We start from the raw sequence: 71150 nt of genomic DNA, 5'->3' as shown, positions 1-71150 counted from the left end.
CATTCAGTGAAGTTAACAACACACAAGCACAGACCCCACAACTCAGTCGAGGTCCCGAAACTAACATTCCCAGGCCCACCATAAGGGGCTAAAAATAATTGGATAATAAAATTTGTCTATCAGTCGTATGAGGGAATGTGCCGACTAAGGGACAGATGGGGCATGAGTGTATGGATGGTAAAATAAGGTAACCACATAATAATGTTTAGCCCACTGGGTTATCTTTACTCCACGCATTATGATTTTCTGGGATGATGGGAAAACATCCTCCCCATCAAAAGACAAAAAGTGGGGGAATGTAGTAAGATGAGGTCCTGAAACAAAAGTCCTTGTATCAGAGGCCCGGTATGAGGCCTAAGGCCTGAGCTAAAGTAACGGTCAAGACTTTGCTGATATAAAACAAAGTTCAGCTCTGAGCCAGAGGCAGGCCCTGCTCCCAGAATCTGGCATGAAGTGGGCTGATGCTGTAAAAACACACATACCGAAAAGGTTCTGGGCACAAGTGATGTAAAGATGTGCCAGGATGGCACCAGAAAACTCCTGCATGGATTAGTCGGTACAGTGCCAGTCAGCTTCTCCACCTCTGCTTTCCATGATCCTGTCCCATAGCTCTGCTCGCTGCAATAGCCGCCCAGCAAGTAGAGCAGTGATACACGGACCACAGCTGCTCAGAAGCCACATTAGCCATCACCATTATGCTAAAGAGCCACAGTAGGTGACTTGATTGTTTCATTTACTATAGTACTATTCATATTTAAACAGTGTGATGGGAAATATTTAGTTTTTTATCTATATCTATTATTCTCACGACAAATAAGTTAGTAGCCTAGTGCAAGTTGATAACTCAATGGGTTAATAACATAGTAAAAGCATCCAGATTGGTTAATAACTTAGGTTGGTTAATAATTAAATCACAGTGTTTTAATAGCATGTGCTGCAAATAGCTGCAGGTGAGTCATTAAAGAGCCTCTTGCAGCTCGCAAGCGGTAGTCTGAGAATCACTGATTTAAGGAGATGAAAGCTCCAGAGCAGTCCCACGTGGGTCAGGGTGTGTGACACCTGCCCTCCCCGCTGTGGATGCAGGGACTCAGCTAGCACTGCCATTCGCAGATTCAGTGCTCAGTCACGGAGCAGGTGGCATCGTTCCACTTCCCATCGAAGCGGAGGCTGGCACAGTCCTCCCCTTGATGCCCAACATTGTTGGGTTCCCCGGTTCCCCAGAACCTGAGAAGGAAACCGAAACCCCATGGAATTAGAGGTAGGTATGGAAGTTCTGCAAGGGAGGTGGGGTAGCAATAACTTTGGATGGAAGGACCCTGGTGGATGCCAGCTGCTTCATACAGCTCTAACTGCTTTTAATTGTCACCATCCGAACAGCAGGGGTTGGCAGGCCAGGTGGTGCAGTCGGTGGGGAAGAGGAAGTTGGATGGATGGAAGAACGCAGAGGATGGGTGGCTGCTCATCAGAGCAGAGAGCGCAGTCGGGGCACAAAGAGACCAATGCTTGACTGTGCCTGCACTGCAGAAACATGATTTAGATGGCTCTGCACCTAGAGCAACTCCCACTGGTGGATGCTGTGTATCCCAGCACCCCTGCAAATGCTCCACTTGTTCCTGGCTTACACAGGCTGCCCTGATGACAATCATCTCCCATCCAGTCCCCAGTGTGGCTGGAGTCATAGCAACAGAACAGAGTCCACATGCACAGAGTGTCTCTGGTTCAAAAACCTCCTCCATGCGGGTCGAGTGAAATGAGCCAGCTCCTAGGGGACAGGCCTCCATGTCACCAAGGCCAGTTGGCCGTGACTGGTCTGATAGTTTTAGCAGAGAGAGTCAAGGTGGGCATGGACTGATCTACACTGAATGCGTGAGGTGGTGCCTGGAGGTCAGGGCTATGGCAGGTTGGTGCTAACCACTGAATAGAGGGAAGCTGGCCCAGCCACTGCTCAAGCCAGAGCTATTCTCAGCTTGGAGGACATCAGTTTCCAGTGCATTTTACAGGGGAGGAAACTGAGGTATAGAGCAGGGAGAGACGTGCCTCACAGTCGGCCAGCAAAGAACACTCATGGGGCTGGGACTAGAACCCAGCAGTGCTGCCTCCTTCTCCATGGCCCTGTCCCCGTGGCCATGTTGCTGTTCTCTCCAGCCCCTTTCCTTAGCATGACACTCAGAATGCCCCATTGTAAAACAGCTTTTTGCTTCCCAGGAACATCCCAGGTCCAGTCCCTGCTCTGTGCTGACCCTGGATGACATTAGCATGGAGGCAGTAGCAGGCTCAATTTTCTTTACATGCTTTAGCCAATAAAGGGGACCAGAAACCCTCTGGTATTAATTGCAGTAGTATCAGTGCTTCATTTGGCTCTTTAAAGCAGAAACAGCTGATTGTAACGGACAGTTCTCTCTCCATAGAGGCCGAACAAAGGGGGACTTGCCTGACAGACAGGAGGCTGCCATCCAGCCAGCGCCACTCCCCTTCCTTTGCTGAGTCGCTGAGGCCCAGCCAGTACACATTCGACTCAGTGATGTGGTTTGACAAAAACCTCTGTGTGACAAAACAGGTGAAGGAGACAGTCATGATCCCAAGCAAAAGTTGAGGGGGGAGGTGAGGAGGTTTCATGGGGCCGGTGTTTGTGGCCAGCAGAGTCTGTAGCTATAGATTGTCACTCCTCTCCGTTTTTCCAAACCTTTACATTTGGGCTGGCCACCCTACATTTCCCATAATGCACCAGGCACTCCCATGATGCATCGCTTTCTCTCTTCAAGAGGAGTGACCGTTGTGCATCACGAGAGATGTATACTGGCTAGGTAGCCTGATCTCTAAAGAATGGGGGCCTTCCATGAGGCACTGCAGCAGCATTTCCAAGTTGAAATGTTTCAATTTTCAGCCAAAAAATTGAAATATATACAAATCTTTGCCCCCCAAAATGAAATTTTCTACAGGAAAAAAAATATTCATTTTCTGAGCAGCTGTGCTTCAAATGCCTCATCCCTACCCTTTGTCCTGCAAATCTCCCTTTCAGAATGGGAGGTGAACACTGGCCTGTATGCTGTTTGGTGCCAGTAATTTTCAGTTCTTCTACGGCTGCTGAGGATCTGCCTCTGGGGCCTGTGAAATCCATGGCTATAGGTCTTCTCCATGCAAGGGGACCAAGGAACCATCTTACAGTTCCTGTTAAGTCCCATTCTGCAGCATGATTACTGGGGGAGTCTTAAATCCAGGCCTGAAGATGAGATAGTGAAATACATACGCTATGAGCTGTGCTGCTCGGGATTCAGATTTTGGTTCTGGTGACTCCAGATTCACAGCAGTACCTTGCCCACCTCTGCACTACATGGGCATCCTCTAAGCACCAACTAGTCTCCCAAAGTCCTGTTCCCAGCAGGTACCAGGCTCAATTTAAAACTTAAAGGGAATCCTCCCTCAGGGCAGGATTCCTTCTGCAAAGTCCCAATGAGGAATCTGGAGTGGGGTCTTCCACAGGATATCAAAAGGCCTTCCCTAGTGTAGAAGTGAGCTGCTGTGAAAAGCATTTCACCTCTGGGTCAGCAACTAAAATCCTGCCCAGATCACTAGCAATCAAATGCTATTTTTATGTTCTCATGGGACTCTGTGATTTGGATTCACAAGGGATTAGAACTGCCCCCCCCCACATGAATTTTGATTCCCATTGAACCATCCATATCTGACACTGAGATTTCTGTTCACAATGCTCACACAACATTTTTCAAATGACTGTAAGTATCCAGGTCCCCTCAATGTCCCTTGAGCAGCAAGCTACATCCAAAAATATTGCTAAATTCCCAGAGAACTTGGGCCAGACTGTGATCTTAGGTACACTGGGGTAAATCTAGAGTAACTCCAGATTCACCCTGGTGTAGCAGAACAGAATCTGACCCCTTGTGCTTTTTCCTTCCATTCTGCATGATCCACAATTGGAATCTGAGTGGATGGCTTACCTGTTCCTCTGCAGTGTTAACAATAACCAGGCCAGACCTTTGATCGGCACAGAACTGCTTAGCATCTGGCCAGGATTTAGTCGATGTTGAAAAGAAGTAGCAACTTTTCTCAAAACGCTGCCAACCAGGTGGACATTTCATGCAGGTGAATTCTGTCAGAAGTCAAATTATGGGACAGGTCTGCACTAGAGAGTCAAAATGCAGTCCAAGTGATCACAAGCAGTTAAAGAAATTCTATCATTTATTCAGTGTTTGGATTTATTAATGAATTTCACAAAGAAATTTCCCCGCACCCTGCTGAAAAGCTTGCCAAATAGTTTGTTGCAAATATTCTTACTTTGATATTCATCCTATATGGGGTGGTTGTATAAGTTACATGGCAGTGTCACCCCTCTGACATCTGGTAGCAGACAGCAGGGCCTGGTAGGTTGGTTTCCCATTGAAAAAATAAATCAGTGATTAAATATTTTCCTAGTATAACTTGTTGATTTTCGCTCTGTGCTCTAGTCCTTGAAAAGAGGTGCCCATAAACAAAAAGCAGGCCAGTCTGTGATCTCAGCCCAGACGCTGATGCCCCAGTTTCCTGGGTACAACTTTACCCCAAGAACTGACTCTGGTTGGAGTGTGTCAGGCAGGGAGCAAACTCCCTTGCTAGTTGTTAACAGCTCCCCCCTCAAAAAATTTCACAGTCTGCAGAGAAGGACACAGCATGTTTTCAATACTGCTGACATGCTAGATGTGTCTGTTTCCACTGAGTGGAGGGCAGGTATCAGGGAGCGGGTTATGGCTCCCCGAGTCTCTGGCTGGTTCTACATCAAATCTGGTTCCCAAGGCATAGAACCAATGAGCGAATCAGGGCCAGACAAGAGGGTGGCATCGGAGACATCTGTGCTGGCTCTACAGCCACTGGGGACTCGCAGCTGAGGAGATGTGGTCAGTTTCAGTGCAGGGGAAGCTGCACAGGCCATAGGCCTATTGGGATCATGGCAGTTGAAATGTGTTGTTCCCTGTTGGCTTTCACTGACTCTGGGCATTTGAGGTTAATGCTGTCACAGGCGTCACAACCCTGCCCGGTGCCTCTTTACCTTTGAGGTTTCGTAACTCGTCCTGCACCCTGCTCAAGACCTCCTGGAGTCTGTCATGGTCCCTTCTCACCTCAGCCAGCTCCTTTGACATGCTGTGTGTTAGGTTCTTTATCTCTGTCAGGGCAGATAGGGGGTAGAAAAATGCCACCGGAATCAACAGGTTGATATTTCTGGCCTGGCTCAGACCTTCCTTAACTGCAGCTGGAAATTTCTATGTGTTCATCTATCCGCAAACACACTATCTGTCCCCATTCACAACCTTCGACCTATCTATGCTCTGATACCGGAGTCCACTATTATATTATCTAAGCATCTCTGCTATCCTGGGCTCGTTGATTTTCTTTCAAGCCAACTGAGGGAATTTTTACTTCAATAGGCTCACAATCATGTACCCACACTCCACTTCTGCATCATGGAGCTCTTCTATGTAGATCTAATTCCACAGTCACGGTACTGACACCAGCAGAACCAAGATCAGAATCCAGCTTATGTTTGCACTGGATGGGCCTGATACCAGAAAGGCTGAGCATTCCCAAATTCCTTCTGCAGGCCATGGAAGCTATGAGCTCTCAGCAGGGCTGAGTGGACCAGAGCCCCCACCCAACCACCTCCTACACCTGGCCCCCACTCCTGTGTATCTACAGGGTACTGAGACCACAATTCAGCAATGCACTTATACACAAAGCTGTATTCATTTGCGAACTCCTGAACTTTAGAATGGAAGTGCAGACCCCTTTGGAAATTTTAGATATTGTCTGCTGACAGCCCTGGGTCTACGGACCACATGTCAAAAACCGCTGCTCTGAGCACGTGTCACCCCACACAGTAATCAGAAGCATAGAGTTGTTTGACAGCTGCTATCATGGGTAACAATGTGGGGATTGAACTGGAGTCCTCAAGGGCTAAAAGCTGGAACTACTACAACTTGAGATAAAGCTGTTCCTAGATCAGCACAGAGCGGTTACCTGTCACACGTGCTCACCAATGGGTTACACATGCCTAAGTGCCTTTGCTGGATCCGGGTCTGAGATCCAATGTTCTCCTGCAGCATGAACTGGGCTCAGGATAAAACCTGGGGAGGCCCATGGGGGCAGGATGCAGCTGATCCCAAACTAAAATGGGATTATCCATATAAGGTTACCTGCTCCATCCTCATAATTCCCCTTTCTCATCCTCCTTCTCACCTTCCATTTCAGCTTGCCCTCCCCAGGAAAAGATCAGACCCAGAAGTCCTTCTACAAGGAAGCAGCAGTGATCAGGCATTGGAAGGAAAAGGATGTTTCTCACCTATGGTGTCCTGGAGATACGATGGGTCTTTTACATGATCAGCTTGGATCTCCTCGATCCCCAGCCTAACCCCAGCCAGCTCCTTGGACACTGCAAACAACAGGGGGCAGAAAAGAACTGCTGTACATGGGTGCATCAAAGGGAGAGACCCCACCCATGTGCAACCCCCATGATTTTATTGCACATCTTGTGACATTTGGTATGTTTCTTCAAGCCTCAGCTCCTGGATTTATGCAGTTAGGAGAGAGTCTCAACTTTCATTAAAAATATTAATTTCTACCCCTCATGGTGACAGAAAACAGTTTAATAATGTCACCCAAGCATGACCCTAAAGGCTCAGAAATAAGAACACAAATACATCAAGCCCAACGTTTATTATATTTTTAAAAATCTGCCAAATTACGTGTAAATATGTAATAAGAAATGCCAGAAAGGAGTTTGAAGAACAGCTAGCCAAAAACTCCAAAGGTAATAACAAAATGTTTTTTAAGTACATCAGAAGCAGGAAGCCTGCTAAACAACCAGTGGGGCCCCTGGATGATCGAGTTACAAACAAACGGTTCACTTAAAGACGATAAAGCATTGCGGAGAAACGAAATGAATTCTTTGCTTCAGTCTTCATGGCTGAGGATGTGCTAGGGAGATTCCCAAACTGGAGCCAATCCTTGTAGGTGACAATCTGAGGAATTGTGGTCACAGATTGAAGTGTCACTAGAGGCGTTTTGGAAATTGAATAAACTTAACATTAAAAGTCACTGAGACTAGAGAGGCATTCACTCAAGAGTTCTGAAAGAACTCAAATGTGAAATTGCAGAACTATGGTTTGTAACCTGTCCTTTAAATCAGTTTCTATACCCAATGAAACTGGAAGTTAGCTAATGTAACACCAATATTTAAAAAGGGCTCTGGAGTGATCCTGGCAATTACATACCAGTAAGTCTAACATCAGTAACCAGGGCAAATTAGTTGAAACAATAGTAAACGAATAAAAATTGTCAGACACATCGAAAAAACATAAACTGTTGAAGGCAATGTAGTCAACATGATTTCTGTATATCTAAAGGGAAATCATGTCTTACTAATCTATTAGAGTTCTTTGAGGGTCAACAAACATGTGGACAAGGGGGATCCAGTGGACATAGTGTACTTAGATTTCCAGAAAGCCTTTGACAAGATCCTCACAAAGGCTCTTACGTAAATTAAGTTGTCATGGGATAAAAGGGAAGATCCTTTCATGGATTGAGAACTGGTTAAAAGACAGGAACAAAGGGTAGGAATAAATGGTAAATTTCAGAATGGAGAGGGGTAACTAGTGGTGTTCCCAAAGGGTCAATCCTAGGACCAATCCTATTCAACTTATTCAAAATGATCTGGAGAAAGGGGTAAAACAGTGAGGTGGCAAAGTTTGCCAGATGATACTAAACTGCTCAAGATAGTTGACCAAAGCAGACGGCCTGTGAAGAACTTCAAAAAGATCTCACAAAACTAAGTGATTGGGCAACAAAATGGCAAATGAAATTTAATGTGGATAAATGTAAAGTAATGCACATTGGAAAAATAACCCCAACTATACATACAATATGATGGGGGCTAATTTAGCTACAACTAATCAGGAAAGAGATCTTGGAGTCATCGTGGATAGTTCTCTGAAGACATCCACACAGTGTGCAGCGGCAGTCAAAAAAGCAAACAGGATGTTAGGAATCATTAAAAGGGATAGAGAATAAGATGGAGATATCTTATTGCCCTTATATAAATCCATGGTACACCCACACTTGAATACTGCGTACAGATGTGAGTCTCCTCATCTTTAAAAAAAAAAGATGAAAAAAGATATACTACTGGCATAGAAAAAGGTTCAGAGAAAGGGCAACTAAAATGATTTAGGGTTTGGAACAGGGTCCCATATGAGGAGAGATTAAAGAGGCTAGGACTTTTTCAGCTTGAAAAAGAGAGACCTAAGGGGGATATGACAGAGGTATTAAAATCATGAGTGGTGTGGAGAAAGTAAATAAGGAAAAGTTATTTACTTGTTCCAAAAGTAAATATAGAACTAGGGCCACCAAAATGAAATTAATGGGCAGCAGGTTATTAAACAAATAACGGTTCCTTAAAGACGATAAAGCATTGCGGAGAAAGAAATGAATTCTTGCTTCAGTCTTCATGGCTGAGGATGTTAGGGAAGATTCCCAACCTGGCTGTCATTGTAGGTGACAAATCTGAGGAATGTCACAGATTGAGTGTCACTAGAGGCGGTTTTGGAATTAATTGATATAACTCAACATTAAAAGTCACCGGACTGAATGGCATTCACTCAAGAGTTCTGAAAGAACTCAAATGTGAAATTGCAGAACTATGGTTTGTAACCTGTCCTTTAAATCAGTTTCTATACCCAATTGACTGGAAGTTAGCTAATGTAAACCAATATTTAAAAAGGGCTCTGGAGGTGATAGTTTTAAGCCACTCTCATGGGCTTGACACATGATTTTTGAATGCTGGGGTTGGCAGCACAAGGGAACTGTTTATGCCCAACCTCTTGAGAAACATCAGCAGAACATACCATTAAGAAGTCGACTGTTAAACACATTGAATTCTTTGGACATCTTCAACTCTAAAAGAAAGATGAGAGAATGGGGAATTTCCACTTTAAATAAGAGCACAGGATGTCATGCTGCCCCACCCACACATTCCACCCCTGAGGAGCTCTGGATAAGGACCATTCATCCAGGAGTGTGTGAAATTTATGGAGCAAGGGCAATCGTTGGCAAGGATGTAAATGGGTTTCACTTATAGCTATTACAGATTTCTATTAGAGTACTTCCTAGAGCCCCCAAGTGAGATTATGGCCCCTTTGTGCTGCACAAACGGGAACTGAGATTGGGTCTCACTGCTCTGAGCACTGTATAGACACAGAGCAAGAGACAGTTACAATACAAATAGACAAGGAACATTACCCATTTCACAGATAGTGAAACTGAGGCACAGAGAAATTAAGTGACTCTTTCAAGGTCACACAGGGAGTCAGCGGCAAAACTGGGAGCTGAAGCCAGATCTTGTGAGTTCCAGCCCAAGCCTTAGCCACACAGCAGCCAACCTCTACTCAGCTGGGGCTCAGAGCCCGTTTTAGAGCAGCAGGATCTCAGTACTAACCCTCTGTTATTGTGATGTTCTCAGTGCCCAGGACATGCTCTACAGAGACACCTGTGCAGTCCAGATGGGTGCAAGATCATTACAGCGTTTAGAGTCCCAGGGCAAATTAGCAAATTACACCAGTGTCTATTAAGAGAGATCCAGTTAATGACCCACACAGGGGAACTGTAGTGTAAAAAACTGGTCAGATCCAGGGCTGCATTAACACAATCCAGGGGCATCATCCATACCCCAGCATGATGGCTCCCATTAGCCCTGCCCCTGTGCAATGATCCTAAGTGCAGGTGGATTGGCAGGAGTCATTTGCTGGCTGTTTGGGGACTCACAACCACACTTTTCTGGACGGGCTGGGGCCTCCCCCTGCCCATATTCCTGCTTCCTTTCTTCAGATGATCAGGGGAGTGTCCTGGAGGAGACGGGTGTCAGTTCCCACTCACCCAAGCAGTAATTGTCTTTATGGGGGCCCCAGGCACGTGCCTACTCCTGGTACAGACCAATTCCACTCATGCTCATGGCTTCCCCAGGTGTAATATTCTCAGCCAATGAGATGCAAGTTAGAAGCATGACCTCATCAGAACAAAATCTCTTTGGACATTCAGTGATCCTAAGATCAGAGCAGATGTGATGCAACAACTTCCAAGGGTATGTCTGCACCTGAACCGCTACAGCAGCTGTGCTGCAGTGTAGACACTCGAGTCGACAGGAGGCGTTCTCCTGTGACTATAGTTAATCCACTCTCCCGAGAGCCAGTAGCTAGGTCGATGGAAGAATTCTTCCGTCAACCTAGAACTGTCTACAGCATGGGTTAGGTCAGCATAGCTACATCTGTCAGCGGTGTCAAAAATCACACCCCTTAGAGATGTAGCTGTGCAGATTGTTAGCTTTCAATGTAGACCAGCACTAAGAGCTGCTTATACCTCCTGTGGTTGTCCCACTCCCACTCCCCACAATCATCTACGGTCCTATATGAGCTGTGGGTCACATCCCTGGTTAATGTAAGTTGGTTCCGCTCCACTGAAGTGATTTCCACCCACCAAGGGTCTGACCCCCAAAGATGTGCCAGACCAAAGGGAGAAAAATGTTTCTTTTATCCTCTCACCCAGATAGTCCTGGAGAGCTGACAGATTTCTCTTGGAATCTCTTCTGGCCGTATCTCGATCCAGCTGGGCTTCAGCAAGACCTTGGGACACTGTAGACATGAGACCTCTTGATAACAGAGTAAAATTTATGAGCAGGGGAAAACCCATATCTTTGGGGACATCAGTGCTGCTGTAATATGCATTTTCCTCCCAGACACCACTCAAGACCCATTGCGATAACTGGGTCTAGAAATTTACCCTCCTTGTGAGCTCAGCTGTGAAAAGTGATTGATAGTTCATCAAATATCACAGAAGAAACAAATATTGATGGGAAAAGGTGCAAAAGGGAGACAGAAAGACGGAATTAGTCCAAACAAAAAGGCCTCTTGATAGAATTCAAAGACTGTGGTTTAGATCATGGCTGGTCAAGAAGAAAAATGTAAGAGCAGGGACTCCAGCCCTAGAGCACCCATGGAGGTGGCGCCTATGCCCACCTCAGTGCATGGGGCCATGCAATGTTGCCAACTCCCATGATTTTTTGACAGTTCTCACAATATTTGATCAGTTTCTTCAAGCAGCAGTTCCTAGACGCAGGTCACTAGGAAAGAATCTCAGCTTTCATTTAGAAAAGGTAAGTCTATGGCCCTCAGGGTTGCGGAGAAAAGCTTTAAAATGAGATCTGACCAAGACCCTAACATCTCAGAAACCAGGAGATGAATAACACGTGCCCAACATTTTTCATATTTTTAAAAAGCTCATGATTTTTAAGCCAAGCTCATGGGCCTGACTCCTGATTTTTGAACATCGGGGTTGGCGATACTCCTCGGTTATGCCACGATCTCTTCAGAAACACCAGTAGAACATACCTTTAACCAGTTGTTTGGTAAATGTGCTGAATTCTTTTGACATCTTCAACTCTAAAAGGAAGATGAAAGAATGGGGAGTTTCAATTTTAAACAACAACAACACAGGCCCTCATGCTGCCTCTCCCATATGCCTGCCCACGGGGAGCCCTGGATCATGGTCATTCATCCAGAAGTGTGTGAAAATTATGCAGCAATGGCAGGTTGACAGGGTGTACCTGGCACTTTGTGGTCCCCTGCTTGAGGCCCTGAGGTCCTACTATATCACAACCCAAAAAGGAGCAGCGAAGGTGGGTCCTGCAGGCCTGCCTAGTAAGGCTGCACAGAAGCAGCCAATCAGAGCCCAGCAGGCTCAGATAAAAAGAGGTGCAGGGGCAGACTGCAGGTCAGTCCCTGGCTGGGGCCAGAGTGGTGAGGAAGAGGAGTGTGCTCTGGCCAGAGTTGCTCAACACGCTGCATTTGTGAAACCTAGGAGCTCACAACTCTAGGACTAAGTCAACGGAAGGAGATAGAGAGACCAGGTGGGAAGAGGCCCAGCGAATGTAGCAACAACCAATTAAAGGAGGCCATACAGAGTTGCTGTTTATAGGGTTCATGGGTTGGGACCTAGAGCAGTGGGCAGGCAGCAAGTGGTAAGGTTGTAAATGGGTTTCACTTATTACTATTTCAATATTATTGCCCAGAAGCCCCAGATGAGATTGAGGCCTTCTTGTTCCATGTGCTGCATGTTAGGATATAGATATTCAGGCCTGTTTGCCAAGGCCTATACTTTAAGAATTTAGGTGTAATTTTATTACTTAGCTAGTTATAGAGGTATAACACTGCACAGACCCCAACTGATATCGAGACCCTGTTCTCTGGGCACTGCACAGTGACAAAATGAGAGACACACACTTGTCTCTGTGCTGAAGACCTTACAATACAAATAGACAAGAAATGTCACCCATTTCACAGATAATGAAACTGAGGCACAGAGAAATGAACTACAAAACCAGTTTCTCTCCCTTGGTTTCACACTTCAAGTGGCAGAACAGGGCCTCATCCTCCCTGATTGAACTAACCTCGTTATCTCTAGCTTGCTTGCTTATATATACCTGCCCCTGGAAATTTCCACTACATGCATCTGATGAAGTGGGGATTCACCCACGAAAGCTCATGCTCCAAAACGTCTGTTAGTCTATAAGGTGCCACAGGATTCTTTGCTGCTTTTAGAGAAATGAAGTGACTCTTTCAAATCAGCAGCAAAACTGGGAATTGAAGCCAGATCTCCTGAGGTCTAGCCCATGGCTTAGCCACAACACCACCCAACACCTATCAGCTGGGGCTCAGACCCCATTTGGAGCAGCAGGATCTCAGTACTAACCCACTGTTACTGTGATGTTCTCAGTGCCCATGATGTCCTGCACAGTGATACCCATGCAGTCCAGGTGGGTGCAGGGCTTGTTACAGTGTTGAGGGTAAATTGAGAAGTTAACAACAACGTTTATTCAGAGAGATCCAGCCAATGACTCCCTGAGGGGGATTGTGGTGGAAAGAACAGGTCAGACCCAGGACTGCATTGAGGCAATCCAGGGGCATCAGGCCCTGCCCCTGTACAATGGTCCCAAGGTTAGGTGGGTTGGCATGGACCAGCTGCTGGATGAGTGGAGACTCACCCCTACACTTCTCCCCTGTCCAGATTACTGCTTCCATACTTTGTTTGAGCTGGGGTCTGTCCTGCAGGACACAGGTCTCCACTCCCATTCATCCAATCAGTGGCTGTTTATGGGAGCTCCAGGCACATGCCTACTCCTGGGACAGACCAATTGCATCTACGCCAAGGCTTCCCCAGCAGCATAAATATCTCAGCCAATGAGACACTGGTAGAAACGTGACTTCATCAGAACAAAATCTCATTGGACAATCGGTGATCCTCGGAGGAGGAAAATGTTATCCAACAACTTCTAAGAGCTGCTTCCAACTCGTCTGGTTGTCCTGTTCCCAACAATAATCTACAGACCTGTCTGAGCTGTGGTCAGATCCCCAGCAGATGTATGTCTGCTCAGCTCTGCTGAATTTGAACGAGCTACATTAACTTCCACCAGTCATGCAACTGACCCCTTGGGTCAGACTCTCCGCACCCTTGAGACGTAGAGAACAAAAAGGATTCACCAAGTCCAACGAGGAATAGAAACATTTGCTTTATCCTCTCACCTAGATAATCCTGGTGATCTGATAGATTTCTCTTGGAATCTCTTCTAATCGTATCTCGATCCAGCTGGGCTTCAGCAAGACCCTGGGACACTGTGAACATGAGACTTTTGATAGCAGATTAAAATGTGTGAGCAGGGGAAACCCATATCTGTGGGGACATTAGTGCTGCTATAAAATGCGCTTTTCTCCCAGTTACCATCCAAGACTGCTGATGTCCATTCCCTTATCCTAGCTGTGATCCTCCGCTACAGGTGCACTGTGCTCAACTCGGGGATTCACTATTCTGGATATCAGCTCAGTCCTTGGTACAATGTAGAGCTGTATTGGGGCTGCTCTATGTTACACTGAGCTGCCAGTGGCCCCAAGACGTGCAGTGCAGCTGCCACTGCTACACACGGGTGCGGAATATGGCTGGACAGCTCAAAGGAGCATAGCAAAGCTGAGAGTGGAAAGGTTCAGCCTTCGCAGAGCAGTGCAGGGCTCTGACTGCTGTGCAGAGCAGAAAGTTGCCTACTTCCACGAGGAGCCTGCCTCGGTTCGTGTGTGGTTAGCTGGTTGCAAAGTTAAAAAGGAAAGGAATACATTTGTCAGGCCCAAGCTCTCCTTGTGTTAATATGGAAGAGGCAATTGTGGCAGTGCACTGTGCCATGCCCACATTGCATTGTTCTCACTCCCTACATTCCCTCTCCGCTAGCAGGAGCCGCAGCCAGTCTTTTGCACTGGTCCCAGCACACAGTTGAAAAAAGAAAAATGTCGTATGAATATTTTAACAACCTTGAAAATGTCACCACAAAGATGGCCCAGTTACTGATTTTGGGTGGGATTTTTCTGAGATTTCGGAGCATGAATCTTATGGAAAGCTAGCGGGAGTTATTCTAAAGACATCCCATCCCTTTGAAAATCCTGTCACCTTATCTCAGAGGTGAGTGAAAGTTACCTAGCATGGGCAACTGCTCCATAATTAACATCACAGCTGAGCCTCCATTCTCAGCCCAATTTTGTGCCCCACTGCTAAAATCCACCAAAACTAGTCAGAGCAGCCTCGCTCTTGGCAGGTGAGATCTGAGGCTGAGGTAGAAATGAACAGGAGACTTACATTTCCCAAGGTTCACCACAATGAGAGCTGTGGCCACTGCAATGCAAATCGCCAGCAGGACATTCAGGAGTGCAATGGCCTTCCCTTGGGTGGAGCTGAAGAGGCAAAGAGCTGTGGGGAGCAACACTGGTTAGATCTCTCAATGCAGGATCATCCCCTCCTAACACTCCCTTTTGGGAGAGACTGAACATGGTTCCCTACAAGAGAAGATGACTAGACAAAGGGAGGGGAGGGATTCACAGTAGGGTAAATACCTTGAGGTAGTTCTCAGCCTTCGCTGTGTTCCATTGCCCATGTTGGGAATCCCTCTCCCTTTTGGCAATATGGGGAGAGAAGGTGAGTGTGACCCCCGGATTGAGAAGCCCCTGCCTTCAAGGGAGCATGAGAATCCTCTCAGGCTCTAACGGGAAGATATGGGCAGGCTCACAGGTAGGATGACCAGATGTCCTGATTTTATAGAGACAGACCCAATTTTTGTGTCTCTCTCTTATCTAGGCTCCTATTATCCCCAACCCCATCCCAGTTTTTCACATTTGCTGTCTGGTCACCCTACCCACAGGACCAGTTTCATCCCTCGAATAGAAACACTGAAGACACTGGACTGACCCAGCGATGAGTTTGCCCCATGATAAGAAAGGAGTTAATGTGGATGATTGGAATATCCAGACTTAACCAAGACATTACTTGGGAGAGAGAGAGAAACAGTCCTGATTGTTGGCACCAACCAGCTTCAAATTAGCAAAGCCAGGAATCGGACACAGGCCTCCCTTCCTCAGGCCAGCTCACCTTTACCACCTCTCCCAGGTGCGCTGCTCGCTCCCTGCACTGTCAGTTCCACCTGCTCAGAGTTGTCCCGTTTGGGGTAGGAGCTGTCCGGGTGCATGGCTGTGGATATCTCTGTTCTGCTCCTTGCTGTCGGTGCAGTGTATATGGATATAAGCCGTCATCATGACTTTCCAGGGCAACGGACGCCTGTGGTCACATTTCCCATTCTCAAAATTGCTAGGTCAGGGACCATGGCCCAATCAATTCGTCTCCAGGTCAGTGCAGAATCATAGCGTCTTTGTGGTTCCAGTTTCTGGTCCTTAGACTTCCAGGCTCTGAGATTGCTCAACTCCCATTGACTTTTATCAGAGCATGTTGAAATCAGCACTTCTCTCCCAGAGGTTGCTCAAGACAATTTTCCTCCCTAGGAAAACTTCAGTGTTCCATGCCCCTCCTCAGAGGCCTAGGGTGGCAGATTTGGCCCCGTCACTCCTCCATCATGAAGGAAAGTGCGGCACTGCCAGATTCCAGTGAGTGGTGTTGTGGTCTTGCATGACTGGGGGGCGACCACACTAAATTTGCCACTGTAGGCAGCTGCTCAAAAGTCTGCCACCATAGACAACTGCCTACATTGCATGTACCTAGCGCAGCCTCTGCGAGCATCTCACCTGATGGGGTCCTGTACTATTCCCGGACACACTAGATAGGATGGCCGGTGGGTTTAGCAGAAGGCTTCATGGCCAGAAAAATGTCAGTTTCTCACCAATAACTGGAGTCACAGTAACTCTTCCAACTGGAAGCTTGTGGCATGGGCATCTTGATCCCACAACGGCGAATGACTAGATGAAGAATTAAGGGGACATTCTACACCAACCTGGACACCCCAGGGTCTGCTGGATCCAATGTACTCCCATAGATTTCTCAGGGTTTGTGGGAACATATACCAGAGACTGCTGGACATTGGAGCTTGCTAAACCAGCTGTAACCCTGCTGGGGGCTCGTCCACACCAGCTAGTTAAGAGTTTAGGGGCAGTGTTCACTCTCTAAGCACCGCTTGGAGAGGTGGAAGAAGCCAGACTGTCCCATGGGTTGAACCAATGCTTATGTACTCTGCTGAGGGGCAGTTTGGCAGGCAGGCTAGCCATGCGGGGGGAAGTAGCCAGAATCCCTCCCTTCCACTTGTAATTCTGAAAGGAGAAGCCCTTGGGGGAAGGATGTGCAATAATAGCAGAATCCAAGAGCAGGTGCTGTCTTGTAGTGACTCCATGGAGACAGGAGCTCAGCATTTCGCTGATCACTCTACATGCTCTCGCTTACGCCAGCACAAAATCCACTAGGTCAGTGATTACACGATCCCAAGGATGGTCATGAGTACGGCCCTACCAAATTCACAGCCATGAAAAACATGTCACAGACCATGACATCTGGCAATTGCAGAGGGGTGGCAGGATTGCACTGCCACAACCAGCACTTCCTCCAGCCAGGGGAGGTTCCTGTAGGGGGGGGCGCGAGCCCTCAGCAGCGCTGCCCTAAGCCCTGGCCCTCCCTGGATCCAGACGAAGCACTTGGGTTAAAGGGGTTATAGAGGCCTTGAACTGGTTGTGTGTGTGTGTGTGGGGGGGTGACCATGGCACTCCCCAGACTACAGTATCCTGGTGGTCATCCACCCATGAGGCCATCCCTGCCCCCCCCCCCCAAAAAAAAGATCTGACCCCACCCATACCATGTCAGCCTCACTTCTGCTCTGCTCTTGGTGGCAATGCTGCCTTCAGAGTTGGGCTCCCAGCCAGCAGCCAACACTCTCCAGCCACCCAGCTCCGAAGGCAGTGCCGCCGCCAGCAGCAGTGCAGAAGTAATGGCAGCAGTATCACAACCCCCGTACAACATCCTTTCAATCCCCCACCACCCTCTTTTGGGTCAGAACCCCACAATTTCAACACCTTGAAATTTCAGATTTAAATAACTGAAACAGTGAAATTTACGCTTTTTGAAATCCTTTGACTGTGAAATTGATCAAAACAGACCCTGAATTTAGTAAGGCCCTAGTGATGAGATTTTTTGGCAAGTAACAATTCTGAGGCTAACTATATTTTTTTTAAAGCACCTTGAAGGTTACGTTCGAGGCAAGACAGTGGGGTCAGGTGGCAGCAGAGTTGGGCTGGGAGTCAGAAGATCTGCGTTCCTGTCCCAGTTCTGTTGCAGGGTAACCCTCTGTGCATTTGTGTCCCCATCAATACAATGGATATAATGACACTGACCTCCTTTACAAAGCATTTTGAGATCTGCTGATGAAGACCAGGGTACGTTATGTATATTAGACCTCACCGACTTGCACCACTATCACCACTTCAGTGTAAGGTGTAAGGAGCCCCTAGGTGGACAAACCTACACCAGCACTGATCGGCTATTGGATACTTTTGAGGAGGTGGTTATCAGTGGCATTGAGCTGAACACTCTTCTGCTTTGAGATTCTGAATATGCCAATGACATTGTGCTGTTGGCCCAGTTCTGTGAATCGATGCAGCTGAAGGTGAGCTGGTCAGGTGAGAAGCCACATGCATCGGTCTGGCTATTAACCCAGATAAAATGAAGTCCCTGGCCATTAGCATTAACAGCCTGCAGCTCCAAATTAGAAAGAGTTCAATGTTCACCTGTGCAGACTGTTAAATATTTGGGCAGCATCATAGAGAGTCCTGGAAGATGCTTCAAAGATTTGGGTGCCCGTAGCTCATATAGCAGCAGCAGCTGCCATATTTCAGGTCCTTCAGGACCATCATGACATCAGGCTTGCTATGAAGCTGTGGACATATAGAACCATAGTTATACCAACCCTGTCATCTGGAAGTGAAATGTGTGTGATGCGGAAGGCTGAAGGACACCAGACTGATGATGTCAATTCTCCTGATGTTGTCGTCGTTTCTGTCAGCTGTTTCATATCAAGTAGCAGGACAAGATCGGAAATGAGGGTATTAGAAGCTGAACTCAGCAATTGCCTCCATCAGCATTGGTTTGGGATCAGCAGCTTTCCTGGTAGGGAAGTATTATAAGATTGAAAGACCAACAAATTCCAGTGCATGTGTAAAAAGAAATGCTGCTAAACACCAGCTATCATGTGGGAGCCAAAAGCTTATGATTGCCAGTGATGGCCACTAAAGGAGTGTGCAATCAGATCACTCGAAGAATCTTGCCAGAGATTGACCTGGGTGGCGCTCACTTTGCAGGGGCCATGTCCCTTTGGGATTAGCCATTAATTCAAATCAAATAGAATTAAGGTGGACACTTCCGAAGTATGGGGACATTTCTGACTCCAGGCAATTAGTGATTGATTTGTGCCATGAAGCAAAAGGGCACAGGGGTAGAGCCCTTATATTTATTTTTTTATCCTGTCTAATGTAACTGGCTCTTTTTATGCTTAAAATACATATGGTCTGATTCTTAGTTACATGAAGAACCCTTTCTATCAGTGCAAAGGGCCCTGTTTGGAAACTGAGTCAGGCCCTTCAACCTCGGCCTCACTGACATCCAGCAGCAGTGAGTTCCCCAGGCTAATTCTCTGCTGTGTAAATTTTGGAGACATGTTTGTGGCAGTGCCTGCAATGTGTCGGGTGCTTTCCAGAGACTCAAGAAGGGATGGCCCTTGCCCTGAGGAACTTACAGGCTGAGGGTGAACAGAGAGACAGGCAGGAGCCAGGGAAGGGGAACAGCCAAATGCCGATCAGCAGATTCACTAGAGCCAGCCCGGCAGAGAGGGACTGAGGTGTGCGCAGGGTTGGAGGCTGTGGGATTGGCTGTGGGAGGCTGTACCATGCATAGGCGCCTGCCTGGAGGGGGGCACAGCCATAGCTGTACCAGCCACAGACAAAGCTGGGACATGGGCCAAGCTGGATTCATGGAGAAATTGTACAAGGGGCAGATAAGACCGAGGCCATGGGTGGAGTGGGGGTTGCAGATAACTGTATGAGGAGGAGATTAGGCTGGGACATAGAGGGACGGTGGAGTTGTTGGAAAAGGGCAGACAAGGCTGGGGATGTGAGTGGGGCGAGGGGCACAGATGATTGTATGGGGGCAAACAAAACCAGGAGCATGGACGCCACAGGGACTGTGGTGACCGGGGGTTATGAAACTCAGCCGGGGATAAGCAGGGAGCTTCATTGTGCCTGGGTGTCTGGGCTTTGCCTCCTGTCGGGCTCCATGGTTTGGTTCCAGCAGCCTCTGCACAGTTTCCTCAATTTAAACATTAGGGTCATTTCTGATGAGTTTCCTCAATCTAGTTAATTTCCCTCTTCCTAGTCCCAGAACTAGTTCTGGGCACAGTTCCATACTTCAGTGTATGGAAGTTTATTACATAGGGCCAGATCCTTAGCTGGCGTAAATGGGGGTATTGACCCCAGTGGAGTGATGACGATTTTCACAGCTTGGGATCTGGCCCCTTTTTGGGCAATCTTAGACTTTTTCTACGTTATGCTGGTATGAACTAAATTGTGAATTTAAATTGACTTTCTTATCCTACGTTAACCCCTCATGTGGATTCTTTGTCCAGCATAAGAATGGTCTTTATTCAGTTTATTTCATGTCACGTTGGAAGAGGTTTAGGCTAAACAGAATAAATTTGTCCGCATGTGGGATTAGATGGGGATAACAAGACCTCCATCACTCTATTGGCATAAGTGGTAACACTTTCCCATATCGAGAAGCCCTTAGCTAGGGGCTCATCCACAGTGACTTCATCAACCAACTCCCAGCCTGGGTCATGCGCCCCACAGATGTCTTTGTTTGGGTGGAGTGTTCCGCTGTGCCCTGCAGGAGGTGTTCTGCATGGCTGAAGTAAGTGCCGGAGGAGAGGAGAGATACTTACACGTTTATATATCTTGAGGCTGAAGGGCCAGAAAATTAGCTGGTATAAAGCAGTGTAATTCCATATACTTTCATGGAGCTCCACGGACTTATAGCAGCTGAGAACCACATATGGGGAAGGGAATAATTGTATTACAACACTGATAACTTGTTATCATGAATCTAACCCCCTTCAGCCGTCATGACATTTACTCAGAATTGCTCTGAGGGCTCTTATTCAGGCAGGCTCTGGGGAGTTTACACTTCTCTCCGAGCAGCCACTCAAATAAGGAAGTTCTGGATCCAACATAGTGTTAAGAGAACAAAGACATTGTTGGCCCCCTTTGATTAATGCCACCCCCCATACACAACGCCAGCATCACTTCACCAGCTCCTGGCAAACTGAAAGTCAAAGAAATGTGTGTAGCCACTGGGAATGTGTGGTTCATTTGCTTTATTTCCTCCTTCGACACCTCATGAACAATGCCCCACTGCTCACCACAATCCAGACAGAACAGCCACCTGGAAACACCAGAGAGAGGGGAGTTCACTGAGCAAAAATTGACTTTATATGGCCAAAGCCCATGAGTGTGCACACTGTTTTGTGAATACAAGATGGACGCATGATGTGTCAGGTTGTGAATGTGGAAACTTTGGAAGGTACCTCACAAGAGAATGGAGATATACAGAACATTTTTGAAAGGCAGTTTGGTGTATGGAGGCCTCTTGCCTGGTTTCACACCAAGTGGTCCTCTTATTGCCTGGTTTGTCTCCCATCCAGTAGTGGTAAAACCTGGGGGTGTTTTTTTCCCCATATCAAACGAGAGATCCCATTTTGGAGAGTGCACTTCTCTGCCCCACCAGTATGACTTTGTACACCTGCTACATCCAAGGACAGGCCAGTGGGAGCAGGACGCACTCAAAAATGGCATCCCCCATGCAGTGTGGCCTTGGAGACACCATGCAGACTAAGCCACACTGGCAAGGGCTAGGTAATGCAGGCCCGGGTGGGCACATGCCATTCCGAGAAGTGCCGTGAAGTCTGGTATTCCAGGAACGTGTGAGTGTCCACTGTAGCTTGGCCCAACCTGTAAGAAAATCAAGACTGGCTGAACAGAGTTCTCCAACTGTCCAAGGAAGACAGATTATCATTGCTGGAGATTCAATCCTCCAAAGAATTGAAAGAACACTCTGCAAGGGATAAGAGGACAACAGGACAGTTCCCGGCCCTCCCAGAGCCAAGACACAAGATATCACACTAAGATTGGACAGGCTTCAGAAGTCAACATGCAAGGATCTATTGGTGATGGTTCATATTGGCATTACTGTCACCACACTGCGGGATATCTCACAGATAGTAGATGACTTCTGGGCACTTAGAAGTGTGCTGAAGAAGAAGAATGTCCGAGCCACCTTTGAAAAAAATCCTTCCTGTCCTACGAGTAAAGGAAGACAGAACATAGATTATGGAAGTGAACTGCTGGTTAGGTGAGAGATAGAGGGTTTTGGTTTTGTAGAACAACGGTCCATTTTCTGTGGGGAGAGGGAGCTGTAAAGTGTGGACGGCCTCCACCTGAGTAGAAGGGGACCACTCTTCTTGGGCACAGGTTGGCTAAAGTTGGTTTGAAACAGGGTATATTTGGCCTGTTGGGGGCCCAGTAGTCCTTCTGCAACCTACTGCCCCCAGCCCCAAGAAATAGGAGGCTGAGAGGAGAGGAGCAGCGAAGGTGAGTCATACAAGCTTGTCTAGATAGGAGTCTCTGGAGCAGCCATTTTGGAAACTACAAAGACCAAGTCCTCCATGGTCTAGAACGGTGAGCAACAGCCAGTCAGGGACCTGCTGTCCCAGAGGAAAGGAGCTCCTGACCTTAGCTGTTCAGATAAAACACAAGCTGGGGTATTAGTTGGTGTTTGATAAAGAGCATCAGATAAGAGAAGGGAACAGGATAACTGTCTCCTTATGCACTTATCTGTAATGAATAGGAAAAATGCTATGTGATCATGGGGGACTTCAGTTTGAGCGACACATGCGAGAAGTCTCATGCTGCCCCTGCTGCTGGTACCGCTGGCCCTGCCCCCTCACAGCAGCAGTCCCCAGGGAGGCCGGAACAGCTTCTCCTCAGCAGCCCCCCACCAAGGAGCAGAAGCCTCCTGGGGTGTCCCACCCACCAGTGGCCCCCCCCCCCAAGATTTAGGGTATAAGACAAAAAAACAAGCTCTGCCCTTGGAGACAGACAAGCAACTCCACTGCCTTCAATTGGAGATGAGTGTTTGTGTCTATCGGCAGAGCAGCCCCCTGAAGATGCAGATAGGTGATTTGGGAGCATTTATAGGAGCAGCTATAGGCCCCAGCTGGGATCACAGCCCCATTGTGCCAGCTGCGGCGCTGACACGCAATGGGACAGTCCCTGCCCCACAGAGCTCACAGGCTCAATAGACTAGAGAGACACAGGAAGGGTTATCATCACCATTCTAAAGAGGAAACTGAGGCCCAGACAGGTGAAGGAATCAGTGGCAAAGCTGACACTGAACCCGGGTGCCAGTCCTGTGCCTTACATATCAGATCATCCTTCCTCTCAGCGGAGACACCCAGTGGCAAAGCCAGGAGCTATGGAATGGAATTAAGAAAAGGATATTTGAGGGTGAATGGCCCCAGTTCTGATCTCACTCACACTGATGTCAATTCAGGGTGACTCCCCTGAAGCCAGTACAGCCTCTGCATTCACGGCAGTGCACCTGAGATCAGACTCTGGCCCAGTGTCAGGAAGAACAGCCATGCAATGAGATCTACCAGGTGGGGAATTGCTTCTTCTTGGGGGAAGGGCAGGAGCCACATTTAATGCTGGAGCCCTGAGGGGAACAACCCTGCCCTGGGCCCCAGTATGGGAGGGAAATGGATTAGACGGTCCAATGCCAGTCAGCTTCTCCACCTCTGCTTTCTATGATCCTGTCCCATAGCGCCACTCGCTGAAATAGTCGTTCAGCATGTAGAGCACTGATACTTGAACTTCAGCGGCTCAGGAGCCAAATTAGCCATCACCGTTACACAAAAGAGCCACAGTAGGATAAATTCATTGTTTCCTTTACTATAGTACTATTCATATTTAAACATTATGATGGAAAATATTTAGCTTATCTATATCTATTATTCTCACAGCAAATAAGTTAGTAGCTTATTGCAGGCTGATAACTTAATGGGTTAATAACATAGTAAAATCATCCAGATTAGTTAATAACTTAGGATGGATAATAATTAAATCACAGTGTTTTAATAGCATGTGCTGCAAATAGCTGGAGGTGAGTCATTAAAGAGCCTCTTGCAGCTCCCGAGCGGTAGTCTGAGAATCACTGATTTAGAGAGATGAATGCTCTGGAGCAGTCCCACGTGGGGCAGGCTGTGTGACACCTGCCCTTCGCGCTGTGGATGCAGGGACTCAGCTAGCACTGCCGTTCACAGATCCAGTGCTCAGTCAAGGAGCAGGTGGCATCGTTCCACTTCCCGTTGAAGCGGAGGCTGGCACAGTCCTCCCCTTGATGCCCAACATTGTTGGGTTCCCCGGGCCCCCAGAACCTGAGAAGGAAACCAAAGCCACATGGAATTAGAGGTGGGTATGGAAGTTCTAAAAGGGAGGTGGGGTACCAATAACTTTGGATGGAAGGACCCTGGTGGATGCCAACTGTGAGGCATAGAGCAGGAAGAGATGTGCCTCACAGTTGGCCAGCAGAGCACACTCATGGGGCTTGGACTAGAACTCAGCAGTGCTGCCTCCTTCTCCATGGCCCTGTCCCCTGGGCCATGTTGCTGTTCTCTCCAACCCCTTTCCTTAGCATGACACTCAGAATGTCCCATGGTAAAGCAGCTTTTTGCTCCCCGGGAACATCCCAGGTCCAGTCACTGCTCTGTGTTGACCCTGAATGACATCAGCATGGAGACAGTAGCAGACTCACAACCTTCTTTACTGGGTTTAGCCACTAAAGGGAACCAGAGACCCCTGTAGTATCAGTTGCATTGGCTCTATGCAATGCTCTGTCTGGCTCTTTATCAGGACAGGAGATAAAGCAGAAACAGCTGAGTGTAAGGGACACTTCTCTCTCCAAAGAGGCTGAACAAAGAGGGACTTGCCTGAGAGACAGGGGGCTGCCATCCACCCAGCGCCACTCCCCTTCCTTCGCTGAGTCACTGAGGCCCAGCCAGTACACGTCAGGCTCAACGATTTGGTTTGACAAAAACGTCTATGTGGGAAAATAGGTGAAGAAGACAATCATGATCCCAAGCAGAAGGTGAGGGGGCTTCAGGGGAACTGTGTTTGTGGCCAGCAGAGTCTGTGACTGTAGATTCTCATCTCTTCCCCACTTTTTCCAACCTTTTACATTAGGGCTGCCACTCTACATTTCCCATGATACACCAGGCACTCTCATGATGCATCGCTTCCTCTCTTCAAGAGGAATGACCGTTGTACATCATGGGAGATGTAGACTGACTGGGTTGCCTGACCTTTAAAGAATGAGTGCCTGAAGCATGCAAACTACAGCTCCCATGAGGCTTTGCAGCAGCATTTCCAAATTGAAATGTTTCAGATTTCAGTTGAAAATTTGTAGTATATAATTTTTAGCCCAAATAAATGAAATTTTCCTCAGAAAAAAAAAGCTCATTTTCTGACCAGCTGTACTTCAAATGCCTCATCTCTGCCCTTTGCCCTGCAAATCTCCCCTTCAGAATGGGAGATGAACACTGTTCGGGGCTGGGACTGTCTTTTTGTGACATCTGCACAGCACCTAGATAAAAGATGGCTCTGATTGGTACTTCTATGTGCTCTCACAATACCAATAAGTGACAGTAACAAGGCTGAATATTACCCTGCTCTTCCCTGAGGACTGGACATAATTTTCTACTCTCCTACAGCTGCTGAAGGCCGGCTTTTGGGGCTTGTCAATCCCATGGCCATAGGTCTCCTCCATGAAGAGGGACCAAGGAACCATCTTGTAGTCCCTGTTGAGTCCCATTCTGCAACCTTGTTACTGGGGGTGCCTTAAATCCCAGCCCAAGGACGGGATAGCAAAATACACATGCTATGGTCTGTACTGCTCATGAGTCAGATTTTGGTTCTGGTGACTCCAGATTCACACCAGTACCTTGCCCACCTCTGCACTACATGGGCATCCTCCAAGCACCAACTAATTTCCTAAAGTTCTTTTCCCAGCAGGCACCGGGCTCAATTTAAAACTTAAGGTGGATTCTCCATCAGGGCAGGATTTCTTCTGCAAAGTCCTGATGAGGGATCTGGAGTGGGGTCTTCCCTAAGATATCAAAAAGCCTTCCCTAGTGTAGTAGTGAGCTGCTCTGAAAAGCATTGTAGCTCTGGGTCAGCAGCTGAATTCCTGCCCAGGTCGGTAGCGATCAAATATTATTTTTAGTTCCCTATGGGACTCTATGATTTGTATTCACAGGAGATTACAACTGCCCCCCCATACATGAATTTTGATTCATATAGAATCATCCACATCCGACAGGGAGATTTCTTCTCACAAAGCTAACTCGACAATTTTCAAATGACTCTAGATTCCTTCAATTCTTCTTGAACAGAAAACTACATCCAAAGATATTGCTAAATTCCTGGAAAACTTGGACTAGACTGTGATCTCAGTTATGCTGGGGTAAATCTAGAGTAACTCCAGATTGACCCTGGTGTAGCAAACAGAATCTGGCCCCTTGTGCTTATTTCCTTCCATTCTTCATGATCCACAATAGGAATCTGAGTGGATGGTTTACCTGTTCCTGTTTGGTGTTAACAATAACCAGGTGAGAGCCTTCATTGATACAGAACTGCTTAGCATCCAACCAGGATTTAGGCGATGTTGAAAAGAAGTAGCATTTTTTCTCAAAATGCTGCCAGCCAGGTGGACATTTTGTGCAGATGACTTCTGTGAGAAGTAAAATTATGGGACAAGCCTGCATCAGAGAGTCAAAATGCAGTGTAAAAACTTAGCCGTGCCCCATACTTCTTATTTACTTCTGACATTCTCACTGGCTTCAAGCAAATAATTTGCACTGAATTTGTGTATTCCCTGAAATTGGATTCTTTTTCCTTCCATCAGGTGCTCATTCAGCCTCTGTGGGGTGGTTTTATAAGTTATAAGGCATTGTCACCCCTCTGATATGTGGTAGCAGATCTCAGGGCCTGGTTGATCGGTTTCCCACTGAAAAATGAATTACTGAGTGAATATTTTCCTAATAGAACTGTTGATTTCTGCTGGGTGCACTTGTCCTGAAATAGGGTGACCAGACAGCAAATGTGAAAACCTGGGACATGGGATGGGGGGTTATAGGCACCTATATAAGACAAAGCCCCAAATATCAGGACTGTCCCTATGAAATCAGGACATCTGGTCACCCTACCTGGAAAAGAGGTGCCCATAAACAAAACACAGGCCAATCTCAGATCTCAGCCCAGACACTGATGCCCAGTTTACTGGGTACAACTCTACCCCAAGGACTGATCCTAGTTACACAGTGTCAGGAATAGAGCAAACTCCCTTGCTAGTTGCACCAGCTTCCCCGAAAAATATCACAGCCTGAAACCAACAACATAGCATGTCTTCAAAGGCTGAATACTGCTGACATGCTTGGAAAGAGAACTTGCAAGCTGATGTACGACAGCACTATCTGGTGGCTTCTGCCATACAGTATTGTATCCATTGCCTGTTAGGCTTCATTATGTATTTAGCCAAATTACCTGCAGTGTCCATTTCCATTGCGTGTAGGGCAGGTATCAGGGAATGGCTTATGGCTCCCTGAGTCTCTGGCTGGTTCTACACCACCTCTGGTGCCCAAGATGTGGGACCGATGATAGAATCATGGTCGGGCAGGATTGTGGCATGGGAGACATCTGTGCTGGCTCTACAGCCATTGGAGACTCCTAGCTGGGAAGATGTGGTCAGTTTCAGTGCAGGGGGAGCTGCACAGGCCACAGGCCTGTTGGAAACCTGAAAGTTGAATGCCTTGTTCTCTGTTGGCTTTCACTGACTCTGGGCATCTGTGGTTAATTCTGTCACTGGTTTCAAGCCCTGTCTGGTGTTCCCTTACCTGTGATGTTCCGTAACTCATCCTGCACCCTGTTCAAGACCTCCTGGAGTCTGTCATGGTCCCTTCTCACCTCAGCCAGCTCCTTCGACATACTCTGCGTTTGGTTCTTTATCTCTGTTAGGGCGGGAAAGGGTTAGAAAAATGCCACCGGAATCAACAGGTTGATATTTCTGGGCTGGTTCAGACCTTCCTTTACAGCAGCTGGAAATGTGTCCACACATCTGCAAGAACACTCTCTGTCCCCTTACACAGTCTTCGACCTATCTATGCTCTGATACCGAAGTCCTCCATTGTATTATCTAAGCACCTCTGCTCTCCTGGGCTGATTGATTTTCCTTCAAGCTAATTGTTGGATTCAGTGAGGCAATTTTTATCTCAGTAGGCTCACAATAAGGTAACCCACGCTCCACTTCTGCATCATGGGCCTCTTCTATGGAAGTCTAAATCCCTAGTCAGAGCCCTGATGCCAACATAACTAAGATCAGAGCCCGGCTCATGTTTGCACTGGATGGGCCTGATACCACATGGGATGAGCATTCCCAAATTCCTTCTGCAGGCCATGGGAGCTATGAGCTCTCAGCAGCACTGAGCGAACCAGAGCACCTCACCACCACCACCACCACTCCCATGTATCTACAGGGTACTGAGACCACAATGTAGCAAAGCCCTTAAACACAAAGCCAGCGATTTTCACCTGTTTTCAGTTTCGGACCCCTGAACTTCAGAATGGAGGTAAGGATCCCTTTGGAAATCTTCCCCTTACCTGTGATGTCCCGTAACTCCTCCTGCACCCTGCTCAAGACCTCCTGGAGTCTGTCATGGTCCCTTCTCACCTCAGCCAGCTCCTTCGATGTGCTGTGCGTTAGGTTCCTTATCTCTGTCAGGGCAGGTGGGTAGAAAAATGCCACTGGAATCAACAGGTTGATATTTCTGGCCCGGCTCAGACCTTCCTTCACAGCAACGGGAAATTTCTATGTGTCCATCTATCCGCAAACACACTCTTCGTCCCCATTCACAGCCTCCAACCTATCTATGCTCTGATACTGGAGTCGACGTATTATCTAAGCACCTCCGCTCTCCTGGGCTGATTGATTTTTCCTTCAAGCTAAGTGTTGTATTCAGTGAGGGAATATTTACCTCAGTAGGCTCACAATCACATGGGCCACACTCCACTTCTGCATCACAGGGCTTTTCTACAGAGGTCTAAATCCATAGTCATGGCACTGACACCAGCATAACCAAGATCGGAATCCAGTTCATGTTAGCACTGGATGGGCCTGATACCAGAAAGGCTGAGCATTCCCAAATTCCTTCTGACGGCCATGGGAGCTGTGAGATCTCAGCAGCGCTGAGTGAACCAGAGCACCCCACCTCCACCACCACCACTCCCACATATCTACAGGGTACTGAGACCACAATGCAGCAAAGCCCTTAAAGACAAAGCTGGTGATTTTCAACCTGTTTTCATTTGCAGACCCCTGAGCTTTTCAATAGAGGTGTGGACCCCTACTGAAATCTTAAGCATAGCTTGCAGACCCCCATAGGTCTATGGATTACAGTTTGAAAATGACTGCTCTGAGCACGTATCATCCCACACAATAATCAGGTGTGTAGAGTTGTTTGACAGCTGCTAAAGTAGTTAACAACTTGGGGATTGAACTGGGGTCCTCTGGGGCTAAAAGTAGGAGCTACTACACTTGAGACAAAAGTACCCAATCATCTCCTAGATCAGCACAGAAGGGGACCTGTCACATGTGCTCACCAAAATGGATTACACATGCAGAAGTGCCTTTGCTGGATGAGTCTGAGATCCAAAGTTCTGCTGCATCATAAACTGGGCTCAGGATAAAACCTGGGGAGGCCCATGGGAGCAGGATGCAGCTGTTCCCAAACTAAAATGGGATTATCCATATGGGGCTCCCTTCTCCGTCATCACACTTCCCCTTTGTCATCCTCCTTCTCTCCTTCCATCTCAGTTTCCCCTTCACAGGGAAGGATCAGACCCAGGAGTCCCTCTACAAGGAAGCAGCAGTGATCAGGCATTGGAAGGAAAAGGATATTTCTCACCTATGGCGTCCTGGAGATGTGATTGGTCTTTCACGTGCTCAGCTTGGATCTCCTCGATCCCCAGCCTAACCCCAGCCAGCTCCTTGGACACTGCAAACAACAGAGGGCAGAAAAGAACTGCTGTACTGGGCGCATTGAAGGGACAGACCCCACCCATGTGCAACTCCCAGGATTTCATTACACGTCTTGTGACAAGGGAACCATTTATGCTCAACCTCTTGAGAAACATCAGCAGAACGTACCATTAAGAAGTCGACTGTTAAACACGTTGAATTCTTTGGACATCTTCAATTCTAAAAGGAAAATGAGAGAATGGGAAGTTTCCAATTTAAATAACAACACAGAACCTCATGCTGCCCCACCCACAAACTCTACCACTGAGGAGCCCTGGATAAGGGCCATTCATCCAGGAGTGTGTGAAATGTATGGAGGAAGTGCAGTCGTTTGCAAGGATGTAAATGAGTTTCACTTATAGCTATTACTGATTTAAATTAACATGCTATCTACAAGCCCCACCTAAGATTATGGCCCCTTTGTGCCAGGTGCTGCACAAACTCGAACTGAGATTGGGTACCCTTGCTCTGGCACTGCATAGGCAATGAGCGAGATATGGTTACAATACAAATAGACAAGAAATGATACCCATTTCAAAGACAGTGAAACTGAGGGACAGAGAAATAAAGGTCCATTTGCTGGGTGTTTGGGGACACACTCCCACACTTTTCTGGGCAGACTGGGGCCTCTTCCTAGCCATATTCCTGCTTCCTTTTTTCAGACGGGCAGGGGAGTGTCCTGGAGGAGATGGGTCTCAGTTCCCACTCAACAAGCAGTAGTTGTCTTTATTGGGGCCCCAGGCATGTGCCTACTCCTTGTGCAGACCAATTCCACTCATGCCTATGGCTTCCCTAGCAGGATAACACTCTCAGCCAATGAGACACTGGTAGAAAAGTGACCTTATCAAAACAAGATTTCATTGGATAATCAGTGATCCTAGGAGTAGGACAATGTTATCCAACAACTTCTAAGAGCTGCTTCCACCTCCCGTGGTTGTCGCACACCCCACAATAATCTGGAGCCCTGTCTGAGCTGTGATCAGATCCCCAGCTGATGTATGTCTGCTCAGCTCCACTGAAGTCCAAGGAGCTACATCAACTTTCACCAGCCCTGCAACTGACCCCGTGGGTCGAACTCTCTCCTCCCTTGAGATGTAAGGACCAAAAAAGATCCTCGAAGTCTGACAAGGGACAGAAACATTTCCTTTATCCTCTCACCTAGATAGACCTGGTGATGTGACAGATTTCTCTTGGCATCTCTTCTTATAGTATCTCGATCCACCTGGGCTTCGGCAAGACCCTTGGACACTGTAGACATGAGACTTTTGATAGCAGAGCAAAATTTATCAGCGGGGAAACCCATATCTTTGGAGACATCTGTGCTGCTGTAAATACAGTTTCCTCACAGGTACTACCCAAGACTTCTGATGTCCAGTCCTTCATGCTAGCTGCGATCCTCCGCTACAGGCGCACTGTGCTCAACATAAGGATTCATTATTCTGGACATCAGCTTGGTCCTTGGTACAAAGTAGAGCTGTGTTGGGGCTGCTCTGTGTTACACTGAGCTGCCAGTGGCCCCAAGATGTGCGATGCAGCTGCTACTGCAACACACAGGTGAGGAATGTGGCTGGAGAGCTCAAAGGGGCATAGCAAAGCTGAGAGTGGAAAGGCTCAGCCTCCCCAGAGCAATGCAGAGCTCTGAGTGCTGTGCAGAGCAGAAAGCTGCCTGCTGCTACAAGGAGCCTGTCTCGATTTGCATGTGGTTAGCTGGTTGCAAAGTTAAAAAGGAAAGGAATGCATTTGTCAGGCCCTAGCTCTCCTTGTGTTAATGTGGAAGAGGCAATTGTGGCAGCGCATTGTGCCATGCCCGGTTGAATTGTTCTCACTCCCAGACATTCCCTCTCTGCTAGCAGGATCCGCAGTCACCTCTTTGCACTGGCCCCAGCACAGCATTGAAAAAAGAACATTTTTGTATGACTATTTCACAACCTTGAAAATATCACCACAAACATGGCCCGGTTATTGATTTTGGGTGGGATTTTTCTGAGATTTATGAGCACAGGTTCCATGGAAAGCTAGTGGGAGTTATGCTAAGGACAAATCCCACCCCTTTGAAAATCTGGTCACCTTAACTCAGAGGTGAGTGAAAGTTACGTAGCACTGGCAACTGCTCCATAATTAACATCACAGCTGAGCTTCCATTCTCAGCCCAGTTTTGTGCCCCACTGCTAAAATCCACCAAAACTAGTCAGAGCAGCCTCGCTCTTGGCAGGTGAGATCTGAGGCTGGGGTAGAAACGAACAGGAGACTTACATTTCCCAAAGTTCACCACGATGAGAGCTGTGGCCACTGCAATGCAAATTGCCAGCAGGACATACAGGATCACATTGGCCTTCCCCTGGCTGAAGCTAGAGAGGCAAAGAGCTGTGGGGAGGAACACTGGTTAGATCTCTCAATGCAGGATCAACCCCTCCTAACATTCCCTTTGGGGAGAAACTCCAGGTACTGAACATGGTTCCCTACAAGAGAAGGTGACTGAACAATGGGAGGGGAGGGATTCACAATAGGGTTAATACTTTGAGGTAGTTCTCAGCCTTCGCTGTGTTCTATTTTCCATGTTGGGAATTCCTCTCCCTTTTGGCAGTATGGGAAGGGCAGGGGAGTGTGGCGCCCAGATTGAGAATCTCCTGTTTTAAAGGGAGCATGAGAATCCTCTCAGGCTCTAGTGAGAAGATATGGGCAGGCTCACAGGACCAGTTTCCTCCCTGGAATAGCAACACTGAAGGCACTAGAGTGACCCAGGGATGAGTTTGCCCCATGATAAGAAAGGAGTTTATGTGGATCATGGGAATATCCAGACTTAATCCAGAGACTAATTGGGGGAGAGAGAAACTCTCTTGATTGTGGTCACCACCCAAACTCAAGGAAAACTAGGAATCGGACACAGGCCTCCTGACTCCCAGGGCAGCTCCTTAATCACAAGCCCACCCTTCCTCCAGCCAGCTCACCTTTACCGGCTCTCCAAGATACTCTGCTCGCTCCCTGCACTGTCAGTTCCACTTGCTCAGAGTTGTCCCAGTTGTGGTAGTAGCTGTCCGGCTGCATGGCTGCGGATGTCTACGTTCTGCTCCTTGCCGTCAGTGCAGTTTATATTGATAGGAGCCGTCATCATGCCTTTCCAGGGGAATGGACGCCTGTGGTCAAACGGGTCAGGGAATGTGACCCAACCATTTCCTCTCCAGGTCATTGCCAAATCATAGAGTATCTGTGGCTCCAGTTTCTGGTCCTTAGACTTCCAGGCTCTGAGATTGCTCAACCCCCATTGACTTTTATCAGAGCATGTTGAAGTCAGCACTTCTCTCCCAGAGGCTGCTCAAGTCAATCTGCCGCCCTAGGCAAAACTTCGGTGTACCATCCCCCTCCTCAGAGGCTTAGTGTGGCAGATTTGGCCCAGTCACTCCTATATTGTGAAGAAAAGGGTGGCATTGCCAAAGTCCAGTGAGTGGCAGCGTGGTCTTGCATAACTTGTGGGCGGCCAGGCTAAATTTGCCACTGTAGTGGCAGAAGTCTGTCACCATAGACCACTGCCTACATTGCATGTACATAGAGCACCTTTTATCAGCACCTCACCTGATGCTATTCCTGGACACACTAGACAGGCTGGCAGGTGGCGTTAGCAGAAGGTTTCATGATCAGAAAAATGTCAGTTTCTCACCAGTAGCTGGAGTCACAATCACTCTTCCAACTGGAAACTTGTTGCATTTGAACGTGTGATGGGGCAAGGCCAGATGGCTACAATAAAGTAGTGAGAAACAGGTATGTTAGCCCCAGGTTAAACAAATCCCTGGTACCATGGTAACCAAATGGCAGTTGTTCCATGTTAATCAAGACACCTGGGGCCAAATAAGATCCTTGTAGAAGGCAGTGGAGATAGCTACATTGATTGGGACACCTGAAGCCAACCAAGGGCTGGTTGGAACTAGTTAAAAGCCTCCCAGTTAGTCAGTGAGGCGCACGTGTGAGGAGCTGGGAGCAAGAGGCGTAAGCAGCTGAAAGTGAGAGTGAGAAGATGAGGGTGCGCTCCTGGAGGACTGAGGAATACAAGTGTTATCAGACACCAGGAGGAAGGTCCTGTGGTGAGGATAAAGAAGATGTTTGGAGGAGGCCATGAGGAAGTAGCCCAGGGAGTTGTAGTTGTCACACAGCTGTTACTGGAGGCACTATACACAGCTGCGATCCACAGAGCCCTGGGCTGGAACCTGGAGTAGAGGGCAGGCCTGGCTTCCCCCCAAACCTCCCAACGCCTGATCAGACACAGGAGGAGTTGACCCAGACTGTGGGTTCCACCAGAGGGAAAGATCAGTGAGGTGCGCAAATCCGCCAATAAGCACAGGACCCACCAAGGTAGAGGAGGAACTTTGTCACAATGGCAAATGAACACTTGAAGAAGTAAGGGGACATTCTACACCAGCCTGGACACCCAGGGTCTGCTGGATCTGATAATCTCTTGTGGACTTCTCAGGGTATGTGGGAACATGTTATAGGAACTGCAGGGCAATGGAACTCGCTACACCAGCTGTAACTCTGCCAGGGGCTCGTTCACACCAGCCAGTTAAGGGTTTAGTGGCAGTGTTCACTCTCTAAGCACCACTTGTCTAGCTGAGGGAAGCCAGAGACTGTCCCATGGGTGGAACCCATGCCAAGGTACTCTGATGATGGGCAGTTTGAGTGGGCAGGCAGGCTAGCCGTGCAAGGGGGTGTAGCCAGAATCCCTTCCTTCCACTTGTGATCCAAGAGCGGCCGTTGCCTCGTAGTGACTCCATGGAGACAGCATCTCAGATTTCGCTGATAACTCTATATGCTCTCACTCACGCCAGCACAAAATCCACTAGGGTAGTGATTACATGATCCCAAGGATGATCATGAGTACAACCCTTCCAAATTCATGGCCATGAAAAACACATCATGGACTACGAAATCTGGCTATTTCAGAGGGGTTGCACGATTGCCACCCTTACGTCTGCACTGCCACCAGCCACCAGCAACTTCTTCCAGCCAGGGGAGGTTCCTGGAGGTGGGAGTGAGCCCTCAACTGGGGTGCCCTAAGCCCAGACCCTGCCTGGCTCCAAGCCAAGCGCTTGGGTTGAAGGGGTTAAAGAGGCCTTGGGCTGGCTGTGGGTGGGCTTGCGGGGGGTGACCATGGCACCCCCTGGACCACAGCATCTTGGGTGGTCACACCCCCATAATACCGTCCCTGATCCCTCCAATAAAGTGATGACCCCACCCATACCATGTCACCCTCATTTCTGCACTGCTGCTGGTGGCAACGCTGTCTTCAGAGTTGGGCTTCCAGCCAGCAGCCATCAATCTCTGGCCACCCAGCTCCGAAGGCAGTGCCGCTGCCAGCAGCAGTGCAGAAGTAAGGGCAGCAATATCACAACCCCTGTACAATAGCCTTGCAATCCCCAACCACCACCTTTGGGTCAGGACACCCACAGTTTCAACACCAAGAAATTTCAGATTTAAATATATGAAACCATGAAATTTACACTTTTTGAAATCCTTTGACTGTGAAGGACACCGGACTGATGCTGTCAATTCTCCTGATGTTGTTGTTGATTCCATCAGCTGTTTCATATGAAGCGGCAGGACAAGATCAGAAATGAGGATATTAGAAGCTGAACTCAGCAATCGCCTCCATCAGCACTGGTTTGGGATCAGCAGCTTTCCTGGTAGGGAAGTATTATAAGATTGAAAGACCAACAAATTCCAGTGCATGTGTAAAAAGAAATGCTGCTAAACACCAGCTATCATGTGGGAGCCAAAAGCTTATGATTGCCAGTGATGGACACAAAAGGAGTGTGCAATCAGACCAGTTGAAGTATCTTGCCCGAGATTGACCTGGATGGCGCTCACTTTGCAGGGGCCATGTCCCTTTGGGATTAGCCATTAATTCAAATCAAATAGAATTAAGGTGGACACTTCTGAAGTATGGGGCATTTCTGACTCCAGAAAATTACTGATTGGCTTGTGCCTGAGTCAGAAGGGCACAAGGTTAGAGCCCTTATATTTATATTTTATCCTGTCTAATGTAACTGGTTCTTTTTATGCTTAATATAAATATGGCCTGATTCTTAGGTCCCTTTCTATCAGTGCAAAGGGCCCTGTTTGGAAATCAGAATCCGGCCCGTCACCCTCGGCCTCACTGACATCCAGAGGCAGTGAGTTCCCCTGGCTAATTCTCTGCTGTGTAAATTTTGAAGACATGTTTGTGGTAGTGCCTGCAATGTTCCAGGTGCTTTCCAGAGACACAAGAAGGGACGTTCCTTGTCTTGAGGAACTCACAGGTTAAGGATGGACATAGAGACAGGGAGGAGCCAGGGAAGGGGAACAGCCAAATGCCAATCAGCAGATTCACTAGAGACAGTCTGGCAGAGAGGGATTGAAGTGTGCACAGGGTTGGAGCCTGTGAGATTGGCTGTGGGAGGTCGTACCATGCATAGGCGCCTGCCTGGAGGGGGACACAGCAGTGGCTGTACCAGCTGCAGACAAAGCTGGGACATGGGCCGAGCAGGATGCCTGGGGCAATTGTACAAGGGGCAGATAAGACTGAGGACATGGGTGCGGTGGGGGTTGCAGATGACTGTACGAGGGGGAGATTAGGCTGGGACATAGAAGGAGGGGCAGCGTTATTGGACAAGGGCAGACAAGGCCAGGGACGTGTGTGGGGTGAGGGGGACAGATGATTGTATGGGGGCAAACAAAACCAGGAGCATGGACACTGCAGGGGCTGTGGTGACCGGGGGTTATGAAGTTCAGACGGGGATAAGCAGGGAGCCTCACTGTGCCTGCGTGTCTGGGCTTTTCCGCCTGTGGGGCTCTATGGTTTGGTTCCAGCAACCTCTGCACAGAGTTTCCTCAATTTAAACATTAGGGTAATTTCTTATGAGCTTCATTATTCTAGTTAATTTCCCTCTTCCTAGTCCCAGAGCTAGTTCTGGGCAAAGTTCCATTCTTCAGTATGTGGAAGCTTATTACATAGGGCTAGATCCTTAGCTGGCATAAATGGGTGTATTGACCTCAATGGAGTGATGGCAATTTTTACGGATGAGGATCTGGCCCCGTTGACTCCAACTGAAAGATGCTGTTTTACATCAGTGGGACATCTGGCTCCCTTGTGGTCATTCTTAGTCCTTTTCTACATTACACTGGTATGAACTAAACTGTGAATTTAAATTGACTCTGTTATCCGAGGTTAAACACCTCTCCTGTGGATTCTTTTTGTCCAACATAAGAGTGACTTTTATTCAGTTTATTTATGTCACTTTGGAAGGGATTTAGGCTAAACAGAATAAATTTGTCCACATATGGGATTAGAAGGGGATAATAAGACCTGTAATGCTACTTGAGTGTAAGTGGTAAAATTTTCCCATATAGAGACGCCCTTAATCAGTGGTTCATCTACAGTTACTACTTAAACCAACTCCCAGCCTGGATTATGCTCCCCACAGATGTCTTTGTTTGGGTGGAGTGTTCCGCTGTGCCCTGCAAGGGGTGTCTTGCGTGTCTGGGTCAGTGCTGGGGGAGAGGAGGGATACGTACACGTCTATATATCTTGAGGCTGAAGGGCCAGAATCTTAGCTGGTATAAAGCAGTGTAACTCCACGTACTTTCATGGAGCTCCACGGACTTATAGCAGCTGAGGACCAAGCCCCTGATTTTTACTGGCCATCAGAACATATGGGGAAGGGAATAATTGTATTACAACACTGATAACTTGGACTTTCATGACATCTATTCTGAACAGCTCTGAGGGCTCTTACTCAGGCAGGGACTGGGGAGTTTACACTTGTCTCCAAGCAGCCACTCGAATGAGGACATCCTATAGGAAAAGGGGAAGAGTCAGTGGAGATAACACCAAATATGAGCCCCAGGAGGATACAGGATGGATTGCAAAGGATTGCAAGGGAGAATAGGAATTGAGAGGACTTGCAGCCAGAGGGAACAGGGGATAGACCGGAGAATCACACCATCACCAGGAAAAGGCAGGTCTACATGATTGGGGACTCCTTACTGAGAAGAATAGATAGGCCTGTAACCAGAGCTGATCCAGAGAACAGAAGGGTGTGCTGGGTGCTAAGATACGGGAGGTGGACCTGAAACTGAAGAGGATCCTAATGGGAAAGAATCCACTGTTTGTCCTTCATATGGGAACAAATGATACGGCTAGATTCTCGCTGGAACGTATCAAGGGAGATTCCACCAGGCTGGGGAAGACGCTTAAGGAAATCTAGGCTCAGGTGATCTTCAGTGAGATTCTGCCTGTTCCTAGAGAAAGGCAACAAAGGTGTGACAAGATTATGATGATCAACAGATGGCTCAGGCAGTGGTGCTATAAGGAGGGATTTAGGGTGTATGGCCACAGGGAGGCATTCATGGACAGAGGACTGTTCTCTCGGGATGGACTTCACCTGAGTAGGGAGGGAAATAGACTTCTAGGATGGAGGCTGGCACAACTGATTAAGAGAGCTTTAAACTTGGAATTTGGGGGAGATAGTTGGGAGATGTCCAGGTAATCTCCACACTGGATTGGTCAGCAGCCTGCAAGGGGCATCAAGAGCAAGAAAAAGGAGAGTGCTACCACATCCTGGCGCTCAAGCGGTTAGTGCCCCTTTAAAGGGCTAAACCAATAGCAAAAGGGGAGGGTAAAAAGAGGGAAGACATGAGGACAGCACAAAAGCAAGGGGTTGAGAACAAAATTAATCATGGAACCAAAGGACACGAAGAGAAGGAATTCCTGAATTGCCTTTATACCAATGCTAGGAGCCTAGTTAACAAACAAGGAATTGGAATGGCTCATTTATTAGCATAAATTGGATCTAGTTGCTATAACTGAAACCTTGTGGGATAATTCCCATGATTGTTAAAATCAATGGTTCTAACCTTCTTGGGAAGGATCAAGGGGGCAAGAGCAGAGGGGAAGTTGCACTCTATGTCAAAAATTCCATTACCTGTTTCCAAGTCACTGATCCACAAGAATTCAATGTCCTAACAGGTAAAACACAAGCTCGGGTATTAATTGGTATTAGTTGGTGTCTGCTACAGACCATCAGATAACAGTAGGGAGCAGGATGACCGTCACCTTGTCCACTTATCTGTAATGAGTATGAAAAAATGCTGCGTAATCACACACAAAGAACCAAACTCTCTTCTTGGAAACCCACAAGCAACTCCACTGCCTTCAATGGGAGATGAGTGTGTGCATCTATCGGCAGAGTAGCCCCCTGAAGATGCAGGTAGGTGATTTGGGAGCACTTATAGGAGCAGCTATCGGCCCCAGCTGAGATCCCAGCCCCATTGTGCCGGCTGCGGTGCTGACACACAATGTGACAGTCCCTGCCCCACAGAGCTCACAGGCTCAATAGACTAGAGAGACACAGGAAGGGTTATTATCTCCATTTTAAAGAGAAGGAAACTGAGGCCCAGACAGGTGAAGGAGTCAGTGGCAGAGCTGGAACTGAACCCAGGTGCCAGTCCTGTGCCTTACACATGAGATCATCCTTCCTGTCAGCAGAGACACAGCCAGGAGCAATGGGATGAAATTAAGAAAATTACATTTGAGGGTGAATGGCCCTGATGCTGATCCCACTGACATCAATGTCAGTTTGGGGTAACTCCCCTGAAGCCAGTACAGCCTCTGCATTTACAGCAGTTCACCTGAGATCAGACTCTGGCCCAGTGTCAGGAAGCACAGCCTGGCAGTGAGATCTACCAGGTGAGGAATTGCTTCTTCTTGGGGGAAGGGCGGGAGCCACATATAATGCTAGAGCCCTGAGGGAAACGACCCTGCCCCGGACCCCAGTACAAAGGAGGTGGGGTAGCAATAACTTTGGATGGAAGGACTCTGGTGGATGCCAGCTGCTTCATACAGCTCTAGCTGCCTTTAAATGTCACCATCCAAACAGCAGGGATTGGCAGGCCAGGTGGTGCAGTCAGTGGGTAAGAGGAAGATGCATGGAAGAAGGCAGAGGATGGGTGGCTGCTCATCACAGCACAGAAGGCAGGTGGGGAACAAAGACACCTATACTTGACTGTGCCTGCACTCCAGAAACATGATTTAGATGACTTTGCTCCTAGAGCAACTCCTGCTGCTGAATGCTGTGTATCCCAGCAGCCCTGCAAATGCTCCACTTGCTCCTGGCTTCCACAGGCTGCCCCTGCTGAAAATCATCTCTCGGTCAATTCCCAGTGTGACTGTGGGTCTTAGCAACAGAACAGAGTCCACATGCATACAGCATCTCTGTTTCCAAAACCACCTCCGTGCAGGTGGTGTGAAATGAGCCAGCTCCTAGGACTGATCTGCCTACTCATTCCTTTAAGTGATGCCTGGAGGTCGGTGCTAGCCGCTGAATAGGGGAAAACTGGCCCAGCCACTGCTCAAGCCAGAGCTGTTCTCAGCTTGGATGACATCAGTTTTCAGTTCATTTTACACGTGAGGAAAGTGAGGCATAGGCAGAAAGAGACGTGCCTCACAGTCGGCCAGCAGAGCACACTGATGGGGCTGGGACTAGAACCCAGGAGTGCTGTCTCCTTGTTCATGGCACTGTCCCCTGAGCCATGTTGCTGTTCTCCCCAACACGTTTCCTTAGCATGACATTCAGAATACTCCATGGCAAAGCAGCTTTCTGCTCCCCAGGAACATCCCAGCTCCAGTCCCTGCTCTGTGCTGACCCTGGATGACATCAGCATGGAGGCAGTAGCAGACTCAAACTTCTTTATCGGGTTTAGTCATTAAAGGGGATCAGAGATGCCTCTAATATCAGTTGCATTGGCTCTATCCAATGATCCATCTGGCTCTTTATCAGGACAGGAGATAAAGCAGAAACACCTGAGTGTAAGGGACAGTTTTCTCTCCAAGGAGTTTGAACATAGAGGAACTTGCCTGACAGACAAGGGGCTGCTGTCCAGCCAGTGCCACTCCCCTTCCTTCACTGAGTTTCTGCGGCCCAGCAAGTACTATGAGGCTCAGTGATGTGGTTTGACAAAAACATCTATGTGGGAAAACAGGTGAAGGAGACAATCATGATCCCAAGCAGAAGGTGAGGGGGTTTCATGAGGCTTGTGTTTGTGGGCAGCAGAGTCTGTAGCTGTAGAGCCTGACCCCACCCTGACGGGATAGTGAAATCGATGCACGATGAGCTGTGCTGCTTGTGAGTCAGATTTAGGTTCTGGTGACTCCAGATTCACACCAGTACCTTGCCCAACTCTACACTACATGGGCATCCTCCCAGCACCAACTAGTCTCCCAACATCCTGTTCCCAGCAGGCACCAGGCTCAATTTAAAACTTAAGGTGGATTCTCCCTTAGGGCAGGATTCCTTCTGCAAAGTCTTGATGAGGAATATCAAAAGGCCTTTCGTAGTGAGCTGCTGTGAAAATCATTTTACCTCAGGGTCAGCAGCTGAAATCCTGTCCAGGTCAGTAGCAATCAAATCTGTTTTTTTAGGTCCCCATGTGACTCTATGATTTGGATTCGCACAGGATTATAACTGTCCTCCCCCCTATACACACACACTAAATTTTGATTCACATCAAACCATCCACATCTGACACTGAGATTTCTGTTTTCAAAGCTCCCTCAACATTTTTAAATGACTGTAAGTATCCAATTCCCCTCAATCCACCTTGAACAGCAAGCTACATCCAAAAATATTTCTAAATTCCTGGAGAACTTGGGTCAGACTCTGATCTTAGGTACGCTGGGGTAAATCTAGGGTAACTCGAGATTCACCCTGGTGGAACAGCACAGAATCTGGCCCCTTGTGCTTAATTCCTTCCATTCTGCATGATCCAGAATAGGAATCTGCATAGATGGCTTACCTGTTCCTCTTCGGTGTTTACGATAATCAGGCCAGACCTTTGATCAATACAGGACTGCTTAGTGTCTGGCCAGGATTTAGCTGATGTTCAAAAGAAGTAGTAACTTTTCTCAAAAAGTTGGACATTTCATGCAGGTGAATTTTGTGAGAAGTCAAATTATGGGACAATCCTGCATTAGAGGGTCAAAATGCAGTTTTAACTGCTCACCAGGAGTTAAAGAAATTCTAGAATTTATTCAGTATTGGGACTTATTTATGAATTTCAAGAAGAAATTTCCCCGCACCCTGCTGAAAAGCTTGCCAAATAGTTTGTTGTAAATATTCATACTTTGATATTCATGCTCTGTGGGGTAGTTTTATAAGTTACAAGGGACTGTCATCCCTTTGACATGTGGTAGCAGATGGCAGGGGCTGATAAATCAGTTTCCCATTGAAAAATAAATCAGTGATTTAATATTTTCCTAGTATAATTTGTTGATTTTCATTCTGGGTGCTAGTCCTTGAAAAGAGGTGCCTATAAACAAAACACAGGACAGCCTGTGATCTCAGTCCAGATGCTGATGCCCAGTTTCCTGGATCAAACTCTCCCCCAAGAACTGAACCTAGTTAGAGAGTGTCAGGCAGGGAGCAAACTCCTTTGCTAGTTGCAACAGCTCCCCCACAAAAACATCACAGCCTGTGAACTTAGTATGTCTTCAAAGGCTGAATACTGCTGATATGCTTGGAAAGAGAACTTGCAAACTGATGTTCAACAGCACCATCTGGTGGCTTCTGCCATACACTATTGTGTCCATCCCATGTTAGGCTTCATTAGGGAAGGTATAGTTCAGTGGCTTGAGCATTGACTTGCTTAAACCCAGGGATATCAGCTCAATCCTTAAGGGGGGCATTTAGTGAACTGGCGTAAAAAACTGTCTGGGGATTGGGTCTGCTTTGAGCAGGGGGTTGGACTATATGCCTCCTGAGGTCCCTTCCAACCCTGATATTCGATGATTATGTATTTAGCCAATTAGGGCCAAGATTACTAGCTCTGTCCATTTTTATTGGGTGGAGGACAGGTATTGGGGAATGGGTTATGGTTCCCTTAGTCTCTGGCTGGCTCTACACGGACTCTGGTGCCCAAGGCATAGAATCAATGAGAAAATCGGGGCCAGACAGGAGGGTGGTATAGGAGACATCTGTGCTGGCTCGACAGCCTCTTAGGACCCCCAGCTGGGGAGATGTGGTCAGTTTCAGTGCAGGGGGAGCTGCACAGGTCATAGGCTTATTGGGAACATGACAGTCAAATGCCCTGTTCCCTCTTGGCTTTCACTGACTGAGCATTTGCAGTAAATGCTGTCACTGGTTTAGAGCCCTATCCGGTGCCTTCTTACCTGTGATGTCCCGTAACTCCTCCTGCACTATGCTCAAGACATCCTGGAGTCTGTCATGGTCCCTTCTCACCTCAGCCAGCCCCTTCGATGTGTTGTGCATTAGGTTCCTTATATCTGTCAGGGCAGGTGGGTAGAAAAATGCCACTGCAATCAACAGGTTGATATTTCTGGCCTGGCTCAGACCTTCCTTCACAGCAGCGGGAAATTTCTATGTGTCCGTCTATCCGCAAACACACTCTTCGTCTCCATTCACAGCCTTCGACTTATCTATGCTCTGATACTGGAGTCGACGTATTATCTAAGCACCTCTGCTCTCCTGGGCTGATTTTTCCTTCAAGCTAACTGTTGTATTTAGTGAGGGAATATTTACCTCAGTAGGCTCACAATCATGTAGCCCATACTCCACTTCTGCATCACAGGGCTTTTCTACAGAGGTCTAAATCCATAGTCATGGCACTGACACCAGTATAACCAAGATTGGAATCCAGTTCATGTTAGCACTGGATGGGCCTGATACCAGAAAGGCTGAGCATTCCCAAATTCCTTCTGAAGGCCATGGGAGCTGTGAAATCTCAGCAGCGCTGAGCGAACCAGAGCACCCCACCACTTCCACATACCTACAGGGTACTGAGACCACAATGCAGCAAAGTCCTTAAAGACAAAGCTGGTGATTTTCAACCTGTTTTCATCTGCAGACCCCTGAGCTTTTCAATAGAGGTGTGGACCCCTACTGAAATCTTAAGCATAGCTTGCAGACCCCCATGGGTCTATGGACTACCGTTTGAAAATGACTGCTCTGAGCACGTATCATCCCACAAAATAATCAGGTGTGTAGAGTTGTTTGACAGCTGCTAAAGTAGTTAACAACTTGGGGATTGAACTGGGGTCCTCTGGAGCTAAAAGCAGGAGCTACTACACTTGAGACAAAAGTACCCAATCATCTCCTAGATCAGCACAGAAGGGGACCTGTCACATGTGCTCACCAAAATAGGTTACACATGCAGAAGTGCCTTTGCTGGATGAGTCTGAGATCCAAAGTTCTGCTGCATCATAAACTGGGCTCAGGATACAATCTGAGGAGGCCCATGGGAGCAGGATGCAGCTGATCCCAAACTAAAATAGGATTATCCATGTGGGGCTCCCTGCTCCATCATCACACTCCCCCTTTGTCATCCTCCTTCTCTCCTTCCATTTCAGTTTGCCCTTCACAGGGAAAGATCAGACCCAGGAGTCCTCTACAAGGAAGAAGCACTGATCAGATGTTGGAAGGAAAAGGATATTTCTTACCTATGGCGTCCTGGAGATGTGATTGGTCTTTCACATGATCAGCTGGCATCTCCTTGATCTCCGGCCTAACCTCAGCCAGCTCCTTGGACACTGCAAACAACTGGGGCAGAAATCAACTTCTGTAGAGGGGTACATTGAAGGGAGAGACCCCACCCATGTGCAACACTCACAATTTTATTTCATCTGTTTCTTCAAGTCCCAGTGCCTGTATTTATGCAGTTAGGAGAGAATCTCAATTTTCATTAAAAAAAATTAATTTCTACCCTCGTGGTAGAGAAGAACAGCTTAATAACATGACGCAAGCGTGACCCTAAAGGCTCAGAAACTAAAACAGAAATAAATCAAGCCAACATTTATTGTAGTTCTAAAAAATTCATTATTTTTAAGCCAGTCTCATGGGCTTCACTCATGATTTTTGAATGCTGGGGTTGGCAGTACAATAGAACTGCTGAGAAACATCAAGAGAACATACTATTAAGAAGTCAAGTATCAGAGTGGTAGCCGTGTTAGTCTGAATCTGTAAAAGCAGCAGAGAATCCTGTGGCACCTTTTAGACTAACAGACGTTTTGGATCATGAGCATTTGTGGGTGAATACCCACTTCATCAGATGAATGTCATTCATCTGACAAAGTGGGTATTCACCCACAAAAGCTCATGATCCAAAACGTCTGTTAGTCTAAAAGGTGCCACAGGATTCTCTGCTGCTTTTATTAAGAAGTCGACTGTTAAATACATTGAATTCTAGACATCTTGAACTCTAAAAGGGAGATGAGTGTTTGGTTGGGAGTCGCCCCTCTCCAGCGAGGCTGGGAGACAGGCCGCCTCACTATTTTGGTGCGAGGTGTCAGGGAATTAGCCTGGTGGGGGAGGAAACAGTCAAGGGCTCAGGCCCTCAGGCAGAGGCTGAGTAAATAGTTCAGGACCAGGCCCAGACTCCTGGTCTTGAGCGTCGGGGCGAGGGGGAGAATGCCACCCATGCATGAGGTGGCAGAGGGGATGCAGGCCCGCCTACTCGTCTGCATCCCAGGCGACCTGCTGCTGTGTCAGTGGGGATCCCGGCCGCAACACACTGACTTTGGCTCTGGGTGTGCCGCAGCCAGGCTAGGGTTGGCTGCCCCCCGGGCTACTTCCTGCCTCCCCTTCTAGCACAACCTGCGCCTGGTTGGCGTCCTCCACGGCATCGAGGACTCTGGGCTCCTCAGGGTACTTGGCGAGCGGTAGGCGTGGCAGCTATCACACGTAGGCTTAACAGCTTCTCCGGGGTCTGGTCGGCATCCGGCCTTGATTGGTATGGCCAGCCCTCGGGTCGGCCACAGGCTGCAGGAGTCTCCTCAGCGGGAGCTAGGCCACCAGCGTCTGGCTTCTCCAGCGGCCAGGGAGCTTCTGAGCCCTGGGGTTGGGCTTTTGTACTCCCTGTCCTGCGCTTTTACCTCTGGGGGACGGGCGCAAGCTCCAGTGGCTCCGCCCACTTTGGCATCCGGAGGGACTCATCCCTCTCCAGGGCAGCTGGGAGCCAGGCCGCCTCACTACAGTTTCCATTTTAAATAAGAACACAAGACCTCATGCTGCCCCACCCACAAGCTCCACCTCTAAGGAGTGCTGGATAAGGACCATTCATCCAGGAGTGTGTGAAATTTATGGAACATGCACAGTCGTTTGCAAGGATGTAAATGGGTTTCACTTATAGCTATTAATGAGTTATATTACAGTGTTGCCTACAAGCCTCTCCTGAGATTAGGGCCCCTTTGTGCCAGGTGCTGCACAAACCCAAACGGAGATTGGGTACCCTTGGTCTGGGCACTGCATAGACACAGAGCTAAAGACAGTTATAATACAAATAGACAAGAAATGTTACCCATTTCACAGATAGTGAAACTGAGGCACAAAGGAATGAAATGACTCTTTCAAGGCCACACAGGGAGTCAGTGGCAAAACTGGGAACTGAAGCCAGATCTTGTGAGTTCCAGCCCATGCCTTAGCCACAACAGCAGCCAACCTCTACTCAGCTGGGGCTCAGACCCTTTTTGGAGTGGCAGGGTCTGAGCACTAACCCACTGTTACTATGATGTTCTCAGTGCCCAGGGCATGCTGCACAGTGACACCCATCCTGTCCAGATGAGTGCAGGCTTGTTACAGTATTTAGTGTCCCAGAGGAAAATTAGGAAATCAATGACCCGCACAGGGGGACTGTGGTAGAAATGTCAGACCCAGGACTGCACTGAGGTAATCCAGGGGCATCAGGGACACCCACCATGGTGGTTCCCATTGGCCTTGCCCCTGTAGAATGGTTCCAACTATAGGTGGGTTGGCATGGACCACCTGCTGGATGGTTGGAGACCCACCACCACACTTCTCCCCCATCCAGATTGCTGCTTCCTTACTTCATTTGAGCTCGGGTCCATCCTGAAGGACACAGGTCTTCGTTCCCACTCACCCAAGCAGTGGCTGTCTGTGGGAGCCCCAGGCAAATGCCTACTCCTGGGACAGACGAATTCCATCTATGCCAAGGCTTCCCCAGCAGGATAACTCTCTCAGCCAATGAGACACTGGTAGAAACGTGTCTTAGTCAGAACAAAATCTCACTGAACAAGCAGTGATCCTAGGAGCAGGACAATGTTATCCAACAACTTCTATGAGCTTCTTCTGCTTCCTGTGGTTGTCCCATTCCGCATAATAATCTGCAGTCCTGATTGAGCTGTGGTCAGATCTCCAGCTGATGTCTGTCTGCTCAGCTCCACTGAAGTCCAAGGAGCTACATCAGCTTCCACCAGCCTGATTCTCCCATCCTTTGAGGAGTAAGGCCAAAAAAGATCGGCCAAGTCCAACGAGGAATTGAAATATTTCCTTTATCTTCTCACCTAGATTGTCATGGCAATCGGATAGATTTCTCTCGGAATCTCTTCTTATCATATCTCGATCCAGCTGGGTTTTGGCAAGACCCCGAGACATTATAGACATGACAGTTTTGATGGCAGAGTAAAATTTGTTGGGAGGGGAAACCCATATCTGTGGGGACGCCGTGCTGCTATAAAATGCACTTTCCTCCCAGTTACCACCCAAGACTTCTGATGGCCATTCCCTCATGCTAGCTGTGATCCTCCACTACAGGCACACTGTGCTCAACACAGGGATTCATTATTCTGGACATTAGCTTGGTCCTCAGTACAATGTAGAGCTGCGTTGGGGCTGCTCTATGTTACACTGAGCTGCCAGTGGCCCCAAGATGTGCTACACAAGGGTGTAAAATGTGTCTGGAGATTGGGATTTGGATTTGGATTCCAGTGATATTTGGTAAGGAGAGGATCTGCAAGAGGGTTAAGAGAAAAGGGAATCTGACCAACTTCGAGAGGGGCAGGTGAGATCTGAGGCCAAGGTAGAAACGAACAGGAGACTTACATTTCTCAATGTTCACCATGATCAGAGTTGTGGCCACTGCAATGCAAATCACCAGCAGGACATACAGGATCGCATTGGCCTTCCCTTGGGTGGAGCTGAAGAGGCAAAGAGCTGTGGGGAGCAACACTGGTTAAATCTCTCAATGCAGGATCACCCCTCCTAACATTCCCTCTGGGGAGAGACTCCAGGCACTGAACATGGTTCCCTAGAAGAGATGATGACTGGACAAGAGGAAGGGAGGGATTCATCGTAGGGTAAATACCATGAGGTAGTTCACAGACTTCCCTGTGTTCCATTTTCCATGTTGGGAATCACTGTCTCTTTTGGCAATATGGGGAGGGCAGGGTGAGTGTGACGCCCAGATTGAGAAGCCCTTGACTGAAAGGGAACGTGAGAATCCTCTCAGGCTCTAGTGGGAAGATATGGGCAGGCTCACAAGACCAGTTTTGTCCCTGCAATAGTAACATGAAAGCACTCGAGTGACCCAGGGATGAGAGAGAGAGAGACTATCCTGGTTGTTGGCACAGGCCAACCTCAAATTAGCAAAGCCAGGAATCGGACCCAAGCCTCTTGACTCCCAGGGCAGCTCCTGAATCACAAGCCCAGCCTTCCTCAGGCCAGCTCACCTTTACCGCCTCTCCCAGGCGCACTGCTCCGAGTTGTCCCATTTGTGGTAGGAGCAGTCCAGACGCATGGCTGTGGATGTCTCTGTTCTGCTCCTCTCGTCGGTGCCGTTTATATGGATAGGATCCGTCATCATGCTTTTCCGGGGGAACAGACGCCTGTGGTCACACTTCCCATTGTCATAATTGTCAAGTCAGGGACCTTGGCCCAATTATTTCCTCTCCATGTCAGTGCAGAATCATAGAGTTGTTGGGATATATATCATTGAGTCCTGGTATGAATGATGCATCCAAAGCATAGACTTAAGTTCAAGGACTATTAGAACTCTTTGTGCAAAAACAATCTTATCTTCCAAGAAAAATACATAAAATCATCAGACAAGGAAATAACACCAGCGGGACCGATATAAAATTGTATAAGAATTTCGGGAAATGGCATGCCTTGGGTCATGGCAGCCCGCCCAGGATTATCTCTTTGGAATTGTGTGGCTAGAAGGCTAGTAAACAAAGGCAAAGAACCCATGACGCGACTGAATGGACCATAAACGGATGCTTATGGTTTCTGCAAGTCAGAGTTGTTTATTGATCCAGAGTCCAGTGTGGATATGGGTGTGGCTTTGCCGGCTCCCCGCATCTTATGATCTTATTCTGATGGAAGAAACCTAGATTGGTAATTGGGACCATTCTCACCTTTGCACTCTGGTATAGTAATTTTTGAGTGTGAATGTGGAGTGAGTAAGGTCTGTTTTGTTATCAATAAAGAGTATTTAGAGTATTATATACCAACACTGTGTCCAGTATCTGCTTGCTCCCCATCCTGTAGGGAGACCTCTATTGCGGGTCTAACAAATGGTGGAGAATGCGGAGCAGGGGGATTTATTAAGTAGTGCTAGATTTCAAGATGAGATCTTACAGTGTTGGGGGAGTCCATATTTAAGACTAATAAGGGTGACTCCTTATTTGTGAAATTTGTAACAGATTTGTGAGGGGGGGAAAACATGAGGGGAGACACCATGTGGTGTTAGTGTAATAATGTTTAAAATACAGTTTAAGAAGATAAATAAAGGGGTGGAAGAGGAAACCCAGTGGACTAAAGTTAAAGCCCCTTCTCTGTTTGAGAAGGAGATTATTGCATTTGAGACATGCACTTGGGTTGAAGTTGCAATGGAAACAGATGTAACATTTGATACCTAAGAAAACAGGTTTGAGAAAGATGTACAAATGTAAAAGCCGAATGCCAGTAAAAAGCAAATGGCCGTAGTATGGCCGTTGTGGCAAGTGGTAGAAAGGCAATTGCATGGAAGGGGGGAATACGTGCAGAGTTACAAACATTACAAGAGAATTTTAAAACTTGCCAGGAAAATTTGGAGCGGGAAGTGAGGCAGGCACAGATAATGCAAACTCAGAACAAATGGGGAAACAAAATAGGGAACTGGAGAGAAGCATAATGGATTGGGAAGAGATTAAAGCAGACAAAGATAAATTAGATCATCAAGTGATAGGAATGAAACAGTTATTCTGATATTTGACAATGGAAAGGAAGAGGAGCTCACAAGCGTTTCTCACAGTTGGTACCAGAAAACTATAGGAGCATTGAAAAAGGAAGTGAAAATACAGGAGCTGCAAGTTGCGGCTGTGTGTCAAAAAAAGAGAGGGATTTGGATTCCAGTGATATTTGGTAGGGAAAGGATCCGCGAGGGGGTTAAGAGAAAAGGGAATTTGACCAACCTGGAGAGGGGCTTTATAGTAAGTTGAGGGAAGAAATAAGAAACTGGCCGGGAAAGCCTAAGCCAGAAAAGTGTGTAGCAGTGATAGAACGGAGATCAACCATTAAGGATGCAGTGAGGGAGATAGAGTCAGAACAGACACTAATAATGCCTGTGAGTTCATCAGTTTTATAGTTGATGGTAAAATCATTAGGCCCATTGAATATGAAAAATTTAGCTACTTGGCTAGTACAATGGGCAGAATTAGGAGGAACAGAGAATTTAAATATGAGTGAATTTTATAGGTTAATCAGGGCAGCTACCACTGGAGACATTAGACAGGCAGTAGATCAAGAGAAAAATACTTTGGACAGGCAGCCAGAAGCACTAATTTGGTGAACCAAGCAGCCCAGGATGAGAGGTTAACTTTTAAGGATGCATTGGAGCACTGGATAGTATGCCAACAAATGAAGAAAAGAGGAAGCCAGATAGAAGGATTGAAACCCAGAGTACCTTTTGTTGAAGCAATAACATATTCAGATGAGAGTGCTTATAGATCAGGATGTCATGAGAGAAGAAGAGGAGTGGTAGAGGACAAAACACGCCACCCCAAAGAGACAGAGGATGGAATAATCAAAATGAGCCCCAGAAAGGAGTAGATGTGATTCGGAATATCTTTTGGAGGTATTTGAAATTGAGGTGAGTAGATATGGATAAGTGGGATGGGAAACGTACTGATGAACTTATCAAAGAAATGCAAAGAATGGAAGAAGAGATGTTTAAGGAGCAGAAAAAGGTTGCAGCTATGCAAGCTGAGGGTTCAGAGAGCCCTGGTCTATAGGGAAGTCCTGACGACAAGTTCCTCCCACTGGAAATGGGTCTTCAGGAGCGGGAGATGGTAACTAGATGAAGATGGGATTCAAACGGGAGGCCTAGGACAACTGTCATTGTGGGAGATAATGGACCCACAGATGCCCTCTTGGATAGTGGGGCAGGTGTAAATATTGTCAATATAAATTGGGATTCGACTCGATACGTTTCAAAGATTTTTTGGCCTGCTTTGCGTTTACTTTTAAGGGACAGCAGTACTTATTTAAAAGAATTCCCCATCACCTACACCGCACTCCAGCTATTGCATACCAACATGTGGTGCAAATGCTGGATCAATTATCCAGAGAGGATTGAGAGAATGTCACCTCCTATGTAGATAACATATTAGTGTGGGGGGACACTGAAGAGGAGGTGACTGAGCAGACTAGAAATGTGTTGAGACTCATCCAGGAAACAGGTTTCAAGGCTAATAAAGAGAAAGCCCAACTAGTGCAGAGGAGAGTGAATTATTTGGGGGTGACTCTAGAGGAACAAGGAATTCAGGTAGATCAACAAAAGGTGAAATTATTAATGAATTTACCAAGGCCAGAGGATTCTCATGCATTGAGGGTGATGTTAGGAGGGTTTAACTATTTAAGGAACCACATCTGGAATTTTACCACTCTAACTGGACACTTCTGACATTTACTGAAAAAGAAAGTCAGATGGGAGTGGGGCCCTGAACAAGAAAATGGTTTCTGTAATCAGGGCCGGCTTTAGGAAGTGCGGGGCCCGATTCGAACAGTTTTGACGGGGCCCCGGCAGGGATGACTGAAAAAAAAAAACACTTAAAAAAACACGTGGGGCTTGTACTCACCAGGCAGCACTCCTAGTCTTCAGTGGCAGGTCCTTCACTTGCTCCCGATCCTCGGTGGCACTGAAAGACCTGCCGCTGAAGTGCTGCTGAAGACCCGGAGCGCGTGAAGGACCCACTGGCAAAGACCCAGAGCACTGCTGGGTGAGTGAAAATTAAAAAAGAGCCTCTAGCCAGGGAAGGGATTCTCGACCACTTGCCCCACCCTCCAGCGGCTCTGCCACTGGGCGCGGGGCCCTCTTAGGTGCGGGGCCCGATTCAGGGGAATTGGTGGAATTGGCCTAAAGCCGGCCTCGTCTGTAATTTAAAACAAGCCTTGATGCTAACTCCAGCATTGAAATTCCCAGAGATAAGCAAGCCATTTGTGAGTAAGTTGGCAGCAACCTAACAAAGTCTAGCAGTGATATTGATGCAGGAAATTGGCAGGAAGTTAATACCAGTAGCATTCAAGGCTAGAAGATTAACCCCTAAGGAGCAGCAGTTTTGAATCTCTGAAAGCGAATGTTTAGCTGTGGTGTGGGCCATTAAAGCTTTGCTTTGACTACTGGCACAGCCCCTATTATAACACAAACAACTCACTCTCCCCTGAAGTATATTTTGTCAGAGAAACTGCAGGGGAAAGGAGTATCAAATACCAGGATGGCCCAATGGCCCTTGATGTTAATAGCAGAGATGTTACTTATGAGAAACCAGCAGTGATGTTACCATATTCCCTCCTGATGGAAGGACAGAAGCACGAATGCCCACCTCCAGAAACTGAACCAAAGTTAGTTGAAGAAGTACCCCCAGTAGATGAAGTGTTAAGCCTCAGAGAAAAAGAGGTTTGCTTTACAGATGATAGTTCATACCACGAGAACTCTAAGAAATATACGGGATATGCGGCTGTACAAGTTGATGGGGAAACTATTTCTGGTTCTATGGGTATGACTTCAGCTCAGGGAGCAGAAGTCAGAGCTCTATTTTTCTGCTTAAGCAGAAAAATAAAGTTGCAGACTGTCTTTATGTTTATATGGATTCAGATTTTGTGGTACAAGGACTGTGATACTGGATTGGGATTTGGAAAAAGAATCACTGGGAAACAGCTGAGGGGAAAAATTTGGTCCAAAAGAGGATTGGAAATCTATCTATGCTTGGTTGAAAAGACACCCAGGAAAATTAAGAGTAAGACATATTAAAGATCATCAAAAACGAGAAGGGAATGAAAAATATTGGAATGATGAAGCAGATGCTTTAGCTAAATTAGCAGCAAAGGAATCTTTAGGAGTTATGGGAGTTAACTAGAGCTCAAGCCAGAAAAGAGGAGGTTAAAGATGGGGAAACTGGAATACACAAGGTGGATATGTGGTGAATAAGAAACAGGAGAGGTAAAGTGGGTGCCTGACAAACTTCAAAGAGAAGAGGTTATTAACCTGTGTCACTCTATGGCCCATCACAGAATAGAGAAAACTCTCGTTAAGGTAAAACAAATTGGAACATGGCCTAAGGTACGAAAGGATATAGAAAACTTTGTTAAAAAGGTGCTGCAAAGGTGTGCAGCAGATGGGAATAGATCACCGAATTTGGGATCCTTGTTGCACCAAGGAATTGTGGGACCATGGAGTAGAATACAGGTTGATTTCATTGATAAATTGCCTAAGACCCAAAGGGAGGGTCAGTATATATTAGTGATAGTAGATTCCTTTTCTGGGTGGGTGGAGGCGATTCCCACCAGAAATCATACTGCAGAGACCACTGCCAGAAACTTGTGAGATGTAGTGTTTAGTAGATATGGAACTCCAAAAGCAATTGATTCAAATAATGGTCCACATTTTGTAGGAGAAGTAATTCAAAGTTTATTAAGAGCTTTAGGAATAAATCAACAACTACATATCCCCTATCATCCTCAATCGTCAGGGACAGTAGAAAGGATGAATCAAACGATTAAATGAGCTCTACACAAAGTAGTGCAAGAAACTGGCAAAGATTGGGATGATAAATTGCCATTGGCGTTGGCAGCTGTCTGAAGTAGTGATCGATTGGGTACTAGCTACCAGCCCATCAGATTCTCCTTGGAAGGCCTATGAGATTGTGGAGCCCCTTATTGTACCCAGAAGAAGAAGAAGAGGACATATCTGTTGGGATATGTTAGGGTTAAGTAAAGACCTGGGAAGCTGCTGGAGTACTGACATGGCATTAGGGAATAAGGACACAGGCAAGAAATATTTCTCCATTTGATAAAGAAGTTGCCATCTTTTTCCCTTCCCTTTTGCTTGTTAAGAATTGATAACATTGCAGCTGCATAAGGAATGTAGTTGGCTAAAGAATACCCTCAGGGCCATCCCTACCTATACGCGAAATACACAGCTGCTTGGGCACTCCGAAATTTGGGGCACCAAATTTCCTGGTGCCCTACACAGCTGTGTGTTGCTCCAGCCCCTGCTCCGCCTCTTCCTCATGCCACCACTGCTCTACCCCTGTGCCGCTTCCATCCAACCCTTCCCCACCAGCATGACCAGTTCTGTCCTTCCGATATATTTTGTTCCCTGGTATTACTGTGTCCCATTGATTATGCTCATTCCACCAAGTTTCTGTGATGCCAATTATATCTATAACCTCATTTAATATGATGTACCCTAGTTCACCTATCTTATTATTTAGACTTCTAGCATTGTCACTTTTTAGCGTCTCCCATTACATGATGTAATTGAATGGGACTGTTTTCATTTGACTGTTTCTCATCAGATCCTACTCGTATTCTATCATCTGCCATCCTCTCCTTACTGGGACATAGAGAATCTCCATTAATAGAGCCTCCCCTAAGGGACGTTTCTGTCCAAACCACATGCTCCGTGGCACATATGAGCTTCCCTCAACCCTTAATTTAAAAACTGTTCCATGAACTCTTTAATTTTAAGTGCAAGCAATCCGGTTCCATTTTGGTTTAGATGCAGCCTATCCTTCCTGTATAGATTCACCCTTTCCCAAACGTTCTCCAGTTCTGAATAAATCTAACCCCCTCCTCCCTACACCATCATCTCATCCACGCACTGAGACCCTGCAGTTCGGCCTGTCTCACTGGCCATAAGCATGGAACTGGAAGCATATCAGAGAATGCTACCATGGAGGTCCTAGACTTCAATCTCTTACCTAGCAGCCATTGAGAATGTGTTGTTTTAAAGCAGACAGAGGAGGAAATAAGGCAGGTGAACCATACCCCCCGTTCACCACAATCCAGACAGGACAGAACAAACCACCAGGAAACACCTGAGAAAGGGGAATTCATAGAAAAGAAACTGACTTTATATGGGCAAAACCCACATGTGTGTGCCATGTTTTTTCTCAGTGGAAGGTTGATCTATTTGGAAGAAGCATATGTGTGACACTGATTGGACCACAGCTGTTCCTCTGGGAGGGAGCCACAAGAAAAGGGGACCTGGTAAGACCCACACATGCGAGTGATCATAGGAGGAGGAGCTTGAGTGTATTTCTTTGCCTCTGTTCACTTTGAGCTCACAGACACCTGGATGGGAGGACTGGAGAGCCCCAGGTTTTGAGGAGTCACTCCTTTGAAGACATGGTCATATGGGACCATCAACAAGGACCATCTGTCAGGAATCAGGGCCTGCAGCAGAGCCAGTCTCCAGGCAACCTGTTCTTGGCTGCCAGGTCCTGCTCTGACCACAAGACTTGACACCCACATCCCACTCTCTGACACCGTCAAGCATGGATAGTTATTAGCTGCCTCTTTCATCTTCTTCCTCTGTTAACCCTGTTACTACAGCACTACCTGGAACAGGACTGATGTTCTGTCTGTGTCTCCAAGACGACAGCTACAGCCAAGAGCTATAATCACAGCTGAGACTTGGACATCACCGTCTCACGCATAGGGAGCCACACTGTGATCTGGATAAAGATCTGTTCTTCTGTTTGTTTTTTGTTAAGAAGAGCTATTCCTCAGAAAGTGACTTCGGCATTACAGCTGCACCACCTTAGATAACTGCTTACAGTAAGACTCATTAACAACCCCAGGACACTGACATCTCTGACCATTATGTCAGCAACCAACCACTCAGTATGGGCACCTAGAATCATAGATTATTAGGGTTGGAAGGGACCTCAAGAGATCATCTAGTCCAACCCCCTGCTCAAAGCAGGACCAATCCCCAAAAGGCCCTCTTCAAGGATTGAGCTCACAACCCTGGGTTTAGCAAGCCAATGCTCAAACCACTCAGCTATAGTTTTACTGAATGCAGGATTTAAAAAGTTAGTTGTGACCAGATACTTCACACCAGTTAATTTGAACAAAAGGGAAGGAACACTGGCCAGAATAGGGAAATAACAGAAAAGTTAACAGGTAAAGAATATTTAACTAAGTTAGATCTGCAACTCTGCAGGGCCTGATGAAATTCACCCGAGAGTACGTAAGAAACTAGCTGAAGCAATCTCTGAAGCGTTAGCGATATCTTCCAGAACTCATGGAGGATGGGTGAGGTTTGTAACAAGGGTAAACTCCAAAAAAAGGGTTCAGACAAACTGTTAGGGAAGTATAGACCAGAGAACCTAACTTCAATACCCAAAAAGATACTAGAACAAATGATTAAATTACCAATTTATTAAAACCTAGAGGGTAATAGGTGATAAGTAATAACCAACATGTATTTGTCAAGAACAAGTTATGCCAAACAAACATAATTTCCTTCTTTGATTGGGTACCTGGTCTAGTCGATGTAGGGAAGAAGTGGACGTGATGTATCTTGAATTTAGTAAGTCTTTCAACACAGTCCCACATGACATTTTCTTACTCAAGCTAAGGAAATATGGACTAGACGAAACTACCACAAGGAAGGTGCAAAGATAGGTGGAAGTTCTTACTTACGGGGGAGGGATGAGGACTCACTGGCTTGGCAGAAGCATTTCAGAAAAAGGTGTGAGGTTTCTGATGGACCACAAATGGAATGTGAGTCTGCAGTGTGATGCTCTTGAAAAAAGGCAAATGTCATTCTGGGCTGTATTAACAGGAGTGGGGTGGGTCAGAGATGGGAGGTGATTGTTCTCCTCTACTCGGAGCAGGAGAACCGGGTCCAGGTTTGGGTGCTGCACTTCAAGAAGGATGAAGACAAATTTTACAGGGTCCAGAGGAGACCAACAGAAAAGATCAGAGGTTTAGAAAACATGACCTGTGAGGAAAGGTTGAAAGAATTAGGCGTGTTTTGTCCAGAGACGAGACGGCAGAGAGGGGACGTCATAATAATCTGCAAATATTCAAAAGGTTGTTGTAAAGACGACTGTGATGAATTGGTGCCCATGTCCACTAAGGGTAGGACAAGAAGGAATTGGCTTAGTTAGCAGCAAGGGAGATTTAGGTTAGATATTAAGAAAAACTTTCTAACTCTAAGGATGGTTCAGCACAGGAACAGGTGACCTAGGGTGTCTGTGGAATCCCTATTATTAGGAGGGTGTTAAGAACAGGTTGGACAAACAGCTGCCAGGAATGGTCGAGGTATACAAAGTCCTGCCTCAGTGCACGGGGATGGATTGTTTGACCTTCTGAGGTCCCTTCAATTCCACATTTCTCTGATTTTGTGAAATGGTGCTAGCCCTCTGCACTGTGGTCAGTTTCCTCCATAGGTACTCAGCAAAGTAAATGCTTATGGGGCTGGGAGAAGTGGTAGGGCAGAAGGAGAGCAGGGCACGCTGAGAAGACGGTGCTTTCCTGTGTGCAGCAGTGTTGGTTGATATGATATAATGCAAGAGGACATGAGTCGACTTGGCTTCCTGTCTAATTTCTCCAAGATAAGGAGGCTGCAAAGCTCAGAATCCTCAGAACTCAACCCTGATAGCGTCTGAGCCACCATGGGAACCCAAGGAGACGTGTATCCATTAGGTGAGTGGAACAAAATCCATAGGCTGAACTCGGGTGTGGTTAGGAGACTCCAAAGGGGCCCATGTATCTGTCTGCACTTGGGCTGGAAGGTGAATGTTCCAGCTTGAGAAGACATAGCCACGCTAGCTCTCATCTAGCTAGAAATAGAAGTGTTGCCATGGGGGAGGAGGGGTTGGCTGCCCTGAGTCTGTACCTGTGGTCTTGGATGGGACTGTAGTTGCGGCAGGGAGCTTCTCCTGTTACTTGCCCAAATGCAGCCACGCTTCTACTTTTGGCATGCCAGCCGGGTCAGAACAAGCGTGCATATGTCTCTTTGAGCTAGAGTTTACCCCTAGGCATATGCTACATTGGTAAAACGTGCAATTTCCTCTGCTCCCTCCAATGCTCACATTGCACCAACTGAGACTCCCTCCAGACTCACTGAAATGCCCTTAGATTTACTGGGCCAGATTCCTGGGCTGACTGAGATGGGCTCATTTGAGATGGGCTCACTATGAGACCAGAGTGTGGAGGGGTCCCAGATGGCTTTCCATCACTTTCACAGCTACTGAATCCCAGGGGATAACTGTGGATCAGTCTGGTCCCTGGAAGCAGAGCAGTCCAAAGCCTTCCCAGATTCATCCTCAACTGCCCGTAGCCCTGAGGGACCATTCCAGCAGCTGGCAATAGCCAGAGTGTAGGAGTACGTTGGCCTCACTGCTCACCTCTGGGAATGCCCACTGTAATATAGAGCCAGTACACAAGGGGAATTTCCAGGTAGCTGGTTGAGGCAGCTTTCTGTAGGGGCACAAAGCTGGGGTTCTGAAATATTTCTATAGTGATAATAGTTCTTAATGAAAGAATTGACTTCATTGGATTTACACCAGAACCACAGTAGGATAAAGAAGCAAAATTTGGTCCGTAGATGGAGCCAGGACACATCTCTCTCTCTCTTTCTCTGTTGCTCATTTCTGTGTATAACATTTTTAAAACGTATTTAGTTTTTATTTTCTCTCAAATATTTCTCCTCATCACCCTGTTCTCCCCTCTGCCAGCAGGGAGCACTCAAGTGTCATCCAGTAAGTTCCCAGGCTGGCAGAACATAATGCTGTATGTGCCGCGTTTGTGCCCATCATGCAAATCCCACACAGAATGTGTCTCTGCCATGAAGCTGACACAGGCTTGGCAGCTCTCAAAGGGGTTATTGGCGCTGTAATGAGTGGCGGGGTCATTGGATCTGGGTCATTAGGAGTAGCTGAATTTTTAGGTGGGGGTTAAATCTATGTCTGAAGTGTTCACCAACATATGCCTGGATAATATAATATATCACATGATCGATAAATATGATTCACATTACAGATATTAATATGGATAATATGTGCTTAATGCATATAACATTATTTGTATATACACTTCTAGCAGTAACATGGCCTGGAATGGTGGCCTGTGTCTTCCTGTAGTCGTATTCACCTATGCTAAGTATCCCATCACACCTTGCATTAGCCAGGAAAACTGTCAGGATCAGCACATGTGGGTGTTCTACCATAGTAACAGGCAGGGAGTTACTGTCACTGGAATGTCCCGAAGATAAGGACAATATATCTGGGACAAGCCTAGGAGGTGATGCCATGTGCTTTGTACCTGGAATTTGAGTGTCCAGAACAAAGAGCTAAGGGGTTGTGACGTTCCCCTCTGTTGTTATCCAGACTAGTGATCTGCTAGGTCCCTCCAGTCCTTGACTCTGGAAGCCAGCCTTACTCTGATCCACTGTGAGAACCCCCCTCCTGGGCTGTTCACGCACAGCCTCTGGCATGCAAGCTGCTCCTTGAATTGTGCACTAGCCAATACCGAACACTAGCCAATATCTCTGGTCCCAGACACAACCCTAGGAATCTCCCTCATGCAGTGTCCAGTTATGCCTGCTGGACGCTGCAAGCTTATATGAGTTTGTAAATTTTACAAAGAAATTGAAATGTACCAGGATTGTTATGCCAAAGGGAGTCTCTCACAGGCTTCAAACCAAACGCACTGCTTCAGGTAGAATAAACAAACAGATTTGTTAACTATAAAGATGATTATAAGAGTTATAATTCAAAGCAGAGCAAGTCAGATTTGGTCAAAAGAAATAAAAGCAAAATGCATTCTAAGCTGATCTTAACACTTTCAGTGCCCTTACAAACTTAGATGCTTCTTACCACAGGCTGGCTGGTTGCCCTTTATCCAAGCTCTCCCCTTTGCCCAGCGCTTTAGTCACAATGTCTGTAGGTGTAGGTGGAAGAGAGAGGAAGAGCCTGGTAAATAACTCTCCCTTTTATCATGTTCTTTCTTCCCTCTTGGCTTTGCCTCCCCTACCCTTCAGAGTCAGGTGAACATTACCTCATTGCAGTCCCAAACTGACCAAAGGAAGTGGGGTGACTCACTCCAGAATCCAACAGATCCATTGTTGTTGCCTAGGTCAGTGTCCTATGAGGCTGGGCTGGGTTTGTCCCATACATGCCCTGATGAGATGTGAACTGCCTCTCCACTTTTGGAGATTTTTTACTGAGGCTTGCTTTAAGACACGAGGAAACATTTTCAGCCTCATAAGTATATACATGAAATGACAACCAATAACATTACTATAACATTACCATAACAACCATGCTCAGTACATTATGAGCCTTCCGAAGACACTCGACATGACAAACTTTGCATTGGAGACCACACAATCATATTATAAGGATGAACATGGGGCTGCTGAGTGTTCCCCTGAGCTACAGAACATCACAGGGTTACAGTATAGTACCAGAAAAACAAGGTAGAAAGGTGGTAGGTTAAGACTGGCCTCAGAGGATGCATTCAGTACCTCTTTCCTTGTAAATAGGTTGGCTATAAAAAGGACAGCTTTAGGGGTCTGACTTTGGACGCAAGCCTTCTGTGTAAGGCGAATTCAGCACTGCTGCAGGAGACAGGTTCCCACAAATTGAAGTTGTATTGAACCTTTGTTCCTATAATATGCTATTACTAAGGCTATGTTTTAGTCACGAGTATTTTTAGTAAAAGTCATGGACAGGTAATGGGCAGTAAACAAAAATACACAGCCCATTACCTGTCCATGACTTGTACTGTATACCCTTAACTAACACCTGGGCTGAGGGACCATGAGTGCTCTGGGAGGGTGACCCGGGGGAGCTATGGGTGATGTGGGAAAGGCGGCTTGGGGAGCACCACGGATCCAGGGGGGACAGCATGGGAGGGCTGTCACAGGTCCTGGGGGGTTGGCGGTACATGGCCCAGGACCGCTGCTGGTGCTGTGGGGCAGGGAGGGTGGCGGGGCTGGTCGGAGCTGTCCCTTCAGCTCCTAGGAGGAGGGAAGGACAGGTGGGCTCTGCGCACTGGTCCTACCATTAGCATCAGCTTCACTGCTTCTGTTAGCTGGGGTACAGCACTGCGGTGCCAGCGTAGACACCCAGGTCAATTACAGTGCTGCGATTAGCCTTTGGGAATTGTCCCACAATGCCTGTTCTTGCCTCTCTGATCATTGGTTTGAACTCTACTGCCCTGCCCTCAGGTCACCAACCGTCATCCTCCCGTAAATTCCTTTGGAATTTTGAAAGTCCCCTTCCTGTCTGGTTTGTGACGCATGCAGTGGTCTCAGCACATCTTTCCAGGTGGCTATGCCTGCTCCATGCACAAGGTGATCTCCTGCTTGGAGCAACGCCGAGCTTCTGGTCCTCATCAATATTTGGAGAGAGGCGGCTGTCCAGTCCCAGCCGCATACCAGCCATAGGAATTATGACACCTACAGACAGATTTCATGATGCATGACAGAAAGGGGCCATGACCAGGAATATTTGCAGTTCAGGGTCAAAGTGAAGGAGCTCCAGAACACCTACCACAAGATGCAGGAGGAAAATCGCCGTTCCGGTGCTGCGCCCACTAGCTGCTGGTTCTACAAAGAGTTGGATGCGATACTTGGTGGCAACCCCACCTCCACTGCAAAGACCACTGTGGATACTTCACTGGCTCGCATCCCATTTGAAAGTGACTGAGCCAGAAGGAGGAAATCTTGGATGAAGATGTAGAGGGTGAGGGGGACCCAGAAGCAGAGGATGCCTCGGAGGTCAGATATGCATGCAGGCAGGAGCTCTTTCCTACTCTGGAGGAGGCTAGCCAGTCACAGCTGTCGGATGTTGGTGAAGCACAAACAAAAAAGGAAGCCCCTGGTAAGTGGATTTGATTCTGGGAATCGCTGAAATGAGTTGTTGCAGGAAGGAGGGTTGCAGAAAGTAGGCTTGTGTCTCACCACATGCCTAGTCAGATTGACTCCCTCACTTCAGGGGAATCTCCCTCAGAGATCTCCAGGAAACTCTAGTGGAGATACTGGGCAATCTACTGCTACAGGTTCTTTGGCAGAGCTGCTTTGTTTCTTGCTTCATTAACAGTAACTTTCCCGCACCCCTGTGCCATCATGGTGGTGGGGAGACTATTATTGCACACAGGTGAGCTGCATAGGGGCCAGGGCGAAAGCCGCAGTCTTGGAGAAGAACCTCCCTTTGATCCCTGCTGACCCTCAGCAGTGAGATGTCTTCCAGAATTATCACATCCCGTGGAAAGTGTGGGGACAGGAATAATTATCAGTCCCACTCCCCACCCCCAAGTGCTGGCTCTCCTGAAGAGCCATGTGCCCAGTGCACAGCATGGTGAAAGAAGAGTGATTTCCCCTGCCCCTGTGGCTATGCACCATTTTGGGAGTCATGCGGCTCATGTGTGCTTGCCTGGGGTCAGCCAGTTAGTGACAGGTGTGTGAGTACTGGCTGTGTTTAAAGCACTGAATCAGGGATCTCTGTGTTGCAAACAATCCTGCTTCTGCAAAAGGTTGTGTTAAAGCTTCACAGAGATGACCTCGGGAGCCCAGACTCCCTCTTTTTTATCAGTAGCTGATCGGCTGTGCAGAATTAGAAAGCAGCCAAGAAAAACTAAGGACTTTCTCTGTGATGTTATGATGCATTCTTCCGCTTACACATTCTTATCAACCTCCTGGCTCCAGTCTGTACCTGTGGCTTTCCACTCCTTCGCCCTCACAGTCCAGCCCTGTGGAGTCTCACTACACCCTTCCTCTGCAGTTTGGCCCTGCTGAAGCACGGTACCCACTGCATTGCAGGGCCACTCAGAGGATTCAGGGGGCCTGGGGCAAAGCAATTTCAGGGGCCCCTTCCATAAAAAAATGTTGTAATACCATAGAATACTATATTCTTGTGACCTGGGGGCCCCTGCAAGACCCGGGGCCTGGGGCAAATTGCTCCACTTGTACCCCCACACACACACTCTGGGCGACCCTGCTGCATTGTACTCCAAAGGAGAAGGTTGGATATGATCCCTGGACATACAGAAATCTTTAGCTGTCCCAGGACTCTTCCTCCTTCTGGAACCTTCCTTCCCCCATTCCCCTCACTGCTGATGTTCTTTTTTTGGTTTGATTCTCTGCACCAGTTGTCGTTTTTAATAAAAGAATTGTGTTGGTTTGAAAGCAATCTTTGTTCTATTAATTAAAGCAAGAAGAGCCCTGCAAAGCAACATACCATTATGTTAAACCCACATATTGCATCGTCTGCACCAAGCACCTCCTAGCGTTACAAGCACTGCACTCCTGAGCATACAAAAAGTATTAGCAGCTTTCAGCTTCAAATTGCTGCCTCAAGGCATCCCTGAGCCTTATGGCCCCGCACTGTGCCACTCTAATAGTCCTGGCCTCTGGCTCTTGTGGCAAATTGCCGGTATTGTTCTCTGGGTCTCGCGCTTTCTCTTCTCTGGGGTAGGTTCAGGGCGATATTGCTTGCCTCTGAACCAGTTCTTAATCACTCCCCTAGTGTCCTTGGAGGAGTGCCGAGAAGGTTTAACAGGCATTGAAGTCAGTGGCTGGAATAGGAGATCCGAGGGACCAGTAAAGGAGACCCTGCACAATCGCATGCTTAAATGAAGTTTTTTCTTTCACAGAGCTTGCTCTTAAAAGTTATGGAGTGCCAAAGTGACATGCCTCTTTTCCAGTGCCCCCCAGACACTGCCAAACCACCTCTTATCAACTTCCTGGCTCCAAGTCTGTACCTGCAGCCATTCCACTCCTCCCCCATCACAGTCAGCCCTGCGGACTCCCAGTACCCACTGCACTCAACATCCCTCTGCAGTTTAGCCCTGCTGAAGTACAGTACCTGCTGCACTGTACTCCAAAGGAAAGGTTGAATATGATCCCTGGACATACACAAATCTTTAACCGTCCCTGGGACCCACCTCCTCCTGGGACCTTCCCTTTCCTCATCCCCCTCAGTAAGGCTGATGTGTTTTTTTGTTCTCTCTCCTCCGGTTGTTGTTTTTTTTAATAAAAGAATTGTGTTGGTTTGAAAGCAATCTTTATTTTATTAATTGAAAGCAAACAGAGCCCTGCAAAGCAACAGGACAATTTCTTAAACCTTCATAGTGCATCGTCTGCACCAATCACATCACCTCCTAGCATTACAAGCACTGCACTCCAATTGGCCACAGCTGTTCTAGTTAATCTAAAGCAAACCTTCCTCCCTTGGCAGGGAATAAGGCCCCCTGCTAACACTCTTATGCTGCCCTCTGGCCATGCTGTATCACACTCTTCAAACTCAGCCTCCAGGTTCTGAGCCTCTGCGATCTGGACCTGAGTGAAGCTTTCACCCTTCCCTTCACAAATACCGTGGAACATACAGCATGCAGCTATAAGCATAGGAATATTGTCATCAGCCAGGTCCAGCTTCCCATAGAGGAAGCACCAGTGGACTTTTCAATGGCCAAAAGCACATTGAACAGTCATTCTGCACTTGCTCAGCCTGTTGTTGTACCACTTCTTGCTGCTGTCAAGTTGCTCTGTGTATGTCTTCATCAGCCATGGCATTAAGGGGTAGGCTGGGTCTCCCAGGATCACAATGGGCATTTCAACTTGCCCTATGGTGATCTTCTGGTCTGGGAAGAAAGTCCTTGCTTGCAGCTTCCTGAACAGGCCAGTGTCCCGAAAGATGCGTATGTCATGCACCGTTCCAGACCAGCCTGTGTTAATGTCTATGAAACGCCCATGGTGATCCACAAGTGCCTGGAGAACCATTGAGAAATACACCTTGTGATTAATGCACTCCGTGGCTAGGTACTCTGGGGCCAGAACTGAAATAATCGTGCCATCTATCGCCCTTCTGCAGTTAGGGAAGCCCATTTGTGCAAAGCCATCCACAAAGTCACCCACATTGCCCAGAGTCAGGGTCTTTTGGAGCAGGATGTGATCAATGGCCCTGCAGACTTCTGTCAACATGAGTCCAACGATCGACTTTCCCACTCCATACTGGTTAGGAACTGATCGGTAGCAGTCTGGGGTACCCAGCTTCCGCAGTGCAATCACCACATGCTTCTCCAAAGGCAGGCCAGGTCTCATTCTTGTTTCCTTGTTCCGCAGGGCTGGGGTGAGCTCATAACACAATCCCATGAGTGTGGCTTTCCTCATCCGAAAGTTCTGCAGCCACTGCTTGTCATCCCAGACGTGTATCCCGATGTGATCCCGACATTCGGTGCTTGTTTCCCGAGCCCCACTGTAGTCAGCAGCACCTCCGTGAATGCCACAAGCAATCTTGTATCGTAGCTACTACACGTGGAGAGATCAATGTCACACTCCTCTTGCCTCTGTAGTTTAAGGAATAACTGCACTGCCACTTGTGACATGTGGTCAGAGTCAGCAGCACCTGGTCAAGAGTTTGGGATCCATTCCTGCAGCCCGAAGAAGCAGGGTGCATAAAACACAAACCATAGAAAGATGGTGCCAAATGTGGATGAAAGCACAGGGATTGCTGGCATGCGAAGCAATCCACCATGGGGCACTGGGACAGGACCCAGGATGCCCCATGACCAGGGGCGGCTCTAGAGATTTTGCCGCCCCAAGCATGGCAGGCAGGCTATCTCCGGCGGTTTGCCTGCAGAAGGTCCGCTGGTCCTGCGGCTTCGGCAGATCTCCCGCAGACTGCAGGAGGTCCACCGAAGCCGCGGGACCAGCGGACCCTCCGCAAGCACTCCTGTGGAAGGTCCACCGAAGCCGTGGGACCAGCGGACCCTTCGCAGGCAAACCACAGGAGGCAGCCTGCCTGCTGCCTCTGCGGCGCTGGCAGAGTGCCCCTTGCAGCTTGCCGCCCCAAGCACACGCTTGGCGTGCTGGGGCCTGGAGCCACCCCTGCCCATGACCCCCTCCACTTCCCACAACTCTTAGCAGCAGAAGAGAAAGAGGTGCTCTGTGAGATAGCTGCCCAGAGTGCACTGCTCTGAATACCGCTGCAAGTGCTGCAAGTTTGAACATGCTGTTGGGCAGGCAGTTGACAATGTGAACACACAACAGCCATTTCCATCACGTGGAGTTGAACAGACGGGCTGTCCTCTCTCAAGCTCTGCGCTAGCTCCATCCCCAGATATGGGCTGGATGCAGGAATCCTGGGTCATTCTCTGGCCCGTGCAGTGCAAGAGGCCGGATCAGCCTGCTCCCTTCCTGGCCTTAGAATCTCTGAATTAATGGCTCAGCCTTCGCTCCCAGGGAAACTGTGATGCTGTCACCTCCCCAGCTCCCTCGTCCTCCATAGAGTCTCCCCGGGGAAGATCGGCCGGAGCTGAATTTCAAAGCCGTGCCCCTTTTCTAGCTCCTTTCCTAGGAAAGCACAATGGGATTCCACAGCTCACTGTGCTTCCTCTTTTCACATCACCTTGGGCACTCGGCCCCGGGTCCTTTATCATCTGGTTCTTCGTTCCCGCGTGTGGTTAATGACTCAGAGCAACAGGCTATGAATAAACACCAGCAGGAGGCTGCAGATCTGGGCCGATACCTGGGTGAAAATCACATCAAAAGTAGTCTGTATTGTCTTTTTGTGTTGTCATACTTGCTGACCTTGGTACCCCACACCGTGCCTCAGTTTCCCCATCTGTAAAGTGGAGAGAATGCTTCTCCCTTTTCCTATTGCCATGAGCCTTTTGGGTTACAGACTGAGTCACTGTGTGTCCCTGCAGCACCGAGCGTGATGTGGCCCTGATCTCAGTCGGCTCTGTGCAGCACCTGGCACAATGTGGGTCCTGATCTTGGTGGGCTTTGGGTGCCACCCAGCACAATGGCAGGGCCAGATTTCTGCTTCAGCACAGTAGGCGCGTGCCTACGGACGCTGGGATTCTATGGGGCACCTAAAAATTGAAATTTTGCCACTCTCAGGTCCCAACAGGGGGCAGGGCCGGCTGAGGGGGAGACAGCCCCACGCTTCCCCCATCCCACCCATCCTGCCCCACTGCGGGCTGAGGGGCAGAGCTTGGGAGAGTGGGTCTTTGGGAGAGTTCATGGCGCAGCTCTGGGCAGAGGGGTTTTGGGGCACTGGCCACTCAGTGGAGGGGCGCTGGGCGGCACCTAAAAGTTAAAAGTGGTGGGTTTACCCCACCACCTGTGATGGTTAAGAGCTTCCAGGCAGCAGGGGAACTCTGCAGCTCCCGGCCACCTCCAGGCAGTGGGGTCCCCAGAGCTCCAAGCTGGAGGGAGGGGTGGGGGACAGCTGCTGAGCCCCTGTGCCTGGGGCACCCAAAGTGTAAATCTGGCCCTGACAATGGGGGCTCCTGGTCTTTGTTGCTCATACACACAGTAAAAGACCCAGTTGCCCTGGCCAAAAGTCCAGTTCCCAACTGGAACTAGTTAAAAATATGACCAGGGATCCTAGCTGGGGCTGATTTCCCAGAGCACCAGGTTTCTGCTTTTTTAATTCCACCATCGGCAGGGCCCTGACTAGCCATTGGCCTGGGATTGGCAGGACTGGGGCGGCTGCGGGTGTGTGCAGCTGAGTGGTGGTTACCATCTGCCCATGGTGCCTCACCCTGTCTCTGCCTTCCAGGGCTCTGCATTGCCCTGTGCCTGTGGGGCACCATGGCCCAGAATAATGGCGTACAAGGTAAGGCCAACTCCTCCTGGCTAACCTTCCCTAGCAGTCCCGGCTGCCCAGGGTCTCTAGCCTCTGCTCCCTCTGGTCCTGTTCCCTTGTGGAAGGAGAGCAGAGTCGGGTCTGGTGAGCCAGGAGCAGCCCCTTGGCTTGGCCATCTTGGGCTGGGTTTATAGAGCACTGTGGGTGCGTGCTGGGGAGAAAAGAAGAGGGGGCATTTGGGATTTGGACTCTGTGTCCCTGCTGCGAATCCCAAGATGGGATTCAGACAAATTCCCATTGACCCACTGGGGTCCCGCAGTGCTGCACCCCTCCTGCTCTGTCTGCTCCCATCCCAAGCCCTGCAGCCTGCTGAGCTGCGCTGGGATTCTTCACCTCACACTGGTCAGAGGAACAAATCCCAGCAGAGCCCCAAACACCGGGTAGCTAAAGGATCCAGGAGCCCCCATAGGCAGGTCACAATCTGGGTCATGGGAGGCAGCTCAGGATCCAAACTAGCCTCGCTCCCGATTCTGCTCTCAGTCAATCCAGAGAAGAGTCAGGCAGGAATTTCCCAGGGAACCATTTTTTAACAGAAAATGGTGATTCGGTTCAGAGGAATGTTTGGTTTTACTCAGGAAAAAAATTGTGTGTGGGGAGGGAGATGAAATAATTTACAAAACGAAAAATTCCCATTTTCTGGTTTGAAGTGAGATTTTGGTTTGAAATTGACACTAATGAGAGTAACGACAACAGCAACAAAAGGGAGAAAAATTGATTTAGATCGAAAACGTTTCACTTCAAGCGACGCCCGGCTCTGGCGGCTCTGCCTGTCTGTGATGAAAATCAGTGAATGGGGCTTGTGAAAGCAGTCGATCCCACTGTGTGTATTTGGGGGGCAGGAAGGGGAGCCGCTCTGCACTGCCTGACCCTGCCCAGCTGTTCCCACCCCTGCAGGTACCACTGAGGACTGTAACAACCAAATGCTGTGCCCAGCAAACGCCAAGTGTGTGAACAACACCCACTGCACCTGCCTGGATGGATACCAGCCAAGGGGGAATCGCTTCTTCACTGACCTAATGGGGACCTGTGATGGTAACGGGGCTCCTACGTTGTCCTGCGGGGGCTGGGACAGAGCAGGGCATTAAGGGATGGAGCAGCCGACTCCACTGACTCCAGGGCCTGGTGGGGGTGCTCAGCCCTGCTGGGGAATGAGGGGGGGCAGCAGCACAGGTGAAGGCCGTTCTTCCTGGGGATCGAACTTGGGGGCTCCAGAGTGAGCAGCAGGCTGCCTGCAGCAGAGCTCCTTGGAGTAAATTGGGCACAGGGGTGGGGGCCCATCATATTGACTCATCTGAATCCCAGCCAGGGTCCTAATCAGGGGTATCCAGGGGCAGAGGGCCCCATGGATCTCTGCCCAGAGGAGCAGAATTGGGCCCCTGGCTATACTTCCCACCCGCACCCCGCAGGGATCCAAGGAGAGAGGGGGCAGAGAGAGGGAGCTTGTCATCCCACCCAACACATGGGGAGCCTGAAGCCCCAGGGGGACGTCTCCCCACCCTCTGCTCACATAGGGGATCTGGGTGTTTGTGGACCGAACTCCCCGCCCCCCCGTACCTGGACAGGAGGCTCAGGGGGGGCTGTTTCCAACATTCCTGAAGCATAAATTGGTAAATTGGAAAAGAGCCTTAATCACTAACTGCTTCAGGCCCCGATCACCTGGTTCCCTTCACCCAGCTCAGTGCAGGGAGTGCGAGGTTGGTGCGGGGGGGGTGGGGGGGGATACAGGAAACGTCTCCCTGCCAGGACTGTACAGACTGTCCCCTCTTGCATTACAGATATTAACAAGTGTCTGGGGCTGAACCCGCCAGACTGTGGACCCCACGCAAACTGCAACAATGTGGCTAGGAGTTACTACTGCAGCTGCATCGATGGCTTTGAGCCCAGCTCTGGGAAAGCCAACTTCAGGCACGTGAGTGAGAACAGCTGCCAGGGTGAGCTCTCCCCTGGCCTCCACCTGATGAGACCCCCCCTCGCACACACAAATGCTGGATCCAGGCCTGGTGCTGCACCGGGGCTGCTGCCAGCTTTGGCAGTGGCCTGAGGCCGTCAGCTAGGCTGTGATGAGACGTGACCTTCGCCTGCTCCCGCAGTGCATGGGGCCGGGCTCACCCCTGTGCCCAGCGCTTGGATGGGGAATAAACCCTCGGGGCTAGAAACTCCTTGCGCTGCAGAGATGCTCTGGGGAGAGGGGAGGGGACCCTCGCTGGCCCCAACACCAGGGGCGGCTCCAGGCACCAGCACGCCAAGCGCGTGCCTTGGGCGGCAAGCCAGGGGGGGTACTCTGCCAGTCACCGCGAGGGCGGCAGGCAGGTTGCAGGCTTGCCACCGAATCCACGGGACTGGGGACCTCCTGCAAACAAGCCAAAGGCAGCCTGCCTGCTGTGCTTGAGATGGCAAAATACCTACAGCTGCCACAGTCCAACACGCAGCTTCTGGGCTGCTAGTGCCCCCCTGAGCCTGGGCAGGGGCCTTGGGAACGGCTCCAGGAACTGGGCTAAAGCGTTCTTGACTTCGCCCCCGTCCCCTATTGCTTGAGGTTCTGTTGGGGGCAGGCAGCCATGCTCCGCTCTGGCCTCTAGGGGGCGCAGCTGCTAGTTCGAGGGACCCTCCCACTGCCCCAAGCTCCCTGCGTGGGCAGCGCTGTGAGGGGCCATGTGCTGTGACTGGCATTGTCAGCCCAGCCCCAGGCTTCCCTGTGGCCCCCCGAGTTCCAGCAGTCTTGGGCGGGGACATGGGGTTGGTGTTCGTTGTCTCCGTGTGCTGTCCCGGCTCTGGGCGGGTCGCCGGCCCAGCAAACCTCCATCGAAGTGCCCAGACAGCTCAGAGTCGGGTCAGTGGCCAAGGCGCTCGGCCAGGTTTATCGCCAATGCAACCCGGTGCCAGCGCCCAGAGATGCCACAGGGACACGGCCACACGTCTGCCTCTGCCAATGGACCCTGACAGTTACAGACTGAGACAAACCATCTGGGATAAACAACCTACGTACCAGCTTGTGTGTTTCACAACATGCTTGTTACCCCCCCACCCTTGTGCCTTTCTCCTGCTGCTTCAGACAAAACTTCCCTTATTCACCACCTGGCTTTGTACTTTACTCCCGATGCTTCAGACGAAACATTCCCCACCCATCAAACCATCTTATCATGCACTAGGCAGGGGAATCTGGTGCTGGGATGTGGTTACACAGTCACTGTGTTTTAGCTGTGCCAGCAATACCAGTGCCGAGTTCGTGCACTGGACAGTGAACTTGCAGAGAAGCCTCTGCTTTGTGACAGAGCGTGACTGTTGGTGCCTGGCGGGGCCCCACTGAGATTGCTCCATGAGGGCAAACTGCAGCGTGGGGCCGACAATCCCCCAAACTGCTGGTTATTTCTAATACTTAGATTTACCAAGCCAGCAACAAAACAGCAGCTCCGATACCGTGCTGCTTCCCCAGAGCCAGAAACACAGCTCCCGGCTCCTTTTCTAGTGTGGCTTTAAAGGCAGAACTTGGGTCATTTAGCCTGCAAGTTGCTTAACCCTTTCTTGCTCAGTGTCCCACAGGGCCAGACTTTTGCTCAGAGCATCACTTCTGCTGACTTTGTTTCAGGCCTTGGACCAGGCCCCTGCTCGAGCTCCATGTCGCTCCCCCAGGACAGCGCTGTGAGGGGGATGTGCTGGGACTGGCATTGCCAGCCCAGCCCCAGGCTTCCCTGAGACACCCTGGCTTCCAGCGGCATGGCACAGGGACACACGGGCTACCCAGCTCCACGTGGCTCCCCCAGGGCAGGGAGTTTGCCCAGGGCACAGACCAACAGCTCTCTCTGAGCTCACAGTCCAGTGGATTTGGAGACCCTTTTGTGCTGGTGAAGCTGGTGCATGCACCAATGCACAT

At 48.4% G+C, this 71150-nt stretch overlaps 2 protein-coding genes and 1 pseudogene across 2 annotated transcripts; all 3 read right to left on the bottom strand.

Annotated features, from left to right (window-relative positions):
* Nucleotides 1-1112: 1112 nt before the first annotated feature.
* Nucleotides 1113-15704, bottom strand: LOC142045975 (uncharacterized). Its single transcript, XM_075061167.1, has 11 exons — nucleotides 15496-15704; nucleotides 14710-14820; nucleotides 13614-13703; nucleotides 11424-11474; nucleotides 10578-10667; nucleotides 8889-8939; nucleotides 6329-6418; nucleotides 5042-5155; nucleotides 3957-4108; nucleotides 2432-2541; nucleotides 1113-1224 (listed from the first exon to the last, which is right to left on the bottom strand). Exons 1-11 carry the CDS (start codon nucleotides 15590-15592, stop codon nucleotides 1113-1115), a joined length of 1068 nt encoding a protein of 355 aa, XP_074917268.1. The 5' UTR covers nucleotides 15593-15704.
* Nucleotides 15705-23745: 8041 nt separating this feature from the next.
* On the bottom strand, nucleotides 23746-32617 carry LOC116826595 (uncharacterized). Its single transcript, XM_075061202.1, has 10 exons — nucleotides 32520-32617; nucleotides 31825-31935; nucleotides 30730-30819; nucleotides 29701-29751; nucleotides 29459-29548; nucleotides 28155-28268; nucleotides 27392-27505; nucleotides 26078-26229; nucleotides 24431-24540; nucleotides 23746-23878 (listed from the first exon to the last, which is right to left on the bottom strand). The coding sequence occupies exons 1-10, from the start codon at nucleotides 32614-32616 to the stop codon at nucleotides 23746-23748; spliced, it is 1062 nt and encodes a 353-aa protein (XP_074917303.1). The 5' UTR covers nucleotide 32617.
* A 6662-nt stretch (nucleotides 32618-39279) lies between these two features.
* On the bottom strand, nucleotides 39280-48204 carry LOC142045980 (uncharacterized; annotated as a pseudogene).
* Between the last annotated feature and the right edge of the window lie 22946 nt (nucleotides 48205-71150).

This window comes from Chelonoidis abingdonii, chromosome 26 (assembly GCF_003597395.2).
Source record: "Chelonoidis abingdonii isolate Lonesome George chromosome 26, CheloAbing_2.0, whole genome shotgun sequence".
NCBI classification, from domain to species: domain Eukaryota; kingdom Metazoa; phylum Chordata; order Testudines; family Testudinidae; genus Chelonoidis; species Chelonoidis abingdonii.
Note: the sequence above shows the minus strand (reverse complement) of the source record. Positions and strands in the feature narration are given on the sequence as shown.

Bases quoted from the DNA above. Each gene is read 5' to 3' on its own strand.
- LOC142045975 (XM_075061167.1), bottom strand. From the start codon at position 15,592: ATGCACCCGGACAGCTCCTACCCCAAACGGGACAACTCTGAGCAGGTG. The intron at 13,704-14,709 runs GTAAGTCTCCTG...TCATGTTCACAG, and splicing joins TGTGGTGAACCTTGGGAAAT to TGTCCCAGGGTCTTGCTGAA. The intron at 8,940-10,577 runs GTGAGAGGATAA...TCTTTCTTTTAG, and splicing joins AGCTCTCCAGGACTATCTGG to AGTTGAAGATGTCCAAAGAA.
- LOC116826595 (XM_075061202.1), bottom strand. From the start codon at position 32,616: ATGCAGCCGGACAGCTACTACCACAACTGGGACAACTCTGAGCAAGTG. The intron at 24,541-26,077 runs GTAAACCATCCA...TTTCCCACATAG, and splicing joins TTAACACCAAACAGGAACAG to ACGTTTTTGTCAAACCAAAT. The intron at 23,879-24,430 runs GCAAGTCCCTCT...TTTCCTTCTCAG, and splicing joins GGCAGCCCCCTGTCTCTCAG to GTTCTGGGGGCCCGGGGAAC.